Here is a 72,089-nt window from a genome sequence, read left to right on the forward strand (position 1 = left end):
TAACAAGTTCAGTCTTCATTGGTCAGTCGGTCCACCTCCTTAAGGTCTCCGAGCGCTGACCTGGAAAATGACCCAGTATCCCTTTTCAGTGTTAGAAGTTACAAAGTCAACTCTCAAGACTGTAATTTAGATGTCTCACTATTTGCTTTAACTCTGCTGGAGAAACACACTAAATACATTTACTCTTCTCTCTTGGGTCGTATTCTCAGTCAGGCACTTGGAGAATATTACCCAGAGTTACTGTTGCATACATTTGGAAAACAGACGCAAGAACAGGAATGAGATGACTTCTTAAGACGCCTTTGTTTTCGTTTTTTCCTTTGAATTTGGTCATTTGAGGGAAAACACTCCAGTGAATGTGTGATCATATGGAAAAGCTGACCTCTGACGTTACCGATACGAGCACTTGCCCTTCAGACGGAACAATGTTCACTGTAGCATGCATGTAAAAGCAATGTTCCAGTAGCCATGGATACATCTTTATATGCGACATGCATTATTAATTGATTTTCCATACTTTGTTTGTCCAGTTCAGATTCATCAGTTGAACAGGAGGCAGGCGCTGTCATTGTTTATCTGTACAACTTAGAAAAACAATCTTTTTAATAACTTCCCTTCTATATGTTTTTTTTTTAACAGTTTATAACAAAGAATGACACCAAAAGTCTTTGATAAAGTCCGAGTGGTATCAGATACTATTGATTAGTATCTAAATTGGAAACACATCTGCTCCTGTATTCTCAGGCGGCTTATCTTGGCATGCTGACTGTTATCCGGTCATTCTTGTTAAGTGTATTGCCATTGTGCAGTGTGAATGAGTGTGTATGTCTGATACAGTATCAGAGCTTACTCGTTCATATCACTGTTAAGTAGCCAGAGAGGTAACAAGAGTGAGGGATGTATCCACCTCAGTGGGTTCAATCTGTCCTCATTGGCCACATGCAGAACAAACGACAAACGCACACACAGCACACACAAGCGCAAATAGGAGGATCAGGTGACAGCCGCTGAATTATGGAGTAGACCCGAAGAGTGGCAACCAGATTCTTCCACGTCTTTGCGGGGCACCTCAATATTAATGATCCAGAGACGGCGACATGAAGAAAAAGACTGTAGAGACAGAAGGAAGAAGAGGCGACAGGACTGAACGAATGATTGAAGAAAATTTGGTGTTGGTTTCGTTTGCTTAAGCGACTTTTTTTAATAAAAATGAACTTTGCTGATGAATAAATGAAAAACATATCTAGTAGGAATATCATTTACATGCTTCAGTGAAGACTTGTTTGTTGTAAAGCTAATGAGCTATAAACTGGTTTTATGGTCATATTTACCTCCACCAAGGAGGGTGGAGGTTATGTTTTCATTGCAGTTTTTTTGTTTGTTTGTCTGTCTGTGAGCAAGAAAACTCAAGAAGTTATGGATGGATTTTCAGGAAATTTTCAGGAAATGTTGATACTGGAGCAAGGAACAAATGATAAAATTTTGGTGGTGATCGCAGGGGGGGGTGGGGGGGTGGGGTGATCTGCCTTGGCAGAGGTCATCGCTCTCTGAGTGCTTTTCTACTCCTATATTTAATTAATTGATCATGTAAATGTTCATAAAAGTTCAAATTAAAGTTGAGCGTCATTATATCAAAAAGGAAGGGGGGGGGGGGGGTTACCTCCGCCAAGTGTAATGGCAGAGGTTATGTTTTCATGGGGGTTTGTCTGTCTGTCTGTTTGGTTGTTTGTCTGTTAGCAAGATAACTCAAAAAGTTATGGATGGATTTTCAGGAAATTTTCAGGAAATGTTGATACTGGCACAAGGAGCAAATTATTAAATTTTGGTGGTGATCGGGCGATGGGGGATGGGGTGGATTTTTTGGTTTGTTCGTCTGTCTGCTAGCAAGATAACTCAGAAAGTTAGGGACGGATTTGGATGAAATTTTCAGGAAATGTTGATACTGGCACAAGGAACAAATGATAAAATTTTGGTGGTGACTGGGGGGGGGGGACAGACTGATTTGCCTTGGCGGAGGTCTGTGCTCTTAGAGTGCTTTCTAGTTTGTTTGTTTGTCTGTCTGTTAGCAAGATAACTCAAAAAATTATGGACAGATTTTGATGAAATTTTCAGGAAATGTTGATACTGGCACAAGGAACAAATGATTAAATTTTGGTGGCGACTGGGGGGGATGGATTTTGATGAAATTTTCAGAAAACTTTTGTAGTTGAAAGTATGATTGCCAGAGTGAATAAGGTTTCAAATAAAAATAGTAATATGGCAAATGTTTATGGCTCATATTATGGGGCAACATCTTAGAGAAGGTACGGGGGGGGGGCGCTGATGGACAGTATGTGTACATGTTTGTGTTTATGTACATGCTGTTTGTGTATGTATACATGTGTATAAGAATTGTGGGGGTGGATTTTTGCAGCTGCCTTTTTAAGCTGTGGGTTGTTTTGTTTTTGTTTTCCTCTTTGTCTTTTTTTTTCCTTTTTGTAAATGGGTCATCATTACTGACTTCTACAGACATTCTGGACCTGGTTCATTCCACAGGACGACAACCTGTAGCTGGAGAACAGTCACCTCTTCAGTTTACTTAGCAGATAGTTGTCGTGCTCTGTGGTTACCAAACCAGAAAGGAACTAATTGCTAATTAATAAATAGTTAATTAGAACCAAATAACTCAGTCCAAGAATAGTATGATTACACATTCCTTCCACCTGCCATCAGTGGAGAGAATAAAGGATGTGCTGTTCAGGATTTAGAGGAAACAATTACAGATATTGAATATAATTTACAATGTAGAGTCTATAGAATGAGCTGGTTATAAGTGCTTTTCTACAGAGGATGGTACGTTTCTACAGTAGCCCAGAATGGACAAACCAGACACTGACTCTAGCGATGACCTTTTATGCTTTTTCATTTTTATCATCCATTGTAGAAATGAGAGGTTCAGTCGGTTGCTACATCCATGATATCTCAGACTTTTAAAACCAGGTGTATGCTCTTGCATTAGGGTTTTTTTTTTTTTTCAGAAAAAACAATAAGAAAACATGATGACATATTTGGCTAACAAAAAGTTTCATTTCTGAGAGGTTCATTCATATATGAGGATAATCGTCTCATAGTATGCCTGTCCCTTTAACATCAGTAGGAATTCAGTATGAAATCCCCGATAAAATGCCTCACATGCATTTATGTAGCTGATAATTTAAAGCTTTCCCAAGTTGCACTGTTTTCCTTAGTCACAACCAGAGCCCATTCTCTTCCACCTTCTCAACTATGGATTTTTTACACTATTTTTTTTTTTTTTTAACACATATATACTATATGGATCTATCTACTTTCTTCACATCTCACTTAGGAAGAAAGATCTCCCATTAAACTTTCAGGAAATATTGATGTTTATATCTCAAATCATCATGAACAGGACATCTTACAGCTGTAGCCATGATGTGTCCCAGTATTCTTGTCCAAATGCAGTAGTTTATAAACATCAATATTTCCTTAAAGTTTAATGGGAGATTTTTCTTCCTAAGTGATGGTTAGTTGTGACAGAAATTATTATTTCCAAAAAATATTTTAGAAACTTAGAGGTAGAACATTTAAAATCATGGATAAAAAAAAAACAAAACAAAATCATTGTTGAGAAAAATTAGGTAAAAACCATCTCTGAGGCATTTTGGAAGAAAAAAATAACAATTTAAACCAAACTAACAAATGCAGTGTTATGATATTTATCACAATATAAAACTATATTATGATATTTGTCATTATTGTTTTGTATCTCAGACCCCTGTTAGAATGAAACACCTGAATTCAACCTGTCCCAATACTTTTGTCCATATAGTGAATACCACTATTGGAACAGTGCGATCTTTAGCTTCACGTCATTGTTTACTACAGTGCAGATAGATGATGAAACATGCTGATGGTGTTTAATTCTTGTTCTTTGACTTGTTTTGAACACTGCAATGATTTGTTTTTTTACCAAGATAAAAAAAAACAACTTAGATTTAGAAGTGTTCGATAATTTATCTTGTTTTAAGAGTTAATTTCTTATTTTCAATGTTCAGACAACTGTAGACATGCTTATTTCTAAATTTAACTATCTTCATTCAAGAAATCTTGTCAAGTGAAATTATCTTACTGCATGGACATATACTTCATTTGTTTTGAGGACCTTTTTCCTCAGATTTAGTGTTTTTATCTTGTTTTTAGACACCCTTTTTTGCAGTGTAGCCTACAATTCAAGTTATATCCTCCTGAGACCCAGCAATGCATTTTTGTCCTCTGTAGGGGACAAAAGTTTCACAGTTTTACTTAAAAAATGCTGTCCATTGCAAAGGACATTCCATTAAAAATTAATTAAGTAATTAATTAAAATAATTTTAAAAATGTATCTGAAAAACCTAATAATAAATAATAAGTTTTATATAGCGCTTTTCTAAGTACTCAAAGAGGCTTTACAAAAAACAACCAAGGGACAAACATACATCAAACAGGTAAACAGATACGAAGTTAATACTAAATGGTGATCGAAGAACAAATACAGAGACAAATACTGACAAAAAAAAAACAACCTGTTGAATTATACAGTTTCCAATCAAAACAATTGTTTAATGTAAAAAAAAAAAAAGCTAAAAGTTTCTCTTTCCTGGGTCTCAGGAGGATATTATAAATCTATGTTTGTGCTGTAGCTAAAGTTTATTAGATTCATTCTGAACAGTGTAGCTGACACTAAACTTCTAAGATTGCTTAATTTGTTCAGATCTGATCAACCGTAAAATTGAGTCGATTGACTACACGGAAAGTAGTGAAAATCAGTCAAGAGGGTTAAGTCATAATCATACTTCTAATAAGACAAGAAATGGTTTGATTCTTAAGTGAGTTGTTACGTTAAAAAAAAAAAAATGCTGCAAAGACACACATAACAAGAAGTGAAAACTGTGATCTCTTTTACTTTGATTTTCTTTTGGGTACAAAAATGTAAGAGCGACTACAAATAGAACCATGAGTCAATGTGCACCCTGCACTTCACATTGTGATGGACTGTTGAGCGACATTATGTAATAAATTCCCATTATGTAATAAAAGTTCAAAATGTAATAAGAATGTCACGTCATCTTGTAATAAAGCCGCATTATGTAATAAACATTTTGTAATAAACTACGTCAACGCATTACATAGTAAATTTTTTCACATTATGTAGTAAGTTATTACATTTTGAGAAATTTATTACAAAATGCACTTGACACATTTTTATTTAAGAAAAAAATGTAATAACATGGTTCATGATGTAATAACAATCCAAATTAATATAATTTCAGAGCAATTTAGAAGAAATTAGTCACAGGAGCTACAGGTAATGTAATCAGAACTTTAACCACACAGTTTAAAGATTAATTTAACACATTACATTTTCCTGAAAATAAAAATGTGTCAAGTGCATTTTGTAATAAATTTCTCAAATTGTAATAACTTACTACATAATGTGAAAAAATTCACTACATAATGCATTGAGGTAGTTTATTACAAAATGCGTCAGTTTATTACATAATGCGGCTTTATTACAAGATGACGTGACATTCTTATTACATTTTGAACTTTTATTACATAATGGGAATTTATTACATAATGTGGCTCAACATGGACAAACAATAATAGACTGACATTTATGGAACCCCCCACCACTTAGCACCACCCCAGACCAGAGTTCCTCTGTGCATCAGCTCATGTCACAGCTTGATTCTTTTGGCACTACATGTATATTACAAATGTTAGAGTCCTTTGGGAAATTGCTGCATGAGACGACCAGTAAAAACAGAGAACCGTGACACCTGTGTCTTTTTAGCAAATATTTAAAGGTTCAATATCTGTGAAGTTTGTGTTGAAGTCTGTCGTTTGTTGATGTTAGCTGTTTGTAGCCATTTCTGACCATCCATGATAACAGACATATTGACTGCTTGATTGATTGATTGATTGATTGATTGACTGATACGATTCCAGTGTTGTATAGTAACGAAGTAATAATACATCACTACTGTGCTCAAGTATGTTTTAGGAGAATTTGTGCTTTTCTGAGTATTTTTTATTCTGTTTACTTTCACTTTTACGTCACTACATTTCCAAACTCAACTGCATACTTCTGCTCCCATACATTTTTAATGCACGGTATCGTTATTCATTACAAAAAATTAATTTAAGTGCATTTGGTGTTTTCACTGCTGAGATTACTTGTATTAGAACAAAATCAGAAAGATGATTTTTCACTGGGCCAACAAACATTAACGACGGTCCACATTCAACCTGCTGATGTGAGCAGCAGCGTAAGATTCCACATTCTGACTGTATTTGGTTGTTATTAACATTTACTTGTACTTTTGCTTTCATTACTTGAGTACATTCAATTGTAGATTACTTGAGTAATCAGTAAATACTAGATACTTAAAGACTTTAACTTGAGTAGCATTTCCGTTGGTGACTTGAACTTCTACCAGAGTAAGTACTTCTACTCAAGTGTGACTTTCCAGTACTTTATACAACACTGGTTGATTCCTCTGATTGATTTCCCCCCCAATTTTTTTCTCCTGTCCCTCTGCACTAGCAACAATGTACAGGATTAGCTTCTATTATCTTAAAATTGGAGTCAGCTAATAACAGCAAATGATCAGCTCAGACCAAAACACAAACTCCAACACAACCTCCATGTAAACATACACAAATGATGAACCTTTAAGAACTTCACACACTCCAGTACTGGTGCCCTGTCATCATTTTATACCATCTGTTCTAACTATTGACCTCTCTCCTCTACATACCGTATGTCCCAAAAAAAAATTATAATCAGACTTTTTGCATTGATAACTTTCAAAATAATTAAACAATCTAAAAGCTATTTCAGGGTATGAAACTATAACTTATTACCGACATCTTGCAGAAAACCCCATTCGATTTTCTTCAATGGTCACGGAGAAATGGGGATCTTTGTAAAGCACGTCAGAAGTCCCTCTCTACAAATACGAAGTTATTCATTGTGTTCATTGTCATTCAATGTGCAAAGTTGAGCATTTATATTATTTTGTTTTAACCAAGAACCACATTTTTTTAGTTTTTAAGGGAAGAGTTCAGTGTAGATATGAGAATATTATTGTTCATGATCATCTTGATGAAAAAAGAGAGAAAAAAGAAAACTGAAAACTGAAAGCCAAAAAGGCAGAAGAGCTCAATCCAGTCTTCCATGAGTTAATAATTTAATATCTTTCTATAATCATTTATTTTCACTCCTTACCAATGTTTGCAAAACTCAGAAATCTGCTTCCTTTTTTTTATATAATTCATTATCTATTTTGTTAGTTGAAAATGAAAAGAAACAAGCAGTCACTTTTTCAAAAGAGATGTTTTTGTGCGAGAACACAATGAACAACTTCGTATTTGTAAGGTGTGAACACTATGGACAGCGTGTCTCCTTGCAAAACTTGGAGGGAAGGGACTTCTGACATGCTTTACAAAGATCCCCATTTCTCCGTGACCACCGAAGAAAATCGAATGGGGTTTTCTGCAAGATGTAGGAAATAAGTTATAGTTTCATGCCCTGAAATTGCATTTTGATTGATTCGCTATTTTTAAGGTTATCATTGCAGGAAGTCCAATTGTAATTTTTTGGGGACAAACGGTACAGTATCTAACACACTGTATTATACTGCATTTCTACTAACTGGTACCGGCTCGACTCGACTCGGCCTTTTTGCATTTCCATTACAAAAAAGGACCTGGAATCTGGTACCCAGTACTAGTTTTTTGGTATCACCTCCACCGAGGTTCCAAGACTGGGGAACAGATACTAAAGCATGACGTGTAAACACTGCAGACCACTGATTGGTCGGAGAGTTTTCGCTGTGACCCGCCGTTTTACAAAAAACAGATGCGGAAGTTGATAGTAATTATAGTGGTAGGTTAATCCACATGATGACAGCTTGCAAAACTACACAATGATCGGTCAAGGAGATTCAGTCTTTGGTGGCTGATGTAAAATTCAGCATGAGTTTGACAAGACAACATGCAATGAGTGAGTTTATCAGCAACTCTCCGAGCAGACGACACGGAAGTAACACGCCACATTGCTATGACGTCCAGGTGCTCTAAAGTCGGTAGTATCCTGTAATGGAAACAGTCTCCAGGAATAGTACCTGGTACCAGAGTTGAGTTGAGCCGGTTTCATGTAGTGGAAACGCAGCAGTAGTAACCCTTTATATCACAGGTGTCAAACATGCGGCCCGCGGGCCAAAACTGGCCCGCCAAAGGTTCCAATCCGGCCCCTTGGATGAATTTACAAGTAAAATAACAGCAGAATAATCTAAAAATAAGGACTCCAAATATTCTTTTTGGTTTCATGTGAAAAAATAGTATTATATTATGCCTATAAATAATGACATCTTCATTTTTTCCCCTTTGTTTTAGTGCAAAAAATAATAAATTATTAAAGTATTTACATTTACAAACTATCCTTTCACAAAAAAAATGTGAATAACCTGAACAAATATGAGCCATGTCTAAAGAAAATTAAGTGCAATTTTAACTATACAGGGGTTGGACAAAATAATGGAAACACCTTCACCTCAAGATGATAATGCCCCAATCCATACAGCTAGAATTGTTAAAGAATGGCATGAGGAACATTCTAATGAAGTTGAGCATCTCGTATGGCCGGCACAGTCCCCAGACCTCAACATTATTGAGCATTTATGGTCAGTTTTAGAGATTCAAGTAAGACGTCGATTTCCACCACCATCGTCTCTAAAAGAGTTGGAGGGTATTCTAACTGAAGAATGGCTTAAAATTCCTTTGGAAACAATTCACAAGTTGTATGAATCAATACCTCGGAGAATTGAGGTTGTAATTGCCGCAAAAGGCGGACCTACACCATATTAAATTATATTTTGTTGATTTTTTAAGGTATTTCCATTATTTTGTCCAACCCCTGTATTCTGCCTGTTACTAAATGTTTTGTGCCTTTGTAGATCTGATCTGTAACACACATGTATAAATGATAAGTTGAGGCAGGATATTGTTAAAATTGCACTTATTTTTCTTAAGAAATTTCAGTTTTTTCCAGGTTATTCACATCTTTTTTGTTCAGATACTTGTAAATGTAAATATTTTCATAATTCAATGTTATTTTTTTGCACTTAAACAAAAAGAAAAGTCTGGAGTTGTCATTATTTAAGGCTATTATGCTGCTATTTTAGTGGTCCGGCCCACTGGAGATCAAACTGGGCTGAATGTGGCCCCTGAACTAAAATGAGTTTGACATCCCTGCTTTAAATCCACCACCTACAGTAAATACATTGAAACTGCTTTCTTTTTTTTCCATTTGCCCTCTTGCCCTTGTGTGATCATTTCGACACTATCACTATCTGTCTTCTGTGTGTCAGTGGTCAGTAGTCCATGCCATGTAGCCGGTTCTTCCTGTCTGATTTCCCCTGCAGAGCAGAAGGAAGCAGCGGCAGGTTCAGGTCAGTCACCCGGCGCTGCAGAGATGAACGTAACTGAACCGAGTTTCTCTTCATGCCTCCGCCCACTGTCCCTCTTTCTCCTCCTGCTCCTCCTGCTCCTCCTGCTGCCGCTGACAGCTCCCTCCTCTTCCCCCTCTCCTGCCTGAGGCTCTTGATGACCAAAGTATGTTGTCTTTGTGAGGGGAAGGCAGGAGGTTTGGACCCGTTCACCAGCAGCCCTGGGGGTCCCGGTCGAGTCAACCCCACCCATGTCATCTTTCTGCCCCGTCCGTCTTTCAGCCCCACATTTCGCAGGCGGGGCAGGGGAGCAGAGGGTGACGTTTGGGTCGTTTCCATGGCGCCCAAGTGATCTCTGTCCGAGGAGTGTGAGGTGTGTGTGTCGGCCTCGAGGAGCATCCTGGGAGAGATGCCGCTCGGTTCAGTGGAATAAAACGTCTGCAGCTTCTCCAGGCGCTCATTAATGCCCAGGTGATGCGAGTGTTCATCCTGGTGGCGGGTGTCGTGGAAGCAGTCTGTAGTGGGGTCTGCTGCCCCGTCTGACTGGGTCGTCCTGAGTAGGTGGGGGTGTCTGACGGGCCGGGTCATGCTGCTGGCTCTGCTCGGCTCGGCGGGTAGGGGGACTTGGCAGGGGGCGGAGTCACAGAGTTGGGATGCAGAGGTTTTAGGAGGAGAAAGGTGGACAAGCTCCCTGTCTCCGAACACTGACACTGAAATACAAGAGTGTACAAACATCAGAGTTATTACTGTTCAGGGAAACTACGATGAAAACAAGCAGCAAAAGAATGACTGTTTACTGAAACTAGACCTACGCTGAACATTGTCGTGACCCTTTGTCCTCCCACTTGCCCTGCACCTATTCTCCTGTTGCTACCCTGCCAGTATCACTATCCCCTCACCTCATCTGTGCTAGCTCCGCCTATCTGGCCCCATGACCCCGAAAGCCCTGAACAATGTAGGTCAACATTTCCAATTTTGACAAGTCAACCCTAATTTGACCTTGACAGTGAAGGTCAAAGTCAACACCAAAAATTTTGTCCAAGACTGTCCCAGGTCACATTTAAAAACCAAACACATAGGAAATCAAATGGTTTGGTGAAAAGTAACTGCACTGACACTGTTGCCAAAGACCAAATTTAACACACTGACCCCAGTTTGACCTTGAAAATGAGGGTCAAGGTCGATGTCTAAAGAACTCCTAGAGCTTCCGAAGTTGCACCTAAATACCGAACATGAAGTTTTAATGATTCATGGTGTATAAAAATAAAATGTCTTTGCCCATTATGGAGCCTTTTTTAAGCATACTAAAAAATACAGAAGAATTTAACCAAATTTATCAGGCAAGTGACTATTTTTGGTAATTTCCATATACGTTACAAGACAGTGACAGGAACAGTTCCAGTGAGGACAGTGAGTCAGCAATCTCAGGTCCAATGTGGTCTACAGGGTCTGTAAGGTCCACCTCTGCATGAACAGTGAGTGTACCTGCTCTGTTAGGTACCATGAAGTAATGGTACTAATGTAAGGAATGATGTTCAAAGGGATAATGTGGATGCGGGCAGGGGTCTGGATCAGCACTTATGTTGGTCTAATGTTCTAAAAGTGATGGTCTTTTCACCTTACATGTGTTTTACTTGTATTTTTTTTATAAATATTCCTTGTATTTTTTTTTTATTTTTTTTTTGCCATTTATGGGTAAGGAACCAAATATGGTAACTTCAATGACCTTGATTTGTCCTCCAATTACACACTAAGGTTGAAATTTTTAATTTCAGAGTATTTCTATGAATGCCCTATAAAGAAGAAGCAGATGTCAACCTTTGAGAACAACTGGAACACATTCATAACTTTCTTAAAGTAAACATAACCGAAAACTGCATATATCATCAGAACACAACACATACCCCCTTGCCCGTTTAACCCCCCCCCCCCCAACACCCACTTTCTATCTCAGCATTTAACCTCCACACCTCACCCCCACTCATCATTAACATTAATATACACACACACACACCACACTTACAACAATGCAATACATCTGATTGACAGTAACATCAATAAGAGTGACCACTTGCTTTGTCTGTCCATTTATCTTGTCTTATGTCATTCCTGTGTCACTGTCCCGTCTTATGTTTGTCCCATCCTACTGTCTTGTCTGATGTCTACTCGGTCCCACTGTCTTGTCTTATGTTCGTTCTGTCCCACTGTCGTGTGTCAATCTGCCACTTTGTTAAGTCTCGTCCTTGTGCACTTTTGTTTATATGAATCCCTCCCTCTATGTACATACAGGGGTTGGACAAAATAATGGAAACACCTTCACCTCAAGATGATAATGCCCCAATCCATACAGCTAGAATTGTTAAAGAATGGCATGAGGAACATTCTAATGAAGTTGAGCATCTCGTATGGCCGGCACAGTCCCCAGACCTCAACATTATTGAGCATTTATGGTCAGTTTTAGAGATTCAAGTAAGACGTCGATTTCCACCGCCATCGTCTCTAAAAGAGTTGGAGGGTATTCTAACTGAAGAATGGCTTAAAATTCCTTTGGAAACAATTCACAAGTTGTATGAATCAATACCTCGGAGAATTGAGGCTGTAATTGCCGCAAAAGGCGGACCTACACCATATTAAATTATATTTTGTTGATTTTTTTAAGGTGTTTCCATTATTTTGTCCAACCCCTGTATATACTAGCAAGGAATGTTGGTCAATAGGAGCATAATCTTGGAATTGTTACTGGTCACTTGTTAAGTATAAACTGTAATAAATAATAAAGTTGTCCCCCGAAGAGGGGGGTGGTGGCGGGTCAATAAATAAATAAATAAATAAATAAATAAATAAATAAATAAATGCCCTATAAAGGGTTAACCCATAAAGACCCAGTGCTAATTTTGTGACAATTCCCAGATAATTATTACCTCCTCCAAGGACGGCGGAGGTTATGTTTTCATCAGGGTTTGTCTGTTTGTTTGTTTGTCTGTTAGCAAGATAACTCAAAAAGTTACGGAGGGATTTTGATGAAATTTTCAGGAAATGTTCATACTGGCACAAGGAACAAATGATTACATTTTGGTGGTGACTGGGGGGTGGGGTTGGAGTGTGGGGGCGGACTGATCTGCCTTGGTGGAGGTCTCCGCTCTCTGAGGGCTTTTCTAGTTTTTCTCTAGATTTAACCTTTCTTAAGTGATTTATCTCCATTTATCATAATATTACCAATTATTACCGTTTTGCATTTTTTTCAGTGAAAATCAGCTATTTTCTGATATTTAATTTATTGATCATGCACTTTAAACATCATGCTGAGATTACGTTTGAGGGTTATTATACCAAAAACAGGAATAATTTAGGAAAAAGTGACTTTTTCAGCAATGTATATCAACTGAACATAAACCAAGTGTCTCCATCCACTGTCATTGATCCAACTCCATGGGTTTTACTGGTGAATCAATGTTGTAGAAGATGACAGTGTTTCCACGTTCATTACGGAGCCTCTGAACGTCCAAATGGGTCATATCTGATGACCATGAAAAGATGACAAACTGTATTTTACACCAATTATTTACATGTATTGATAGAATTAGTGGATCAACAGTGATTTACCGTTTTAAATCAGTAAATGATTTTGGTCGCTGGTGGATATTTGGGTCTTTATGGGTTAAACTAAACCTTTGTTGAACTCAGATACCAAACTGACAAACTGAATTGAAATATACACTAATAAAAGTAATAACTCTGACCCACACACATATCATGTTATACACAGTGTAGAGCAGGGGTCTCAAACATGCGGCCCGGGGGCCAAATGTGGCCCACCAGAGATTCCAATCCGGCCCCTGGGATGAATTTACAAAGTGTAAAAATTCCACAGTCAAGGCTGTCGAACTCATTTTAGTTTAGGTTCCACATACAGACCAATATGATCTACAGTCAAATAATAACATAATAACCTACAAAAAATAATGACTCCATATTTTCTTCTCAGTTTGATGTGAAGAAAATATTACACTATAACTATAAATAATGACAACTTCAAATTTGTCGTTGTTTTAGCGCAAAAAATAACATTAAATTATGCTAATATTTACATTTACTATCCTGTAACAATAAAATGTGAATAATCTGAACAAATATGACCAACCTGAAATGTCTAAAAGAAACATTTTCTGCCTGTTATTAAGTGTTTAGTGTCTTTGTAGATTCGATCCATAATGCACATGTAGAAATGATAAGTTGAGGCAGAATATTGTTAAAATTGCACTTATTTTTTTTAAGAAATTTCTGTTTTTTCAGGTTATTCCCATCTTTTTTGTTTGGATAGTTTGTAAAAGTAAGTATTTTCATAATTTAATGTTTTGTTTTTTTTTTTTGCACTAAAACAAAGACAAAAATGTGGAGTTGTCATTATTTATAAGTTATTATGCCATTATTTTACTGGTCCGGCCCACTTGAAATCAAATCGGGCTGAATGTGGCCCCTGAAAGAAAATAAGATTGAGACCCCTGGTGTAGAGGATATTCTGTATGGATGTGGTCATCATTGGGTTTTAGATCTCCTCACCCTCAGGAAACAGCGCCTCTTTGGGCTCCAAAGTGATGGTGATCTCCTCATCAATGGCTCCGTTTTCTCCAGACAGAGGAGCGGGTGAGGGCGAGGGAAGACGAGGGGGTATCGAGGGGGAGGCAGAGTGAGGCAGCTGGGGTAGGGTGGGGGACGGAGGGCGGTTCTCGTCGTGCTCTTTGTGGTCCTTCTTGTGTGAGTCGTCAGGTCTTTTCCTGTGGCCCTGACCGTCGCCTGTCTGCTGGGGCCTCAGGGGTCGGCTGGACGGCTTGGAGGAGCTTTTCTCATCACATGGGTCAACCTAAAACGAGCGTTAAAGACACAGTGACTCTTTTCTGTCATGAGGTTCCTATCAGACTACAAAATAAGAGCATGTACAGTAAATTGCACATGCATCTCGCTACCTCACCAACGCCACCAAAATCATCCAGGACTCCTCTCACCCCAGCAACCACCTGTTTGAGCTGTGGCCCTCAGGCCGCCGCTACAGGTCACATAAAACTTGTATGACTGTACTGCAATGATCATAATGTTAAGTATAATTCAGTTACTGCGTTATGTATTTGTTGTGGTTGAATGCTAAAACTAGGAAAAATGCTCACCTCCTCGCCCCACCATTAAAAGCCAAGCACCAAACCTGGGGGGACAGCGCTTCCTCTGTTGCTGCCCTGGCCCTCTGGAACTCTCTCCCACCTATTATCTGACATTGCTCCGACCCCAACATCTTCAAATCCCTTTTAAAAACTCACTTATTTAAGGTTGCTTTTAATGTTTAACTGTTTTATATTTATATACCTGCTTTCTGCACCTGCTTTTATCTGTTTTTAATGTGTTTGATTTCTGTTTTTTTATCTGCTGTATGTAAAGTGTCTTTGAGTTCCATGAAAAGCGCTATACAAATAAAATGTATTATTATTATTATTATTATTATTATTATTATTATTATTATTATTATTATTATTATCATTATTATTATTATTCATTCATTCATTTTCTGAACCCGCTTTATCCTCACTAGGGTCACGGGGGTCGCTTGGAGCCTATCCCAGCTACATAGGGGCGAAGGCGGGGTACACCCTGGACAAGTCGCCAGTTCATCGCAGGGCTGACGATTATTATTATTATTATTATTATTATTATTTGATTGTCGTATTAGATTACTGATAAAGGTGTAAAAGCACTTGAGGGGTAGGACTAAATAAGTTTTTACTTCTTCCTACTCCTTTTCGACCATGCAAAATTCAGATTTGCACATACTTGAAGATAGATTAATAATAATTAATAAAAATCAATCAGTCAATCAATCAATCAATCAATAAACCCATACAAACAGACTGAGGGATAGCTTCTTTCCCAAAGTTATCACTGTAATAAATAACCCAACACAACATCAATAGGACACCTGCAATAACACTGACGTTCACTGCAATTAATGTCATTAAATCCTATAATATGTGCAATATCTGTTAAATGTTTACAGTCTCCCATATTATTTAATCTTTCACACTATTTATCCCACAATATGTATTTTCTCATGTCATTTGCACTATTTCTCATGTTACTTGCACTACGTAATTCTATTTTTTTAAAGAAATATTCCTAGTTGCAACACTTTTCATTTTTTTTATGTGAATAATTGTGCCTTTTTACTCTCATTTGTTGTTGCCTTGTAATTCTTGCACTAAACCAGAGAGCTCTACCTCAATTTTGTTGTGCTTTGTACAATGACAATAAAGAGATTTTAATTCTGATTCTTTGTGCTACAACCCTTACTTGTAATTTCCAGTATTTAGTTTACTTAGTCTGTTCATCACTGTTCACCCGGTGTCCCTTTCCCCAACTCTCTTCTCGGGGAGTGGCTACTGTTTCAGTTGTAGCCGCCTGGGACCCAATGACGCCAGGATCTGAGATGGACCCCCTCATGTGCCCCCACCCTACTGCATCTTTACAGACTGGAACTACATCTGTAAACGGACGTCCATCAGTCCTGGTGCATCTACAGCCTGTCTGTCCATGGGAGTGGATCTCTCCTTCACTGTGGTTCTCCCTGAGGTTTCCCTTTTCCCACTGGGATTTTGGAGTTTTTCCTTTCCGAGAAGGAGGTTCTAAGGATGGGGGATGCCCAGGACATTAATCCATTTCCTTCATCTGCTGTTTATTTGACTGTTCTTTGTTTTCAAATCCAACTAATTCTGTAAAAACCCTGTGAGGCAACGTTGTTGTGATATAGGGCTCTATAAATAAAAATTGTATTGTATTGTAGTGTAATGAATTGTATTGAACCCTTGCAATGTGGAAAATGCATAAGGATTAACACTAATATGTCCATGTGATAAAGGACAGAAGTCTGAGTCTCTTATTTTTCATACACAAACAGACTTTCAAGGACTCACCACATACAAGCATTAAACCCCCCCCCCCCCCCCCCATCTACGTTTGTCTCACAACATTCTTCTTCTCTTCCTGTCCCCCTCCTACAACCAAATCCATTGAAAAAGTTCCATCATGCGACCACGTGTACTGTGTTTATAATGTCTTATGTCTTATGTATGTGATGTATGTGCTTGGATTATCTCCACTGTAATTCTTTCGAGGGATTTGTGTTGGGCGCATGCGCACGCAGCGACCGGCAGTGAGCGAAAGCTTGCTGCAAAACAAATCTAGCCACGGGTACAAATAAAGTCACCTTGAACCTTGATACTGTTGCCTATAAAGTTGTAATAATTCTGTTTTCATACACATTCTTGTTTTTATTCCTATTTATCTACCTTTGACCAAGAGCAGCGATTGCATACTGAGTCCCAGTTACACTTTAGATATAAAAAAAAAGAAAAAATCACATTATCACAATCTTTTCATAACAAGTGGTAACAATATTGTATGAGCTACTATTTTGTGTATGTACTGTAGTTTAAAGATTCACAAGGAAAAATATTAACAAATGTGTGAAAGAATAATACTATGGTGGTTGGTTTGGTTTGTTGGTTTTGGCTTGTTAGAGTAAGAACAAGAAGCCAGCTTCATTCTTCATTCATAAAGAGTTTGACCTTAGTTTCTCTACGTGTGTTACCTGCTGAGTCTTGGATTCAGTACCGTTCCTGTCTCTCCAGGTGTTCTTGCTGGGAAGACACAAGTCACTGTTCTCTTGTTTCTGTCAAAGATATGATGTAAACCATTTCAATCTTCAAGTCAAAATTAGAATAACCGTTTCTTTTTTTTTTTATTGCATTTCATATATTTTTTATGATCTGAATGTGAAAAGTCATGTCCGCATGTACTTTGAGTTGTAATAAATAGTGTGTAGACCTTGCTGGCCTTGGCTCCCTTCTGGCTCCTGCTGAGCCTGTTGAGCAGCAGGTGATAGGAGGCCATGATGGCGGACGGCCGGTTGGTGGTGAGTGTGTGGATGACTTCAGACAGGGAGTAGCCCAGTGTGTCTGTCATGTACGCCAGCACCGAGGAGTTGAGCTCTTCTGGGCACAATCTATGGGAAAGAAAAAAAAAAAAAAAAAAAAATCAAGACGGACTTAAAAAGATAAAGTGTGAGAAACGAGCAGAGACAAATCTAATGGGTTGTTAAGTGTGTGTTGGTAAGAACTGACCAGTTAATCAAAAAAAAACAGACTTTCAATTGTGAGCTGGAACGACTGTGGTTCATTCATGTGGATTTCAGAAAATGCATTATTGCCAGGAGGAGCCATACATGATTGCATTTCCACACTGCGTAAAACGATGAAAGCCTTTTAGTCGTGCACACAAAGCTGTTGCACTACTGACCACAAAATTTTCATTTTGTTCGAAAATTCGCTGTGATTTCCTTCTTGGTTCTTTGGCCAAAAGTGTAATGTTTGTTGCAGAAGTTTCCCTGAGAAAAAATCTTTTACAGCTTTTTATAGTAGGACATGAGTAAAACACATACAGTATGTGGATGTTTTTTTTTTTTTATTTTTTACTTGTCTTGTCCAGCATCATAGCAGCAGAATGGTAGTCTGGCTGCCTTTTTGTGCTGAACAAATTTGTTTTGCCAAAGGGAAACTTCATAAAGTATATGACGCTCCCCTTGATACTCTACTGTCGGGTCAAAACACAGTATTTGAAATCTCTCTGACGGGATATTTTAGAGACAATTAGACAGATTAGTGTGGCTAAATGACCCACATTTTTACTTTTAAATTAATTTTTGCTTTAGTTGGACCATAAGGGATTATCCAAAACAAGGAGCTACTTTATATTGAAATAAATGTTGGAATGGCAATCAATAAAAATTCGCTCTTTGATGGGACATTACTGTGTTTTGACCCTGTCTTTATTTTGAGTTTTGTTGAACCACATTTTGATGCTGGACCTGACATGAAGGAACAGGGGGGAGCAGAAAAGAGGGGGAAGAGAGGAGAGAAGTGAAGTGAAGAGGGGAGAAAAAGGAAGAGGAAGGTGGTGAAGACCCTCACAAGAACAAATCAACAATACTAACCATGGTGATAACTATAATGGTAATAATAACTAGAATCAGAACTGAGTAAACTAGGCAGAAAAAATTACAATAAAGTAAAATAAAATAAATAAGAACTATTAAATGAAAAATATAAGAAAAGAAAACATGAACAGAATATCACAAACGACAGCCTAAATAATACCAGCAACAAATCCACACAACATCAGTTGTTCACAATAATCTCTCGAGACAGAGTGACTGCATCAGAGTAAAGCAAAGAGAATAAGGCAAAGAGACTGAGGTGACCTCAGGGATGAACAGAGGCATGCAACCGCTACCCCTCCAAGGACCAGGGGCCAACAAAGAGGGTCCCAAGGCCCGGCCAACCAGCACACAACACAGTATGTGGATGTAAATGGTATTATAGTATACAAAGTATGAGGATGAATCCACAATGATTTATTTTTTGTGTTTGTTCCTTCTTTAATCAGATTGTCTCATATGTACATGAGATCTGAGTACAGCACATTATGTATTTACATTTAACGTAAATCCACCTTAAATCATCAGATTTCAGAAAATATATTCAACTAACCACTTCTGATTTGCTTCATAGGTTCAGAAAATAACATGATTAGTTCTAGTAACCAATCTGCAGAATTTCAGCCAAAACTTATTGTACTGATTATATATTTTGGGGCTTTGAAAATGGGCCATGAGACTAACTTTACCATAAAATTGATGAAAGAAGATAAGTTCAAGAAGTTATGAACTATTCTTGATAGATGAATGAAATTTTGAGGAGTTGTTTTAAGATAAAATGTGTCTAACTTTTGCAGAAGATCCATAATTGCATATTTCACAAAATATAGCATGCTGAAAAGTGAAAAAAAAAATGTTGGCGCTTCCAAATAACTTTGGTCCAGTATATCTCCACATCGCAGCATCTAAGATCCTTTTTTTTTTAGTTCATCCATTGAGGATAACAATTTCACTTAGACAGAAATAGTTAAAATAGTTACAAGTACTGCTACAAAATAGAGACTGCTAGAGCTCTTAGTTCAATGGTAATTTCTGATGAATATTGCAGTGTCTGTTGTTCAGTATATTAATAATAAGAATAGATTTATATAGCTTTTATACCAAACATTCACTCATATTCATACACCAGTGTGAGTAACGACCTGCTCTACCTCCTGGGTCACAGTCGTCCAATAAATCAGTCGGTCTGTCAGACTGCAGTCGTACTCTACATCTCTACCTGTTTTTATGAGTGAGAGTATGAAGTGGTTTCTTGGCGTATCCCTCATTGATCCACCGCTCCTCCATTGCAGCTCGGATACTCGGTCTTTTCGCCGGGTCTGGCTCCAAGAGAGACAACACGAACGACACTGCACCTGCAGGAATGGAGACAGTCAGTACAGGACACGTGGAAGGGTTTGAATCAAGTCTGTGGACAAAAGAAATGTAGGATTAAACCACTAACATTTTATTTATTTATTTATTGTTTTTTTTTTTGCAGGGACAGCGCACAATGCTGATATTGCACCAGAAATAGGGAGCTCATTTTCATCTGTAGTTCCTTCCTGGATGAAGGCCAGGTGATATGTAGGTTATGGTAACATCCAAATATGTTAACATAAATGCAACAGTAAAATACTATATAAAAGACCATGATATAAAATTACAGTTACTATCCCAGCATCAGCAACATGAATAAATACCAGTCATCAAATAGGAAACACACATTTAACAGTCACTAAAGTGAGAAAAAGTAGAGTCTGGTTTGGACCAGCTCTAAATGTAAACTGTCATGAGATAACTTTTATTATCTATGTGGCACGATATAAATAAAATTTGATTGAGTCATTGATTGATTTACTGATTGATTTACTGATTGAAAAGTCAAACAATACATCAGTAAAACCCATTGACATCAGACGCTCGGTATCACTGCTGACCATGTTCAGAGTCTCTGAGTTCAGTGATTACATGTCTAATCATCATTCAACTACATTTAAAATGTTTAAGAGGACTACATTCAGTGATATACAGAGGTAAACAATTCCCCATTCCTGCTGCCTTAAAGGAGTAATATTTTGCTTTTTAAAAAAAATGGAATTATGCATTTTAAAACATTTCCCTGTGGTCTACATGAACTGTAAATGCTATGCTTGGGTCTGAATTCGTCATTAATTCAAATCCACAGGTCCATCTTCAACCCTATTTCTGAGTAATGACACCAGAAAGGTCATTTTGAGCGCTGGCCCTTTAAATGCAAATGAGCCACTTCATGCCCCACCCCCTCCAGGTTGTTGACTATGCTGCTCTGTCCTGTTCAACCAACAACTGAACATTGGCTCGAAATTTGGACATATTTTCAGTATGGACTAAAACCGCTGCTGCTGACAAACAATTATGTCGTACTCAGAGTAATGTTCGTCAGAAGTCTTGACCTTATATGTGCAAATGTTGTGACATAACTAGTTATAGACGTAACAAATTAAGCTGGAATTAAAACGGGTTGCAGAAATCCACTTGACTTTTTGCCAAAATCATCATAAAGATAGCTTTGCAGCACCTGGAGGGTTCAAATTCAACCTTTTTGAACTATTAGGGTCCAAATACACAAATAAATGAACCAAAGACTAATAAAAGTGGGTTTAGCAAAATATGACCCCTGTAAGTGAGAAGCAGTTTTGCCCGAATGTTGTGAATTGGAATTTAACATAGTAGTCTCCTCTGGACCCTCATGAGGACTAAGCAGTTGGGAAAATGAATGAATGAATGAATGAATGAATGACTGAATGAATGAATGAATCCCATTTGGTGGAGGCTCATTCTGACCTGGACTCTGTCTGTTTTAAAGGTTGTGGTGCTAAATTATGAATAATCTTATACAGTAAAGTAACATTCGCCAAGAACATGACATTTTCAAGTGTCTAAAGCTGCCATTTTTAACTGTACTGCAGTAATGAAGAAAATTAAATGTTTTTGGTCCTTTATCTTCAACGCTGTTTTATACAAATTCAGTTCACTTCAGTACTTTATTGTCATTGTAAAAAACCCCAAGATAAATTCAAGCATCCCCAAAAATGGCAAAGCAATACAAAAACATGATAATACCATATCAATTGAGACAACTCCTAGCTGCTGTGTTTACGTGTGTGTGCCACCATCTTGGTAAACCATGAAGTAGTTGCATGGTCATACTCTGTATGTGAGCCCAGATTATGATACAGTATGAAAAATGAAACAAAAACACTGAATACATATGGTTTTTTTGTACTAAATTGGGCCATGTGTGTTTTCTCCATGTACGCTTGAATTATACTTACCCTATTTAACCCACAAAGACCCAAACATCTACATGATCAGTAAATGAAATGTAGGAAAATGCCTTTCATGGAAAAAACATGAAATACAGAAGATAACATTACAGTAAATGGTTATAAATCACTTAAGGAAGGTTAAATATAGAGAAAAAATTCTTTTGGGAACTGCCACAAAAGTAACACTGGGTCTTTATGGATTAAATTATAAGAGAAAGGGCTAATGTTAGATATGCTTTTTTTTTTTTTTTTTTTTTAGATATGTAAGTTCTTTAACCCTTTCATGCATACTGGTCACTACAGTGGACAGCTATTCCACAGCTTTTCTCTTGTATATTCATAGATTTTGGGTTTTTTTTTTGTTTTTTTTTTCCACATATCTTTATGACAGTTTTAAGACACTACATATCTTTTCTGACATGAATTGGTAACATTATGTAGATCTCTCCTGAGCATAAACCCCCAGAATCACAAAGCCCTCCCCATAGTTTTCAAACAATTTATCAGTAAATACATCTTTCTGTGCGTCAAAAATTAAACATGTGGTGTCCAGTTGAGTGAACATTTTTGCAACTTCATGAAAAATAGGTTCATAAGAATTTTTTTTTTTCATTTTTTTTTTTAATGTTTTTTTTTTTTTTTTTCCAATTTTTAAAGTTATTTTTATTTTATTTTATTATTATTATTATTATTATTTATTATTTTATTTTTTTCAGAAGAAAATTTTCAATTGCATTGCTTTTTTTTCATGCCTAAAGAGGAATAAAAACACTCAGGAAAAATTTTTGATTAAGGTTCTCATAATTCGTGTATGAAAGGGTTAAAATGGGCATCACTTCACACTGTTGATTCACTGAAACTGTGTCAGAGACAGTGGTGTGAAGACAGGACTTTGAATCTACCCACTGTTTAGTGCTCTTTTGTTACAACCAGGGTGAACTTGTGTTAGTGTGACTCCTTTTCTGTAAAATTACAAGTCCATGGATGTAACTGGAATGGAAGTTCTATCCCAGTCACTGCGATGGAATATTTTGCTTTTACTGATGGAGCCAAAGTAGGTTTTAACCCATAAAGACCCAAATATATCCACTGGCAACCAAAACTATCTACTGATGTAAACTGTTTAACCCTAAAATGCCAAACATATCATATTTGATACATTTGAAGCCCTCTTCATGATCAGTGTGATATTTTTTGTCTTGAAAAACCTGATGTACACAATTAGACACATGCAATACACGGATAATCCACCAGGAGGGAGGAATTCATTCACCAGAGGCCTTTCCAGTGATGCTATACAAGATTGTCATTAATGAGGAAGGAGGCAGAACTTTGCCAATTTTGAAAAGGAATTACCAATTTGTCAGACATGTTTGGGTTATATTATGTTTTTGTTTGTTCAAAAATAATAATATTTGAGCAGTGAGACCAGATGTACCAAATATGATACAAAATAGAAAATCATACATAGAAACTGATATTTGAAAAATATGTATTTTTTGTTGTTCAGAAGGACCAATAAAGGCTCCAGTTTCAAAGAACTGGAATTTTCTATTAATGATTTAATGGTTCAGGCTTTACAGGGTTAATACCTGTTGATCCACTAATCCTATCAATACATGTAAATAATTTGTGTAAAATACAGTTTGTCATCTTTTCATGGTCATCAGATATGACCCATTTGGACGTTCAGAGGCTCCGTAGTGAACGTGGAAACACCATCATCTTCAACAACATTGATTCACCAGTAAAACCCATGGAGTTGGATCAGTGACAGTGGATGGAGACACTTGTTTATGTTCAATTAATGATAAATTTGCTGAAAAAGTCCCTTTTTTTTTTTTTTTTTTTTTTTTAGTTTTCTCTGCTTCTAATAAAATAACCCTCAACTTTACTATGAGCTTTTATTAACATCTACATGATTAGTAAATTAAATATAAGAAAATACCTGATTTTCACTGAAAAAACACAAAATACAGAGGATAATATTACCATAAATGGTTATAAATCACTTAAGGAAGGTTAAATATAGAGAAAAATTCATTTGGGAACTGCCACAAAAGTAACACTGAGTTTGATAAATGACAATAGATGGAGAGATTTTTTTTATATTCAGATAATGATAAATTTGCTGAAAAAGTCACTTTTTTGTTTTCTCCATTTCTAATATAATAACCCTCAACTTTACTATGAGCTTTTATGAACGTCTACGTGAATTGTAAATTAAATATAGGAAAATACCTGATTTTCACTGAAAACACACAAAATACAGAAGATAATATTACAATAAATGGTTATAAATCTCTTAAGGAAGGTTAAATATAGAGAAAAATCTATTTGGGAACTGACACAAAAGGAACAGTGGGTCTTTATGGGTTAATGACAAAGATCAGCTTACTTATAGATAGTAGAATCACTTTGTTTCAATCATTACACGTAGAATATTATTTCATTAGTCAATAATCATAAATAAATGACATAACAAACCTGTATATTTTGAACCTGTTTGACAGTGCTCATAAAACTGAGGCAGTAGTTCCATGTGTTAAACTCCTGTGATAGTTTAAAGACTGTTGTACAACTCCTGTGGTGATACAACTCCAATCAAAATCGGAATGAAGTCTGAAAGTTGCTGTCGATGTCTCAGATAGCCGTCTGTGGCAGCGATACAGCCACTAATCTGATCGTGTCACAGTTTCAGAGCATCTGAGCCGTACCTGTTTTCGCCACAGTAACAGGAGCTCTGTTTGTTTGTGGTGAAATGGCGCCATGACAGAGTGTAATGGAGTGACTATGTGTGAGAAACAGACCAGAATAGGACGGAGAAACAGAGACAGTCTGTACAAATGTGGCATCTGTGTACTCGGTGAAGAGCGAGTAGAAGGAGAAAGACCCATGTTACATAGATTTTCCTTCGTTTCACTCGACAGGAGCGCAATCAAACGTCCCAAATAAATCTCCAGGATATGTGTGTAATGAGTCATTTTCATTTTCAGGTTTCAAAACAAATTTAGTTGTTACCTGGGTGTGCATTACTCAAGATATCCATGCACCGAGGAGCCCTTTTACAAATGGAAATCCCCTCATTAGATGTAAAGGAGAGGCAGGGAATTCATCCAGTCTGAATTACATCTATTTTAGGTGTTTTGTTGCTGCCATTTGTTTAGCGCTTGAAGGGATAGCCAAGCATAAACTCATTAGTGCTGTTAAAAGTACATAGAGGAGAAAGAAAACAGAGCTGAGGAGCAGTGAAGTACAAGTATATGGAATACCAAATATTACATAAACGTAAAAGTAGTAAGAAAGAAAGAAAGGTGTAAATTACTCTAGAATTTTAAATATCTGAATATGATGGGATGGAGGAAGTACAGTTGTGCTCATAAGTTTACATACCCTGATAGAATGTGTATGGGACGGTCATGGTGTTCCAACATGACAGTGACCCAAAACACAAGGCCAAGTCCGCCTGTCATTAGTTGCTTTTCCATTGACACACATGTGCAAAACTTTACCGATATTTACTAAATGTCAAAAAACAGAAGTGCGTAATGTCGGTTTTTCCATTAAATCACAAATGCGATGATTTGTTTATTTATTATTGCAAGATGACACGAGAAGTCATTCCATAAACATGGTGACGAACGTAAATATGGTGTTGATTTACAGATTTATTCATTATTATTATATATTACCCCTCTATCCCATACTAAATTAAAAAAATGATTTGGTTTCCCAGTGTGTCTACACATACCGCAACAGGTTTCTTTTAAAACTCTTCTTCTTCATTTGTTGTAACGTTCGTCAACATCCATTTTTTTAATTCACGTGATTCCAGTTGCAGAAAAAGGTCTTTCTATTGCTTTTTTTTTTTTTTTTATAGTAATGGATTGGATTTTATATAGCGTTTTTCATTCGCTCTCACATTCTCCCTCTGGTGGTGGTAAACTACATCTGTAGCCACAGCTGCCCTGGGGCAGACTGACAGAAGCGTGGCTGCCAATTTGCGCCTACGGCCCCTCTGACCACCACCAAACATTCATACGCATTCATACACCAGTGTGAGTGGCACTGGAGGCAAGGAGGGTGAAGTGTCAACAGACTGACCAAGGAACACAACAACTAGGATAGAGCGGGATTTGAACCACCAACCCTTTGGTTATTGGACGACCCGCTCTACCACCTGAGCCATGGCCCCACAGAATACAGAAAAAGGTCTTTCTATTGCAGTTTTGTGTGAAATACCATTTGTGCTACGACTGAAAAACCACCTCTTGCCAACGCAAAAACCTTTAATCAAAAAACGAAAGTTTTGGTGAAATTGTCGTTTTTCCATTAGGTACATTTTTATGTGCAAGTTATATTCACACAATTTGAGGGTCAATGGAAAAGTGACTATAGACTACAGTACAGCAGAAAAAAGTGAGGGTGAAGGAGTGACCATCTCAGTCTCCTGACCTCAATATCACTGAGTCAGTTGGGGGAGGTCTCAAGGTGTTTTGCGAAGAAGAATGGGCAGCTTGACCATCTGAGAAAATAAAGTGCCTCATCCACAACTACCACAAAAGACTTCAAGCTGTCATTAATGTTAAAGGGGTCAATACAGAGGATTAAGAACTAGAGCAGTGGTTTTCAACCTTGGGGTCAGGACCCCACGTGGGGTCACCTGAAATTTCTAGTAATTGAGAAAAATAAAAGTAAAAACTTACTAACAAAATATATGTTGAGCTGAGAGAGACAATAACAATCCATAAAAGACATGACAAACTCTGAAGCTGAAACTGAAGCTCTGTGGTACTGTTTATCTGTCAAATGTTCATTGTGGTCGGTTTCAGATGCTGCAGCTCTTTCATAATTCATGGTTTGAGTTCTTGTTTGTTCAGTATTAATTGTCAGCCTTGTAAATCCAAGCTGGACTGACTGTACATATCCTGACCAAGGAAAATCAAATTCTCACTTTGTGCAGTAATCTACACCTGGCTTTTCTGCCTCCGTCCATAATAAAAATACATTATATAGACTAAATGTCCTATAAAATTAATGTTTGTTTGCAACATTGTATAGCAAACTATTACATGATTAAAAAAAAATTAATTTTAGCAAAAAAAAAAAAAAAATTCAGTTTGGAATTTCGGGGGGGGGGGGGGGTAGATCTGCACTCTCTGAGTGCTTTTCTTGTTTTGATTTGTTTCCCTCTTCAGTCTACATCTTCTAAACACAAACAATCAAAGCCATGGATAACTCCAGCTATTTTAAAATCCTTGAAGACTAAGCCCTTTCAAACAAATATACTAGGTATCTATGAATACATTCTTATCTGTTACTTTTGATTTCAATACTAAACAAACTGAGGGCCATTATATTCTTTCCTAATCTGTGTATTACACCAGTAAACTTAGCTCCGCTCCCCAGTTCATCAACTCTACTGTTTCTAGAACCTGTGGATTTCCACGGGTCAACGCACTATTTTCCATATATTCCTCATCTCTACAGTATAGTGTTAACATCTACGAAAGATAGCAACTTCATACAAGTCACATATGCTTTAATATTATTAATATAAGACAACACTGAAGGAATCCAAGTCATACACAATAAAAATGGTCATTCATTTTGAGTATGGTAAATGCATTAAAGTTAGGGGTGTAAGAAAATTTCGGCTCTGCAATATATCGCGATATTGCTTTACGCAATACTGTATCGATATTAAAAAGTACTGTATCGATATTTTTAGGTTTTTTTTTTTAAATGCAGATATTGTGGAGGTTCATTTTTGTTTTTTGTTTATATTTAGTTTATTATTATTTAACACTTTTATTAAATAATGTTAGTTCCTTTGTTGGGATTGCACAAAAATAATGTCAAGACGTTAGTTATGAACTAATAGAATATGAACATTTGAGCAGGATCTTAATACTGTAATGTCTGTTGAACATAATTTAAGTTTGAACACAGGAACATTTTGTGATATAGCATTAGATCCTGCTGTGATCAAATAAAAATGTGTTTAGTATTTGTGCATATTTCTGGTGTAACTCAATTATTCAAGGAAATAATCATTTTAAAAAAAGAAAAACAAATAAATTGCCTTTTTAACAGTATCATGATAAATCGTGATATATCATATTGTGAACCTAGTATTGTGATTTGTATCGTATCGCCAGATTCTTGCCAATACACAGCCCTAATTAAAGTGTATATGCACCATAACCTGTAGTGAAATACTGTACATTTTACTGCTGCAGAATAGAAGCTGCTCAAACAGGTGAAATATGGACTTACCTTTGCTGACGTCACTGGGGATGCTGCTGATCTCCCCGTTGACCATCTTCTGATGCAGGTGTTTGATGTTGAAAGGCTCAACAGTGAAGGGCAGTGTCCCCGTCAGCATGGCAAACATACTCACACCTCTGCAAAACAAACACAAACATAAACACATTCACATGATTTATAGGCCAAGTAGAATTAGACTTAAATAGCAAAACTCCAAAACTGTCTTCAAGATCTGTCATCAGTGTCGACTATGGAACATTTGACCAGGTCAGACGGCAGGCCGCCTACGCAGACATTATCACTTACACGGACCACACGTCCACTTTGGGCCCATATTTCCTGTGAGCCAGCAGCTCAGGGGCAGCGTAGGCAGGGCTTCCACACTGGGTGTTGAGCAACTCCAGAGACAGAGATTCTGCCTTCAGTGTGTTACTGAGGCCGAAGTCTGTGTGAGACATCATTTTTATATTCAGGTCACTCTGTAGCACATGAGCAGCTGAAACAATATACAGGGATTTCAGTCCTATGCGAACATTTGTAGAAAGAAATTATGCAAACATACCCACAATCTTTATGTTGTTATGTTCATCCAACAGGAAGTTTTCAATCTTTAAATCTCTACAAAAGAAGAAAGAGAGGCGTTACTTCAAAAGGGAACTGTGGTTATCATGAACCTTCTTCCAAATCCTACAAGATTCTTTTTAATTTTAGACATTTCCCTCCAGAATAGTGTTTCGAGACCATTTACTTTGACAAACACCAGTGTGCCAGTTAAATTTAAGATCTCTCACAGTGCGTGTTTGGCCTTACTAAGCCTTTTTCTGTGTATTTATGGATAACCATTATGTGGGACCAGACTGGACCCACAGAAGCAAAGGAAAACCAAACCTAAATTTGGGTTTGGGTCGAATTCAAGCTTTAAAAACAAAAAAAGTTTTATTTGCAATATTTCCAGGTGAATATTTTCTGACAATTTGAGGGATTAGTTTGTTTTGGACTCTTCTCAACACCCATCACATTCAGTTTAGGTTTCAAATGAAATATTTACCGTGAAACCAAACTGAAACGTTCAAGCCCTACTTAAGCATTTTTGCTTCACTCGCTTGTCTAAACCAAAGCAATAACTCTGTGTTCACCTGGAAAAGTTGCCTCACTCCCTGAAAGCACCACCAACCACTTGAATGCTCTAAAACTACCAATCTAAATGAAAATCTGTGGTTAGGAGGGAGAGATCCCCTATAAACTATAGCTTTGGAATCAGCCATGTTGCTTTCATCTGCTTTCATCTAACCAACAGAACGCTGCTCACACGACCTGGGAAAAGTTCTAAGTCAGACGCAGGAAGAGAGGGGGAAAAACGAGCGCGAAAGAGCGAGAGCAGACATTGTCATAAAGGAGAAAATGTATGTGGTAAACCTACTGAATGTGGGTGGCAGGAGGTGCGTTTAAGTGCAAATTTTCCATTTATTTCTAGTTTAATCATCTCTGCGGTGGCGAGTGTGTGACTGAGTGTATGCATGTGCGCCAGAACGTGTGTGTGTGACAGAAAAGGGTGTGATTGAAGGGTTCAGAGCGACATCGTTGAGGGACTTCATTAGAGAGGAAGTCCATGATGTCGTGATGATGTGTGAATCATGGCGCCGGCGCAGGATGATGAGGTCATTGCCTGGTAATCACATTCCCACCTTGAGAGGAGCCAAGGTCTTAAACAAAAGCCCAGTGCTGTGAATATTGTATGTGGTTACGGTGAACGTGTGTGTGTGCGTGTGTGTGTGTGTGTGTGTGTGTGCGTGTGAGTATTGGATCTCTGACACCTACACATACTAAAATGCCACTAAAATAACACTCTCCGCTCCCACACTCCTCAGAGCCAAATATGACCCTTTTTGCAGCATTTCCTCCTCTGTATGCTGTTAATGCCCTGCAAACTACTCTGTGTGTGTGTGTGTGTGAATATACTGGACATGGTCTGACTTTAACATCCACCACACACCAAAACAGCTACTGCTTTCAGGTGGGTTTGGGTCACAGGGATGTGGGAAAAGCCTCTGTTAATGAGCTTTTTAGAACATAGTAATAGCTCATTCAACCTGACAAATAATTATTCCCATCCTTTACTTAAGTAACACAGTAATATAGATACATACAGGGTATTGGCAGGTTGGAGGAAGCCACATTTAAGACTTTGTCAAGTCCATTTTAATTATATTTAAGTCTGGGAATTCATTAAGTAGCAAAAAGTACAATGGGCATCATAAGTCGCTTTTCCATTGACCCTCAAATTGCGCAAATAGAACTTGCGCATAAAAATTTACCTAATGGAAAAACGAAAATTTCGCCAAAAGTCTCATTTTTCGATTAAAAGTTTTTGCGCTGGCAAGAGGTGGTTTTTCAGGTGTAGCGCAAATTGTATATCACGCAAAACTGCAATGGTAAGACCTTTTTTCGCAACTAGAGTCAGGTGAATTAAAAAAAACAGATGTTAAATAATAATAATAATAATAATAATACATCAGTTTTATATAGCGCTTTTCTAAGTACTCAAAGACGCTTTACAATAAACAACCAAGGGACAAACATACATCCAACGGGTAAACAGATACGAAGTTAATACTAAATGGTAATCGAAGAATAAATACAGAGACAAATACTGACAAAAGACAAATACACAAAAGAAGGTAGATGAGGGTGGAGGAGGTTGGACGGACGTTACAACAAGCAAAAGAAGAAGAAGAAACATGTTGCGGTATGTGTGGACACACCAGGAAACCCAATCATTTTTTAACCCTTTCATGTGTGAATTATAAGAGCCTTAATCAAGTTTTTTTTTTCCTGAGTGTTTATAACTCTAGGCATTAAAAAAACAAAGCGACTGAAATTCTTTATTATGAACCTATTTTTCATGGAGTTGCAAAAATGTCTACTCAGCTGGACACCACGCATTTAATTCTGAAGCAAAGATACATATTTACTGATATACTTTCTGAAAACTATAAAATAAAAACATTTTTAACGCAGCTAATCTGATGTTTTCTCACATTTTAACATATTCTAATACTAGTCCTTACTCACTCATGCAAAAAAACCAAAACAAAACAAAACAAAACAAAACTTTGTTTAAAAAACTGTTAATTACAGTCTAAAAACAATAACAAGCACTCAAACATCTTACTGCAGATCAGGTTTATCAAGAACAACAAAGTTACAGTAATGGTATGAATTGCATTGTATGAAATGATGCATGAGTGTCCACTGTGTTGGTTGATATGGAACTAAAACAGCTAAATCCATGAGTGTACAGGGTGGGGAAGCAAAATTTACAATGAACATTTAGTTGTTTTTTCTCAGCAGGCACTACGTCAATTGTTTTGAAACCAAACATATATTGATGTCATAATCATACCTAACACTATTATCCATACCTTTTCAGAAACTTTTGCCCATATGAGTAATCAGGAAAGGAAACGTCAAAGAGTGTGTGATTTGCTGAATGCACTCGTCACACCAAAGGAGATTTCAAAAATAGTTGGAGTGTCCGTAAAGACTGTTTATAATGGAAAGAAGAGAATGACTATGAGCAAAACTATTACCAGAAAGTCTGGAAGATACTATTAAAGAAGAATGGGAGAAGTTGTCACCCGAATATTTGAGGAACACTTGCGCAAGTTTCAGGAAGCGTGTGAAGGCAGTTATTGAGAAAGAAGGAGGACGCATAGAATAAAAACATTTTCTATTAAGTAAATTTTCTTGTGGCAAATAAATTCTCATGACTTTCAATAAACTAATTGGTCATACACTGTCTTTCAATCCCTGCCTCAAAATATTGTAAATTTTGCTTCCCCACCCTGTACAAGAGAACAGCTGTAGAATAGTGGTCCACTGTAGTGACCACTAAGCATGAAAGGGTTAATTTAGTACGAGATAGAGGGGTAATATATAATTATAATGAATATATCTGTAAATCAACACCATATTTATGTTCGTCGCCATGTTTATGGAATGACTTCTTGTATCATCTCGTGATAATAAATAAACAAATCATCGCATTTGTGATTTAATGGAAAAAACGACATTATGTACTTCTGTTTTTTTGACATTTTGTAAATATTGGTAAAGTTTTGCACAGGCGTCCAATGGAAAAGCAACTATAGTTTTTACCTTGAACCACAGGATTATTCATCTATCTAACTCTAAATGTATATTTTTGATGCTTCTGCTACTGAAGTTGAAGCTGTGAAAGTGCTTGCCTAAAACTATCCCCCTCCCCTGTGAAGGATAGTTGGTGGTTCCTATATTTTTCTGTTCCGCTAAAATACAAAATACTAATCATGTACTTTACAAAGATTTCCAAAGAAAAATTTACATCTTGTTTATGGTTTCGGTGGAATTTTTAAGACCTTTGAACAACACATTTAACTATAATTTTTAATTTAATACTGTTAAAAGACTTTTTAGGGATTCACACATTCTCAGTCCACAAGTAAAAGTTTTGCATTCAAAATCTAACCTAAATAAAATAAAGTATGTTTTATCATCAAAATATACTTAAAGTGAGAAAAGTCACTTGCAGTACAATGGTCACTACCAGTGTTTTACTAAGTGACATACAAGAGAAGCACATATGTGTAAAATGTCCTGTTTTCAGCTTTGTGACGATGCATTTTCTAGAAAACTTAAGTGGGTTTTTACAGAGTTTGTTAAGTTTAAGAATACTGAGAATTTTCAACTCAACCATAAACCTCATCCTTTATCACAAACATGCAAAACAAACAGACGGAAACAGGTATGTGGTTTTCACTGGATGAGAAAGTGTAATCTGAAACTGAACTGGTAACTGAAGCTGAATGTAAATCTGCTGTCTGGTGGAATGGAAGGTAAAATATAAGCAAGGTGGTACAAAGCAAGGTTATTATCGTTAATGAAAACTAACGAAATGATGAAAACTAAAATTGTAAAAACATTTTCGTTAACTGAAAGAAATAAAAACCATAATTAAAGGAAAAAAACGATAACTAACTGAAACTGTATTGTGTGTTTACAAAACTAACTAAAACGGATAAAAATTCTGGATAAAATTCCCTTAGTTTTCGTCTTTGTCAATGTCGGATTGATATAAAATCGATTTATTTCCCTCAAGCAATTTTATCTGCTGGCACCAAATGATATTTAACGGTCCGTCACTTGTGGTCACTGGTGGTTTCCAGTCATCTTCTGGTCCCCACTCTACCTGGAAACATGAAGACTAAAGTTGGGAGAAAGCAGCAGAGTCCTGTCTGTGATTTATTTGAATTTGACGGTGAAGAAGATAAAAGATATAAAGAAACTAAAATTAAACTAAAACTAAGCATTTAGAAAATAACGAAAACTAATAAAAAGTAGCAATCCTGCTCTAAAAACGAATTAAAACTAACTGAATTAGAGAAAAAAAAGTCAAAACTAAATTAAACTAAACTATAATGAAAAACCCAAAACTATTATACAGGGGTTGGACAAAATAATGGAAACACCTTCACCTCAAGATGATAATGCCCCAATCCATACAGCTAGAATTGTTAAAGAATGGCATGAGGAACATTCTAATGAAGTTGAGCATCTCGTATGGCCGGCACAGTCCCCAGACCTCAACATTATTGAGCATTTATGGTCAGTTTTAGAGATTCAAGTAAGACGTCGATTTCCACCGCCATCGTCTCTAAAAGAGTTGGAGGGTATTCTAACTGAAGAATGGCTTAAAATTCCTTTGGAAACAATTCACAAGTTGTATGAATCAATACCTCGGAGAATTGAGGCTGTAATTGCCGCAAAAGGCGGACCTACACCATATTAAATTATATTTTGTTGATTTTTTAAGGTGTTTCCATTATTTTGTCCAACCCCTGTAACCTTGGTACAAAGACGCAGAAAATATAGATACTCAAGTAATGTACTAGTAACTAATAAACGTAAACTTCATCGAACCAAATTAATATGGAGACTAGGAGATGAAGCGTATGGAGACAGTCACTGTAGACTGCATCCATCCGTGTGTGTGTGTGTGTGTGTGTGTAGTCTCACCGGTGTACGATGCCGTGTTTGTGGAGGTGGTCCACGGCGGAGAGGATCTGTCTGGTGTAGCGTCGCACCTCCCTCTCCTCCAGCCTCTTCCTGTCACAGATGCGGTCCATCAGGTCTCCTCCTGCACACAGCTCCATGGCCATGTAGTAACTGTTCTCTGTCTCCAGGGTCTGACACACAACATTACATTAGGATGTTTCACTGTAGGATAACTGTTTATTAGAGGTAAATGAATTAAAAAAGACAAAACTAGTGTCTGATGTATTTGGTATATATACAGTTTTTACCCACAAGCGGTTAAATGTACGCCCCACCCCCCACCCCACTGACTGAATAACCACCATCCCCATAACGGACAATGGAATACCCTAGTTAACCCCACCTCAGAGTAATAACCACACCCATGCACGTTGTTTAATTTTTATTTTACCTTGTACATATCCTACACTGCCTGTATATATCCTTATTTGTTGTATACATTTAATTTTTCTGTAGTATAGACTTAGCTTTTTGTATATTTTAGTAGTATACTGTATTTAATTTTGTGTCTGTATATACAGGGTGGGGAAGCAAAATTTACAATATTTTGAGGCAGGGATTGAAAGACAGTGTATGACCAATTAGTTTATTGAAAGTCATGAGAATTTATTTGCCACAAGATAATTGACATAATAGAAAATGTTTTTATTCTATGTGTCCTCCTTCTTTCTCAATAACTGCCTTCACACGCTTCCTGAAACTTGCACAAGTGTTCCTCAAATATTCGGGTGACAACTTCTCCCATTCTTCTTTAATAGTATCTATCTATCAGACTTTCTTGTAATAGTTTTGCTCATAGTCATTCTCTTCTTTACATTCTAAACAGTCTTTATGGACACTCCAACTATTTTTGAAATCTCCTTTGGTGTGACAAGTGCATTCAGCAAATTACACACTCTTTGATGTTTGCTTTCCTGATTACTCATATGGGCAAAAGTTTGTGAAAAGGTATGGATAATAGTGTTAGGTATGATTATGACATCAATATACGTTTGGTTTCAAAACAATTGACGTAGTGCCTGCTGAGAAAAAACAACTAAATGTTCATTGTAAATTTTGCTTCCCCACCCTGTAAATATATACTAGTGCTGTCAAACGATTAAAATTTTTAATGAGATTAATCACAGGGTTGCTGTGGATTAATTTCAATTAATCACAATTAAATATCATTCATTTTTAATCTATATTAATTGAGTTTAATTTTGCATGAAGAAACAGGCTCAAGAAAGAAGGGAATATATATGCACTTAACGTGTTTATTAACCCTTTCATGCATGAATTATGAGAACCTTAGTCAATATTTTTTTCTGGAGTGTTTTTATTCCTCTTTAGGCATTAAAAAAAAATGCATTTTTTTTTTTTTTATGAACCTATTTTTCGTGGCGTCACAAAAATGTCTGCTCAGCTGGACGCCATGTATTTAAGTTCTGAAGCAAAGAAACGCGTATTTAAAACTCATCATCAGAAAGTGATATACTGTGTGAAAACTATGAAATAAAAACATTTTTAATGCCGCTAATTGCTAAATTGCATTTTATCATACTATAATATTAGTTATTACTCATTTTATGGAGATAATATCCTCCTGAGACCCAGGAATTTGACAATTGTAGCTTTTTTTACACTAAAAAATTGTCTTGATTGGAAACTGCATAATGCAACCATTTATTCAGATACATTTTTAAAATAATTTTTATTTATTGATTGATTTTTTAATGGAATGTCCTTTGCAATGGACAGCATTTAAGTTAAACTGTTAAACTTTTGTCCCCTATAGAGGACACAATGCATTGCTGGGTTTCAGGAGGATATGCAAAATAAATAAATAACTAAATAAAATAACTTGTTTGTTAATTACAGTCTAACAATAATTAGCAATTGATTTACACTAAAACATGCTAATGCAGATCAGGTTTACGACGAACAGCAAAGTTACAGCAAGGGTCTGAATGTCAGTGTATTATTATGGGATGGTGCATAAGTGTCCACTGTGTTGGCTGATATGGAACTAAAACAACAAAACCCATGAATATACAAGAGAACAGCTGGAGAATAACTGTCCACTGGAGTGACCACTATGCCTGAAAGGGCTAAACACCTTCAACATTTTCAACAAAACAACTGTAAACAACTGTTCTGTCTTGGGGTTTTTTTTTTGTCCTTGTATTTTCATCCAGAGGGCCAACGTACAGTTCAGGGTCTTCCATCTCTACGGGTTGGTTCTGCTGTCAGTCACTACTGGATCAACTGTTCATTTATTCATGTGTGACGGTTACTCTACTGGGACAAACTGCCCCAAAAGCGTCGGCAGAGATGTTCAGAGTCATTCTGTGTTGCAGATGGGTTAATTGCCTTAAGATTTTTAATAAGATTAATCATGATGATGGATTAATCCACGTTAAAGTGTGACAGCCCTAATACATATTTCTCTCTCTCTCTATACTTGAATGGATTCAAGTATAATCAATGCTGAATATTCTGATTCTGATATATGTATAATTAATCATTTATCTTGTAGTTTTTGTATATTGCCTATATTTTTCAGCATTTTGTGTGATATTTTTATACAGCCTATTTGCACTTTGAGTATTTGCTGCTGCAGATTTTCATTGTTCCTGTAACGGTGGCAGTAAAGAGCTGTTCTATTCTATTCTATTCTATTCTGTTCTATTCTATTCTAGTCTAGTCTAGTCTAGTCTATTCTTTTTTTTTTTAAATTCTTTGTTTGTTTGGAAAAGCACAATTTACAAAACTTCTGTTACATGCACAGTTCAATTTCTACACATCACATAAAAAATGCTTATCCAAGATTTTTTGTCATATAAAGAACTTTTAAAGTAAATAAAGAAAAGTGGGCTGGAAGAGAGGGCTTACTCCATTACTTCAATGAAAAGACAAGACTCTATAAGGTGTGACTGTTTATATCACTCTAAATAGAAATGTTTCACATGTAAAAGTATTCACATCACCGATGTATTCATTTCACATCCATAACAAATTTAATATAGTTTGTCCATTTTGACCACATAGTGAAAAAAGATTCCTTTTGACCCTTAAAACAAAATGTCAACTTCTCCAGAATGTAAATGTCCTGTACGATGTCCACCCATTCTTCTGTTGTGGGTGCTTCAGGCTTTAACCATTTTCTAGTGATAGTCTTTTTACTCGCTATTCTATTCTATTCTATTCTATTCTATTCTATTCTATTCTATTCTATTCTATTCTATTCTATATCCAATCACCTGTACCTGTACGTACTGATGTGGTTATAAAACTGCAGACTTTAACCCTCTCACCTCCAGCAGGACAACGATGTGAGGATGTCGGACCATCTGATGAATCCGAGGCTCTCTCTTCATGTTCTTTAGCACATATGAATCCTGTCGGGCTTTCTTCTTGTCAATCACTTTAATCGCCACCTAAATGTACACAAACACCTTTTAAGCACAATTCAGCCCAAAGCGGTCATCAAATGAACACTTCCACACTCTCACGCTTGGAGGTAGTTGACATAAACACAGACGCTCCATTAGTTGTGGGTTCAGAGGCTCAACAGGCTTTTCAACACCAATTATTAGAAAGATCAGATCATTGTTGTTTTGACTTTTTTTTTCCTTTGGTGCTGGAGATTTAACCTAATGTGCAATGTAAATACTTACTGCAAGTTTTACCGAAGCACAAAGTACAATATAATCAGCTCTACTATTTCAATAATGTGCAAAGAGGTGAGATTTACTGATGAAAACAATGGACAAAAAGTACATCCAGTTAATTAAATATGGACGGTCTGCACTGTATAATATGCACATTTTATCTTATCTTATCTTATCTCATCTCATCTCATCTCATCTCATCTCATCTCATCTCATCTCATCTTATCTTATCTTATCTTATCTTATCTTATCTTATCTTATCTTATCTTATCTTATCTTATCTTATCTTATCTTAAGATGTTATATTTTTGTGATTCATCTTACTTAGTTGCTGTCTTGTATTTACAGCATGGCTATAAATTATGGTTCATTGCTTCTAAAACAAACAGGGTTACTTCAAAAGAAACAACAAAAAAAAACCTGTGCAATTTTAGGTGAAATCAATCTGAGGCTTAAGCACTTTTCTGAAAAGTTGACGTCCTGGATATGAATACAAAAAACCTATTCCTAAAAAACCATAGCCCAAAGTAATGAGTGTTTGCATGTTTGCTCCCTTTAGACCTTGTATCTGCACAGGGTAACAGGGGTTAAGAGGAGCAAACACCCCCACAGATGAGTTTGGCTATCACCATGACAACCATGTCAAGTACATATGAGAAGAGGTCAGGGACTCGGTGACTGATGAAAGTTAAATATACATCTACACACACATGCACACTGTCACATGGGCTGACTGCACTGCACAGCAGAATAGAACAGAATAGAATAGAATAGAATAGAAGAGAATAGAAGAGAAGAGAAGAGAAGAGAATAGAATAGAAGAGAAGAGAAGAGAAGAGAAGAGAAGAGAAGAGAAGAGAAGAGAAGAGAAGAGAAGAGAAGAGAAGAGAAGAGAAGAGAAGAGAAAAGAACAGAATAGAACAGAATAGAATAGAATAGAAAAGAATAGAAGAGAAGAACAGAAGAGAAGAGAAGAGAAGAGAGTAGAATAGAACAGAACAGAAGAATAGAATAGAAGAGAACAGAACAGAACAGATAGAATAGAATAAAATAGAATAGAATAGAATAGAATAGAAGAGAAGAGAATAAAATAGAAGAGAAGAGAAGAGAAAAGAACAGAATAGAAAAGAATAGAAGAGAAGAGAGTAGAATAGAACAGAACAGAATAGAAGAATAGAATAGAATAGAAGAGAAGAGAATAGAAGAGAACAGAATAGAATAGAATAGAATAGAATAGAAGAACAGAAGAGAAGAGAGCAGAATAGAATAGAATAGAACAGACAGAATAGAATAGAATAGAATAGAATAGAATAGAACAGACAGAATAGAATAGAATAGAATAGAATAGAATAGAATAGAACAGACAGAATAGAATAGAATAGAATAGAATAGAATAGAATAGAATAGAATAGAATAGATTTTTATTGTCACTATCACAGGAACAATGAAAATCAGTTCTGTTAAGCAGCAAAAACACTTAAACAACACAAAAAAGACTGTACACAAATATCACCCAAAATACTAAAGAAAAATGTAGGCATGTGTAAAAAGCTACAGAATAAAATATTACATATACATATGCTACTTAAATACTACTAAAACTACTGAAATATAAAAAAGCTACAATGGACGAGCACAACTGCTACAGGAAAAACAATGAAAATCCATTTTTTTCCGCAAAATCATGAAAAAGCCAAACATAAATCCTAGTTGTGACCTCATGATGATGTTTAATGCCATACTTGTCTTTGTGTTTGAATATGATGAGCTGAGGCAGGAGTTGTGTTCTTGTAAAATCCCTCTGACAGTCCTGGTTATGTATACACAACACAGACACATCTGTAATTACTTTATTTCATAACAACAATAATAACAGGCCACAGACTTGGACAGACTCTAAGTGACTGTAATTAGCATTTAAAGTGTCTGTGCCACTAGTTAGAACCATGTCATCATAATCCTATGTGTGTGATCTGCGTCTTCACCCGTGGGCTGCTCCACCCTCAGAATGTGTCACTCCACACACACACACATACGCACACACACACTCTTCCATCTACGTCTATGATCAGATGGGGCAGCACTGACCTTCTCCCCCGTGCTGATGTGCAGCCCCTCCATCACTTTGGCAAATGAGCCCTTGTTGATCATCTTCCCCACTAAGTAGGATCCCACACGTTTGGAGTGGGGGAAGCTCCGCAGCAGCTCCCTGGGGACCTTCAGAGAGGGCAGGGGCAGCCGATCCCGGGCTTCCCATTGGGACACGCCGCGCTCCCCTTCGCCCCCTCCCTCTGCTACCATGTCCTCCGGAGCGGGCTTCACTGAGGCAGCTGGCATCCCGGATGGGGCCCGGGCCCCATGTGGCCGCTTCACACACACACAGTCAAACCCAAAAACAGGATAGTTCACATACTAACTTAAAAAAAACACACAGTGGTTGATTGAGGAAAACAAAACGCAGCAGGTGTGTGTCCTCAGATGCAGATTTTTACAATCCTTCCACTGTCAGGTAGTTTTGTCTACGTCCACAGAGGCTAGGAGAAGATTCCACTCCACTTTTCTCCGGTTGTTCCTTTAGAAAACGCTCCGGTGCCATTAAAATGTCCCTGTTCTAATTCAGTTGTGCAGTGCGTACCGGCTTCCTCCTCCTTGTGTCACTCTGTCTCTCTCTGCCGGTTAGTGGATGATTAACTGTTGTGTTCTCAGGTCAGCTCCAATGATGAGGAGGACATTCTACACCGTAATTACCCCCCCTTACCCACACTAAGGTACACATATACTCACACAGTTACACAGTAACCATTCAAACTCACTGCTTCCAAGACTCTAAGACTAAGACTATTTACCTTTCTCACTGATAGACTCATTCCCTTTACTCTGAAACACTGAACAGGTTTTATGACTCTCTAACATGGGCTTGTTAAAGTGGACAGGTAATATAGTTTTCAATGAACTGTTTTAACCCTTACAAACCTACAAGTATTTTTGATGACTTCTAAATTTATAACCTTTCCCACTGATTTGTACTAATTTATATTAGATAGATAGATAGATAGATAGATAGATAGATAGATAGATAGATAGATAGATAGATAGATAGATAGATAGATAGATAGATAGATAGATAGATAGATAGATAGATAGATAGATAGATAGATAGATAGATAGATAGATAGATAGATAGATAGATAGATAGATAGATAGATAGATAGATAGATAGATAGATAGATAGATAGATAGATAGATAGATACTTTATTGATCCCCGGGGGGAAATTCAATATCCTTTGCATTTTGCTGTTTTCAGTGAAAATCTAGTATTTTTCTATATTTAATTTACTGACCATGTAGACGTTCATAAAAACTCAGTGTAAAGTTTAAGGTCGTTACATAAAAAAGAAAGGAAAATTGTAAGAAAAATGACTTTTTTCAGCAAAATATGTCATTAACTAAACAGAAAAAAACAGTGTCTACAACCAACAACTTTCATTTGTAAAATTACAAGGGTTTTATTGGTGATCAAATGTGACCAATAGCATCGACTGATTTAAGATGTTAAATAATGTTTGACCCACTAGTCCTATCAGTACATTGGAATAATTCAGGTAAAATGCAATTTTCTCAGCTTTTTATTGGCACCAGATAGGTCTTTATTGGATGTTCCGAGGACAAAGTCACATTCTGTAACATGCATTCATCAATAAAACCCATGTAGTTTGACAAATGATTGTGTGGATGCTTGGTTTTATGTTCAGTTAAGGATATATTTTGCTGAAAAAGACACTTTTCCCTCATTTTTTTCCCTGTTTTGATATAATAATATTAGAATTTACTCTGAGGTTTTATGGACATCTACACTGTCAGTAAATTAAACATTGGAAAATACCTGATTTTCACTAAAAAATACAAAGTGCAAAGGACAATATCATAAAATAAGGTGATAAGTCACTGAGGAAACGTTAAATGTAGAGAAAATGCATTGGAAGTCGCCTAAGGAATACTTCCAGGCTTTAAAGTGTAAAGAAATATGACAGTGTTTTCATGTTCACTGCAGAGTCTCTGAACGTCCAAATGGTTCACATCTGCTGACACTGAAAAGCTGAGAAACTGCATTTTATTGAAATTATTTCAATGTATTGATAAAAGTAGAGGTTCAAAAGTTATTAAACATTTTATATAAATAGATGCTTCTGGTTACCGGCAGATTAAGTAACTTTTAAACAAAAAAATATGACACGTTTTTCTGATATCCACCTCTTAAAAGTGAGTAAAGTGTTAAAATATAGTAAAATATAATAAAATATAATCATAATGCCTGAAACTGCAATTATTTAATTTGTGATCAACCAAGGAGTAGGTGAAACACAAATATAATGTTAAAATTTTTAGAAGACGTTTCAATATTTTTTCTGTCTTACTACATACATACCATACACATGAAATATGAGTATCTGTAAAGTTAAAATAAATCTACCTACACTCCCACCCCAAAATAAAAATTAGACGGCTCTTAAAAAAGATATCAACTATGGTTCTATGCTAATTGATTATTTATCCACATCCTCTCTGTTATTAAAAGAAAATACTGACAATTTTGACTCAGAATTGTAATTTTGTTGTGCATGAGAGCAAAGTGTCAGCCTTTTAGTCATTTAGTCGGTAAGTGAATTCTGTTTCTTCTCGGTCATAAATAATAATAATAATAATAATAATAATAATAATAATAATAATAATAATAATAATAATAATAATAATAATAATAATGTTTATTCATATAACACTTATTACAGAGTGCTTTACCATAAAATCAGAAGTAAAATACACAGTAAAAAATGCAGTGTCAAAATTTCAGAGTCAAGCTATTTTAACCTAGATAGAGTATTTATAGCTCTATGGAGAGTAAACCAGCTCTAACAGTAGAGTTAAAAGTCAGTGTAAAGTTGTGCACAGATGCAGTGTAAAATTCAACTCTACAGAGTGATGATTAATGCCAGTCTGCTGCATTGCATTGTGGGTACTGGACATTTTACTCATTGTGTTCTATTTTATGTGCAGGGGTTCAAGGGGGGTTTGTGTTAATGTTTATTTGGGTTAATATATCTGTTTTACAACGTTTATTGGCCTTTTTATGTTTAGTTTTTAGCTCTGCCAAGGAGGTTAGGTTTTTGCCAGCGTTGGTTTGACTGTCTGTCTGTGTGCAAGATAACTCAAAAAGTTATGGACGGATTTGGATGAAAATTTCAGGAAATGTTGATACTGGCACAAGGAACAAATGATTAAATTTTGGTGGTGATCGGGGGGGGGGGGGGGCACTGATCTGCCTTGGTGGAGGTCTGCGCTCTTCGAGTACTTTTCTAGTTTATTGTGACCCCATTAGTCAAACCTGTAGGCAGAACAATGCCGAACCTGACTGTCGTTATGAAGTGTACAGTGTATTGTACATGGGGAGAACAGAACTTTTTCAAAGGCAAAGCATGATCTAAGGTGACTGAAACTCTTAGAGCTAACTTATGCCCTTGATAACCCCACCTTAGGGACCCCTACAATTCTACATTAATTCAATATTTGCGTAGGGTGCAAACTGATGAAGAAAAATACACTGCAGAGAAATAACTATTAAACCATTACAGAGTCATTTTTAAACTATATTTGGAGTAAAATAGCTCTGCAAAGTGTAATCATATAACTCTTAATAGTGAGAAAACACCACAGTGTTAAATATTTTTACACATTTCATTGTTCATTACCTCCGCCAAGGAGGTTATGTTTTTGCCGGCACTGGTCTGTCTGTCTGTTTGTGTGCAACATAACTCAAAAAGTTATGGATGGATTTGGATGAAAATTTCAGGAAATGTTGATACTGACACAAGGAACAAATGTAAAAAATTTGGTGGTCATCGGGGGGACGGTGGCACTGATCTGCCTTGGCGGAGTTCTGCACTCTCCAAGTGCTTTTCTAGTTTTGACACAGAATTGAGTAGAATTAACTCTGAAAATTTGACACTGGCCATAGAGTACATTTTACTCTAATTTTGATGTTATCTGAAACAGAGTTAAATTCAACTGTCTGAGAGTTAAATTGACACTCTGTTTTTGACTGTGTACATAAGCAAAAAACACACAGGCCTTAAAACATAAAAGCAAATTGTCATAAAACCCACACCTCAGTAAAAGTCCGTCTACATAAGAAGGTCTTCAGCTGCTTTTTAAAACACTCAGCAGAGTTTTAAGTGTAAAGTGACAGTGAATTAGAAAAAAAAAAAAAAAAAAAGTAAAGTGACAGTGACCATGCATTCCATAGTCTGGGGGCCACTGCTTGACAGGCTCGACCCCCTCTAAATAAATACCGTACAGTGGGCTTTTCCTGTCATCACAAACTATTTTACATTTATTGCAAAACATGTCCGGACCAGATTTCAACAAAAACCTTAACCTTAACTTAACTTGCATTAATAATACTCCTTTCACAACTGCAGGCTTTGATACTGAGCTCTGTGGGGGTATTATGCTTTGTTTCCCCACAGAGGTCAAAGGTCAGGGTCAACAACAGATCAGCACCCCTACAGCTGAAGGGTGTTGTGTGTCTTTCACAACGACGCATCAGCTCGGAGGATGACTGCTATAGCCATATCTGTTCACGCTAACTCAAAATCAGTTGTTTTCACGTGAACGGCGTCTTCATTCGATGACGCTCTGTTCTTTAAGGCGCTCACGTGGTCCTGATAACATGATACTGACCTGCGCGTCGCTATAGATGGACATGGTAATGAATGGAAAGCAGCGGCGAGGTTTTGTGTTAATGAGCGGTGACCTTTACCGAAGCATGTCTTTTCGACTGCGTTGTGTATTAATGCGTGTGCAGGACAGACGTATGTGTGTGCGTGTGTGTGTCAGGGTCAGATTGCAGTGATGCTGCTCGATTCTTCCTCACTCAGCTGATGAAAGGAGGGATAGAGCCTTATATCCGCCATGTAACCCAATATACTCACACACCCAAACACACACACACACAACCTTACACAACCTTTAATGGAGCGACTGTTGTAACCAAGTGAAGCTCCTCATGTTACCTTATTTTGCTTTAAACTTGTTGATACAGTATAATCCGAGTTGGCGTTCAAAGGCAGCACATTGTTGCAGCAGCCATGACAGTTTTCCTCTCTCTCATGTGTCCTCAGGCGCCATTAAACTTTATGAAATCACAATCAAAACACTTTGTAAAGCATTTTTCTCCTTGCAGGAGGCTCCATGCCAGCATACAAAAACATTTTTTATTAGACGCAATCAGCAACTCTGTGCAATATTGACCAACTCAGATCCAAACTGTCCAACTCCCAATAAAGACGTATAAATATAAAACTCTCCCACACTGAGAACTGGTGTCAACAGTTTTTCCAGAATATTCTGAAATGAGCCACAAAACACAGAAGTAGTATATCATTAGTGGTTTGACATCAGAAGAATCCAAAAATCATGTGAAAACACAAACCAACCAATTTCATGAAAATCATTAATCCATTTTTTTTTTTTTTTTTTTTTTAACTAATCCCGTTTTAAATGTTAATCTTCTTCTTTGCCATCGTATGGGCTCGAACACCAGGAGCCCTACACTTCATAAACAGGTCTTAGGACCCTGGCGTGTGTGTGGGACAAGGTGTTAACACACACTCCCTAATGCCACGGGAGGGTGTCAAGCTGTATTTGGCTCTGCACTTGAGGGACATGAAAGATGGAAGGAAAGAAAGAAAAGAGAAGAGAATAAAGTGTGGCAGAAGGAGGAAGTGTCTATGCATCCATGCCCGAGAAAACGGCGGGTGACGGACAGGAAGTGGGTGAAAAACTCCCACCTATATACAGAGACAGGATGAGTGAGAAGGAGAGAAACCCAGCTTCACAACTGAAAAACAAATGTGAATTAATAAGACCTCAAGAGGCTTATTATATAACCTCAGCACTGCCATGCTTAAATGTTTTGCAGAGGGTTTTTTTTTTTTCTTCTCGATGTGTGTGTGTTTCCGTGGTTCAGAAAAGGTCATTCTCACTGCCAGAGACCACAGTCTATTTGTGTGTGTGTTTCAGTGCATGTACACATAATGAAAGTGTCCTTCTGAAACCTCTGTGATACATATTTTTACACTTGTGTTTACGTTTTTAACATTGTCTATCTTTGCATAAACGTGCATACAGTATAATTATGCTGCATACAAACTGGTGTGTGTGTGTGTGTGTGTGTGTGTGTGTGTGTGTTGCGTTGGTGCAGAGGAATGCTGGCTTGCCTGTAGGACTTGGCGAGCTTCTCGGCGGTCACATTAAATGAGAAGAGAAACCCCCTTCTGCTTCCTGCCTGTAATAAATGGATCCCCAGCAACCATTAAGGCATATTTTAACACCAAATAACTCCCCCAAACCACACTAGAACAGACGACCCCCACCCTCTCACATCTCTTTCACTCTCTCTGTCTTCTACTCTTTTTTTTTTCTCTTTTATTTCTCCTTCTATCCTCTTTTACGCAAAAAAAGGAGAACCGAGTAAATGCATAAAGAAGGCCTTCTCGGTTGATGTACTTTACAGTCAAACTTTGTGGCCTGTAAGAGATTTTAATGAGTTATAACACTTGACGATCTCAGAATAAGGAACATTTACGTTCTCTCTTCTAACAGTTCTGCAAAATCTGTACGTGTTAAGCGCCTAATTGCAATTTACTGTCCGATTATAACATTATGCTGTAGTACGTTATGTACGTGATGCCATATGAGGAGAACAAGGCCTTAAACTCAGGGCTTTAAAGGACAAAATATGTTTTTAATGTGACTTCGGTTACTGACATAGCAACCATCATGAAAACCTTTGCATGTAACTGTATAAAATGTGTTAAATACAAAGTAATGAGATCTTTGCAAAACCTTTATTATCAAGGTTCCATCACATTTTCACAGCCACTTATGCATCTCCACCCCAACATACCTGTGATATAATTCCCATAACCGTTCACATCCTGTAAGTATATTCACAAAAGTGTGCTGTTTCAATCAATAGCGATTTTTTTTTTTCATTTTCTAATTGCTGATTATTTTCATATTCACTTTAACCACAGGCAGTCATTACAACGCTTTATCACAGCATGAGCTTCACAGGCCTTTCAGATGACAAAGAGCGGCCCTGGCTTTGAAGCATCAGGGAAATCTGAAACGACTAATGCAGAGTTAAACTGTATAATCTACTAACTGTTAAACGCTAAAGCAAGTTTCAGTTATTTACAGACATGCACCTACATTCACACATACAACCAAGACTATTCTTCATTTTAAAAGGAAATCTCCTCAGTTTCTTCGTTTAAATAGTCTAACCTTTTGCGGTTTGACAGATGTTTTTTTCTACGATTTTCCACAGTTGTTCATAATGTCATGGCTTTTCATGAAGATTACGCATCAAGATTGTTTAGTCTTTGTTTGAATTAACAACTCAGATCTACATTTATTTACCAAGAGTTAAAGTATGTTGTGAATAGGGATGTAACGATTATCGGTATAACGATAAACCGCGGTAAAATTGCCGACAGTTAGTATTACCGTTTAAATTCTAACTGTCATGACAACCGTGTTTGATTACCGCACTTTTATGGGAAAAAACGCCGATGTAAAGATGTGCTTTTATGTCAAATATTTGACATAAATTTGACATATTTGTATATACCTAATATTTGGAACCAATATTCACTTTAAAAGTCTCTGAAAAGGTTCGTTAAGCATCTTTGTTATTTATGCAATAAAGTATATACATTTTTCAAAATTTTTATATTTTTGTGTTTTCTGGCCTTTTCTGTTTTTATAGTAGGCTAAAGTGAAAAAAATAATAGACAGATCATATAAATGAAGTTGTGCTGACAAAAAAAAAGATACCAAACATGGGTATAGAAAACATTTGTTTATGTAGTATATAAAGGCAAAATCAAAAGTACTGAAAAACGGACAAAAAAGGCTCAGACCACTAAAGGTTAGTATTTTTATGTTTCTGCCAACAGAAGGTACATTGTGCCAATTTTTTTTTTTTTTTTCCAAAATACAACTTGGTTAAATTATTTCAGTGTGTGTGTTAGTACTTTTGAACATTTTGAGCACAATTTCAATAATACCGCAATAATAATGATAATCGTGATAATTTTGGTCACAATAACCGCAATATGAAATTTTCATATCGTTACATCCCTAGTTGTGAAGCTGTTAAACTGATTTTCCGGCTGTGTTATGATGGTTTACACAGCAGCCTTTGTTCAGAGCAGACAGACATCAGTCAGTGGACCTGTCTCTGGTGTCCACTTCCACTGTGCCTGTCTGCCCTCCAGTGGACACAGCAGACTGATGCAAAGCCTCTGCAAATCCAAGAGTTCACTACAGGAAAGAATTAGTCAACACACGCATAAAAGATCAATGTATGGCTTTTTAACATTCCTCTATTTACCTCAAAGATCACAAACTGAGGCAGTCCTGGTGATGTGTTTCATTTTTAGATAACGTAATATTAAACCATTAGAGAACCATTTCTTGACCCCCCACATTAGTACTGATCTCCATGCCTTATTCAGCTGCTTTATAAGATGCAAATCCAACCTTCTACATCCATAACACAAAGCAGAAATACGTATGGAACAAGTTAATATCATTTGTGTAAGAGATGAATGGGAATACAAGTAATTATTAACTGAAGTAAACAATGTAACCCAAGGGAAAGTGAGTCGCTTTGTCACATATTAACTCCTGCAATGCAATAAATAGTTGCTATTAATAGAGTAGCCGAGTGAGAAGACACATAGGTGAACTTAAAGCAGTGTTTTTCAACCTTGGGGTTGGGACCCCATGTGGGGTCGCCTGGAATTCAAATGGGGTCACCTGAAATTTCTAGTAATTAATAAGAATTTTTTAAAAATTACTAATAAAAAATATATGGTGAGTTGAGAAAAACACTCCCAATACATAAAAGACAAACTGTGAAGCTGAAACTGAAGCACTGTGGTTCTGTTTATCTGTCAAATGTTCATTGTGGTCAGTTTCAGATGCTGCAGCTCTTTCATAATTCATAGTTTGAGTTCTTGTTTGTTCAGTATTAATTGTCAGCCTTGTAAATCCAAGCTGGACTGACTGTACATATCCTGACCAAGGAAAATAAAATTGTCACTTTGTGCAGTAATCTACACCTGGCTTTTCTGCCTCGGTCCATAATAATATACATTATATAGACTAAATGTCGTCTAAAAGTCCATTCAGCAACTGTAGGAATATGGTGGCACAACATAGTGTATGCAAAGTTAACCAAAACACAATATTTCTCATTTTCTTGTGACTACACACTAATTAAAACATAAATATATCAGTATTATACAGCATTTAATTTCTGTAATAAGAACCTCCTAAATCAGGGGTAACAAACAAATCATTTTAGTTCAGGGGCCACATACAGCCTAATATGATGTCAATATAAATAATCTGATAAGAACTTATAAAAAATGTCAACTCCAAAGTTTTTTTCTATGTTTTTGAGTGAAAAAAGTCAAATTCTGTGATGAAAATGTTTACATCTATGAACTGTACTTGAACACAACATGAACAAATATGAACAACCTGAAAAATGAGTGCAATTTTAACAATATTACACCATAGTTTATCATTTTTATCACAACTTACAGATCACAGTGGATCTTCAAATACACAAAACATTCAGAAACAGGCAGAATATTAGTACAATTCCACATACTAGTCTGTAAATTTAAACATTTTTGTGTAATTTTACTTTTTTTTTTTTTTTTTTTTTTACACTAAAACAAAGACAAAAATTTGCTTTTTTCATTATTTATACACTAACCTCCTCATTCCCACCACTAGGACAAAGCACCGGACCTTGGGGGACCAAGCCTTTGCTGCAGCCCCCCCCACCCTATGGAACTCACTCCCACAAAACATCAGCAACTCAGACTCAATACAAAACTTCAAATTACTACTCCAAACTCACCTGTTCAAACTTGCATTTTCTTGAGCCTCTTTCATTTCTCTCTGTTCTTTTTGTTTTGATTGTTTGTGAAGTGTCTTAGAGTGTCCAAAAAAGCGCTATATAAATGTGATGTATTATTACAGGGTGGGGAAGCAAAATTTACAATATTTTGAGGCAGGGATCGAAAGACAGTGTATGACCAGTTAGTTTATTGAAAGTCATGAGAATTTATTTGCCACAAGAAAATTGACATAATAGGAAATGTTTTTATTCTATGTGTCCTCCTTCTTTCTCAATAACTGCCTTCACACGCTTCCTGAAACTTCTGCAAGTGTTCCTCAAATATTCGGGTGACAACTTCTCCCATTCTTCTTTAATAGTATCTTCCAGACTTTCTTGTAATAGTTTTGCTCATAGTCATTCTCTTCTTTCCATTATAAACAGTCTTTATGGACACTCCAACTATTTTTGAAATCTCCTTTGGTGTGACGAGTGCATTCAGCAAATCACACACTCTTTGACGTTTGCTTTCCTGATTACTCATATGGGCAAAAGTTTCTGAAAAGGTATGGATAATAGTCTTAGGTATGATTATGACATCAATATATGTTTGGTTTCAAAACAACTGACGTAGTGCCTGCTGAGAAAAAACAACTAAATGTTCATTGTAAATTTTGCTTCCCCACTCTATATATATTTATTATTATAATGATAGTATTCTACAGGTCTGACCCACTTTAGATTGAACTAACCTAAAATAATTTTAACATCCTTGATTGCTAATTTTGTCAGTGTAATTTTTACATTTCCCACATTCATCCCGCAGGCCGGATTGGACCCTTTGGTGGGCCGGATTTGGCCCCCAGGCCGCATGTTTGACACCTGTGTCCAAAATCTTACATACTCGACCTCTAAAGGGAACAACAAAGAAGGAAAATAACTGATAAAAACAAAAAAAAATAGCAGAGTGGAAATCTTGTTAGTGTCCAGTTGAGTTCATATGTTTTCAATTAGTTGATATTATTCTGATTTTTCTCTCCAGGACTGGACTTTGTTGTGATGATGTCATTGTCTGCTCCTGCACCATTACACTACTGATCTGGTTTGTCATTAGGAACAGTGTTTTGGACGGCTGTCAATTGCTGATGACTTCATTCGTGGCTGCGGCCGTGACGACGTGTCCCCATCAGTCAGTGCCACCCGCCGTCACTTCGCCGTGTCATCAGTCAGCGCCTGCATGTTGCCGCGGTCTAAACCTCTGGTGTTTTGTGGTCTGTGTGTACGCGACGCTGATTGGAAATGGATTCTCCATGGTTTCTAAACAGACAAACAGCACAATGAACTCTAGTATTGTTAAGCCCTGTGTCATCCACATTATTCACTGTAAAAGCAGAACCAAACTCCCTTCTTTCAAACCTTCACCGCTTCCCACAGAAACATTTCAATGAGATCAGGTTGCTTTAGCACTGAACTGAACCAGAAATGTGGCTGAATTACTTCTCTGGACAGTTGGGGGAAGTGTGTTTTGTGAAAGATGCACGTGCCAAGAAAAACTGAAATGAAGAAAGGGCAAAAAAATTAAATAACACTAGTAGCATGCTTTGATTTAATGCTTTCTTAGATCCTGTGCTCACATCTACACAAAGAAAGTGTGGGGTGTTGACATATCGGTTCAACTTGCTGCATCAATTTAGAACGTTTTAAATGCAGACGAGCTATGAAATGTGTTGAGAAAGCAGAGATGTAATCTATAAAAGTAAAGGCAAACTACCGAGATAAATCTCATATTTCTGGAAAATCTGAAACTGTAAAATGTCATCTACATCACAGTTTCACGAGTTTCACTGGCTGCGAAGTGAGTCCTGGAGGCTCAAAGACTCACATACACATATAATACACGAACATGAAAAATGTCTTTCCCAGAGCCTCAGTCTATCACACTCTGCTAATCCCACACAATCCTGACCAAACCTAAAAAAGGGAGTTTATGTCACGGGTGGTTTAGAGGTTTTCTACTGTCAACAAAACACTGACAGGAGAGAAAGGGAACGAGAAAAGGGAGCAGGGTAAAAAAAAAAAAAAGAAAGAGAAAGCATGAAAAAGATCCCACCCGTTTGAGTTAAGAGGCTGAAAAACGGAGCATTTAAACAGTAAAAGAAAAAAAAAAAGAAGTGCACTCTGCTGTCGCTAATGTGGACCGTGTGTCTGTGCAGATGTGTGTCCGTATGTTTTTGTGCATGCACGTGCGTGTCTATGTGAGTGTATGCATGTGCAGATGTGCATTAGTGTGTATGTGTGTGTGTGTGTGCTGGAGCTGCCCGCTGTGCCGCTCCCAAATTGAAATGTGAAAGAAACGTGTTGGAAGGTGATGACAAGAGTGAAGTGAACCAGTCGTTTCCTGAAAGGCCAGGCCAGATGTGTCGCACACAGAGCCTCAGAAATCTGCAGCACATTTCTGTTTAATAACCAGGATATTTAACCAGGGGAGGCGGGAAGACGGGGGTAGGAACTGAGGGTGTGTGTGTTTTTTTGTTTTTCTTTTTTTTTTTTGTGAATGTGGGTTTACCTGTTTGCACAAATGTGTGTGTTCTGTGTTTATATTTGCTGTGTGTGTGTGTGTGTGTGAGGTGGTTGTGAAGTGTGGTTTATAACTTTTATTGGAGTTTCTGAGACTTGCAGCCCTCCACAAAGTGAAGGACAGAGAGGAGGAGCGAGACAACAGAAGGAAAGACGCCTTACAGCCTGATGGCCACACCTCCGATCAACACTCAGGACACACACACACACACACACACACACACACACACACACACACAAACGCACACACACAAACGCACACACACTGTACTCAACTACTGACCACAATGCCTGCCACTTCCTTCAGGAGCAAGCCCTGGCGCCTAGAATAACAAAGAAAATATTCAGCTTCATACCGTCTGATGTCTTAATATTTCCAACCCTTCTGTTCTCATATATGCATGATTCATGGATTATTACTTAGAAATACAATCAGATCCTTTTCCATGGATCCTCCAGTCGGTTCACTAAAGCTTTTAGGGAAGTAACTGCAGGAGGAAATAATGCTCGGGTGCCACAGCTGGGCACAGATCATCAGCCCAATCTAAACACAACAGGACAGCGCTGTATTTCAAACCCCAGTTCAAGCTTCTTGGGCGTATAATTCAGCTTTACGCAGTGATTGTTTTGTTTTCATTGCATCTTAGCCACACCGCTGACAGCCAGGGTCAGTGGTGGAAGAATTACACTGTATTCTTATACTACATCCTGAAAGAACCACACTGTACAAAAGCTCGACATTAGAAAAATATTATAGGCAGGGATTTGTTACTGGTATTATTTGTTATAGGTATTATTTGTGCGAACATGGTATACGATATTTTGTTCATGCTTTCTTTTCTTTTATTCATCATTTCATAGGTCTTATGTATTTCATTGTTTTTTTTTTGTAGTTTTGTTTTATTTTTCTCTCTCTCTTCTGCCCAGTTTACTCAGTTCTGGTTGTAGTTATTGTTACCATTATACAGGGTGGGGAAGCAAAATTTACAATATTTTGAGGCAGGGATTGAAAGACAGTGTATGACCAATTAGTTTATTGAAAGTCATGAGAATTTATTTGCCACAAGAAAATTGACATAATAGAAAATGTTTTTATTCTATGTGTCCTCCTTCTTTCTCAATAACTGCCTTCACACGCTTCCTGAAACTTGCGCAAGTGTTCCTCAAATATTCGGGTGACAACTTCTCCCATTCTTCTTTAATAGTATCTTCCAGACTTTCTCCTAATAGTTTTGCTCATAGTCATTCTCTTCTTTCCATTATAAACAGTCTTTATGGACACTCCAACTATTTTTGAAATCTCCTTTGGTGTGATGAGTGCATTCGGCAAATCACACACTCTTTGACGTTTGCTTTCCTGATTACTCATATGGGCAAAAGTTTCTGAAAAGGTATGGATAATAGTGTTAGGTATGATTATGACATCAATATATGTTTGGTTTCAAAACAATTGACGTAGTGCCTGCTGAGAAAAAACTAAATACTCATTGTAAATTTTGCTTCCCCACCCTGTAATTGTCTCCATGGTTGTTATTGTTTGTATTGTTGATACTTTCTTGTGAGGATCTTCGCCACCTTCTTCTCTCTTGTTCTCTCCCCTTCTTCTACCCCGGCCCCATGTCAGGTCCGGCATCGAAATGTCGTTCAACAAAACTCATAATAAACAGTAGAATTTCAAAGGGCGCTTCATATGCTTTATGAAGTTACCCTTGGCAAAGCAAATTTGTTCAGCAACAAAAGGAACCAGACTACCATTCTGCTGTTAGGACGCTGGACAAGACAAGTAGGAAAAAAAAAAAAAAAAAAAGTAGTGTGAGATACTCCCTGATAAAAATGTCCAAATAAAAGAGGATATACAAGCAAAGGTGTCAGAAAAATGGGCAATGATGACTGGGAGTACAGTTGGTGTGGGCTGCTGCCTTATCGGTACAGACAGCTGCCTAAGCCCATAAAAAAAAAAAAAAAAAATTTAAAAAAAATTAAAAAATATTATAGGCAAAATGCATTAATAGCATGAAATGTAAAAGTAGCCACTGTGTCGTGTTTTATACACAACATGGTAAAAAAAAACAAAAAAAAAAAAAACACATAATCTGATATTTAATCTTTAACCCTTTCATGCATACTGGTCACTACAGTAGACAGTTCTTCTCCAGCTGTTCTCTTGTATGTTCATGGGTTTTGTTGTTTTAGTTCCATATCAGCCAACACAGTGGACACTTATGCACCATCCCATAATACACTGACACTCATACAATTACTGTAACTTTATGTTCTTGATAAACCTAATCTGCAGTGACATGTTTGAGTGTAAATCAATTGCTAATTATTATAAGACTGTAATTAACAGTTTTCCGAAACAAAAAGGTCTATTTTTTATATTATCTCCATGAGGTGGGTAAGTACTAGTATTAGACTATGTTAAGAGGTGAGAAAATATCAGATTAGCTGCATGAAAAATGCTTTTGTTTCATAGTTTTCACACAGTTTATTACTTTCTGATATTGTGTTTTAAATACATGTTTCTTCGCTTCAAAAATTAAACAGGTGGTGTCCAAATGAGTGGACATTTTTGTAACTCCATGAAAAATAGGTTCATTAAAAAAAAATCAATGTCATTGTTTTTTTCCACGCCTAAAAGGGAATAAAAACACTCAAGAAAAAAATCTTGACTAAGGTTCTCATAATTCATGCATGAAAGGGTTCATTTGATTGTGACACACTTTGTTTTGAGAAGTTTACGCGAAGTCATAATCTTTATTTCTATCATTTTTTAAACACATTGCTGAACCCCCAGATCCTAACACTGCACCCACAGGCTTGTACTGTAGGCACTAGGCATGATGGGTAATCACTCCATCCACCCCTATGCACCCGTCAATCTGGACTCATCAGACCATATGACCTTTTTCCACTGAAACACAGACTAATCTTTATTCTCTAGTGACGGTTATTTAACCAGCACTTTTGTACAATTTTTCTCTTTTTTAACTCATTTGTACGGTGGCCGACAAGGGCCAAATACACTGCAACGGCCTAATGCATCTGAGTTAGAGAAAGCAGCTGCAAGTACAGAAACGATGCAGATTCATAAACTCAAACACAAGTCTATAAAAGAGGTACAAAAAGAGGAACGTGGAGCAAATGGAAAAATGTGCCGCAAGACACAAAAACACATGTGTAATCATCAAATGATCTGCAAATAAAGAAACGATTCAAACCAAGAAAACATCTGCAAACGAAAAACGCTGCATAACCAACTAGAAAAGCACTCTGAGAGCGCAGACCTCCGCCAAGGCAGATCAGTGCACCCCCCCACCCCCACCCCCCCCAATCACCACCAAAATTTAATCATTTGTTCCTTGTGCCAGTATCAACATTTCCTGAAATTTTCATCCAAATCTGTCCATAACTTTTTGAAAGATCCGGATCAGTCTTTGCCATTTGATAGAACACCCCATTGTAAATCCCTGAGTCAAACTGCATGAGATTTGCACAATTCCCCCATATTGTGATTTCCACCATAAATATTAGTCCCATATTTATTTTACCTATATTTTAAGATTCCTTGACCATGAAAACATACCATTAGCAACTGGATTCATAATTATATCCTTATTAGATCAGTAGTTATTCACGAAAATCACATTTCTCGTAATGGCGGTTTTCTTCTGGATCTAGCTCCTTAAGTATTAAAGCTACATGAAATCCGGTGGCATACTCCTGATGCGGAACTGACTGAGCTACACGATGGGGCTTGTCAGAAATTTCTACCTTTAATATTAAAGGCACTGTAGGCCAAAAAGTAAGGGCACCCCTATTTTTTATATAAATTGAGATAAAATCCGCCTTCTGGATCAGATCCGGATCAGCCTTTGAAATGTGATAGAGGACCCCATTGTCAATTCCTGAGTTAAATTTCATGAGTTTTGGTCAATAATTAAGCGAGATATTGGGAAACAAAAATTTTGGCGCCATTTACCACAATGTTAACGAAAATTTAAAAGTGATCCAGAATCCAGGATTTCTTCCGGATCACCCCCAAATCATTTCTTCCTTATCCCATTTCCAACAAACCCTGAAAATTTCATCAAAATCTGTCCATAACTTTTTGAGTTATGTTGCACACTAACGGACAGACAAACAAACAAACCCTGGCAAAAACATAACCTCCTTGGCGGAGGTAATCAGTACAGCAGAAGTGCTCCAAACCTGTAGGGGGCGCTGTCAGTAGAACAGTTCAATGCAGAGACACACAGGATGAAGAGAGAAACGGAGAACAGCTGACTGACAGTGTTTCAAACTACAGTGGGAACAAATTGAAGTCACGGTGTAGCGCAATAATGTAACTTTTATTTGATTCTATTTGACACTAGTCTGTTGTCTATAAACGCTGCCCTCTACAGGTTTGGAGCACTTCTGTTGTAGTGACTGGTTATGCAGCGTTTTTCGTTTGCAGATGTTTTGTAGGTTTGAATCGTTTCTTTATTTGCAGATAATCTGATGATTATGCATTTGCTTTTGTTTCTTGCAGCACATTTTTTTATTTGCACCACTTTCCTTTTTTTGTACCTCTTTTATAGACTTGTGTTTGAGTTTATGAATTTGCATCGTTTCTGTACTTGCAGCTGTTTTCTCTAATTTGGACGCATTAGGTCATTGCAATGTGTTTGGCCCTTGTCGGCCACCGTACAAATGAGAAAAAAAGAGAAAAATTGTACAAAAGTGCTGGTTAAATAACCGTCCCTAGAGAATAAAGATTAGCCTGTGGAAAAAGGTCATGTGGTCTGATGAGTCCAGACTGACCCTGTTCCAGAATGATGGGTGCATGGGGGTGGATGGAGTGATTACCCATCATGCCTAGTGCCTACAGTACAAGCCTGTGGGTGCAGTGTTAGGATCTGGGGGTTCAGCAATGTGTTTAACCCTTTCATGCATATTGGTCACTACAGTGGACAACTATTCTAGAGATTTTTTTTTTATTTTTTTTATTGTTATTACCTTTTTATTTTTAAATGAATTTTTTAAACATTTTTTTTTTATTATTTATTTTTCATAAGAAATTTTTCAATCGCATTGTTTTTTTCATGATTAAAGAGAAATGAAAACACTCAGGGAAAAAAATCTGCTCATAATTTGTGCATGAAAGGGTTAAAAAATGATAGAAATAAAGGTTGTGACTTCTCGTAAACTTCTCAAAAAAAAAGTGTGTCATAATGAAACTAAAGATTAAATATCAGATTATGTTTTTTTGTTGTTGTTTTTTCCCATGTTGTGTGTGTATATATATATATATATATATATATATATATATATATATATATATATATATATATATATATATATATATATATAACAGTAAAACACAATGACACAGTGGCAACTTTTACATTTCATACTGTTAATACATTTTGCCTGTAATATTTTTCTAATGTCGAGCTTTTGTATAGTGTGGTTCTTTCAGGATGTAGTATAAGAATACCGTGTAATTCTTCCAGCACTGACCCTGGCTGTCAGCGGTGTGTTTGGCCCTTGTTGGCCACCGTACATTTGTGGATAACTTTGACTGTGTTGCAGATGGTGGATTGAATTTGTGACTGTTTGACAGAGGAACGAGAAGCTACTCATTCCATCAGTCAGGGTAAAAGAACATATTGCAGCTGAAAAATATTAATCACATCTGAACTATTGAATCCAGGTGGTTGCTTTTTTTTTTTTTTTTTTGGCCCAGACAGCATATAATATTTAGGCCATTCATACTTGTTTAAGGCTGAGCTCATTTAAAGTACAACCTATATTATTGTGTAGTCTAATTTACAGTAACGCATCATATTTGAGCATTCCATAAGACTATCATCATCATCCTGCGAGAAACTAAATCTGTTTGCATGAGCTCTGAAAAATAGGCCTTTTTTCAGCTTTGAAAATCTGAGAAGGTTCATAAAGAGTTTATTAAGACTACAAGGGAGGACCATTTATTTATTTAAGTTAATACTGTTGAATGAGTTTGTTCTACTTGGATATAGGCCTATTTTGTTCATTATTCTGGCTTGAAGTCTACGGACAGGAGTGAGTATTTAAAATGTTATTATGTTAAATTATTTGATGAGAATGGGGGTGGGATTAAATAAATTTTTCTTCTTCCCACTCCTTTTCGAGGGTAGATGAATGATTTTGGAATTTTGAAATTGCATGTATTCTGTAAATGCTCAAAATAAACAAATTAAAAAAAAAAAAAAAAAAAAAAGAGGACCATTTACTCAACTGAGTGATGAACACTTCATCCTTTCAGATTAACATTTAAAAGCAACACATTTGGACTTTTGCTGGACAAGAAGGAGATAAAACTGTAAATTGAAAAGAACCTAAAGCTGTACATTTTCCTCTGACAGAATAAATGCAGACCTGCATAAATTGGAAATACCACAATAACAAATAATCAGATTTGTACTTACATAAAAGCAAATTCTATAGTTGACATCCGTGTTTATTGTTGGATGCTGAAACCATAACTATGACAACAACTTTTGGTTTTATAAACATGTTCTTAAAATGTGCTCATAATTTTTTTCAGAATAAAGTGTAAAACCACAACTAAACTAATGAGATAAAATCAAATATTATCTGTATATCAGTCAATAATGGCTGGTTTTAATGAATCCTGTGTAAGTTCAACCAAATGTAAGTGAACTTCTCTTTATCAAGTGAATGCATGAGGTCTGTATGTTGGAGAGAAAACATGGCACCTCTGTATACAGAGGCTTAAACAAACACAGACCTGCTGCATATGTTAGTGAAGCTCAGTTCTGAAACGTTGACTTCAACAGTGATCATTTGTTTCTTTTCTTTTATTGGTTTGTTTAAAAGGGACATTGTACATTAATTCACATTGCTGTGAATGCACCAGAGTGACTTTCATCTTTTTCACAAAACTCTAGTCTTTGACTTTAACTGTATATTACTAAAACTAAAACTAAAATATCATGATATAATACTATAATGGAAAACAAACAAGACCATGACATAAAAAAACTCAAATGAAACTAATGACACAGTTAATCACTGAACTGAAGAAAAAAAAAAAATTAAAAATGCATATATTGTAGCACATAATTTAATGAGTTTTTAAGGAGAAGCAAGAATTTACTAAAAAAAAAACAAAAAACACCCCTAACCAAACAGCATCAACAAAATAGACTAATGTCATACACGAAGTCCAGTTCATTACATTTTGTATTTTACCATTTAAAGTGATCATTACCTAAAATACTGTATTGAATAAATAAACAGAACTGAAATCATACTCCAAATAAGACATGATGATTATTATTGTGGACAATGTTGTGATTTAAGTCTATACTTCTTTGGTTATCGAAGAAAAAACACAGATTACATATTTCTGTTGAATTTGGAAACATATATTGATGATGAAATTTCTAAAAAAAAATAAATAAAGTGACCTTTATTTTTTCATTCTTTTACAAGGATCACCTCAATTTCTTTGTCACTGAATCTGAAATATCACATAAAACACAACCTTAAAGTGGACGACTGGATAATATTAGTGTGGTTTATTTTCTTCGCACCTTTGGCAATATATGGCATAATAATACTCTATAATATATGGAGTTAACAGGTTGCTGGATGTCTTGATTTGCTTCTTGGAGAGACGTCATTCGCTAGATTTTTTTCAAGATGGCGGCGCCCTGCAGGTGTCAAAGTGAAAACCAATGAAGTATAATCATGCACTCTAATAAATCCAAGTCAATAACAAGCAGGGTGCGATTTGTTGGGGGGGGTGGGGGATATTAACCCCCCCCCCCTTCTGGTTTTTATATCCCTACTTCTGCTCAATGAATTTCATCCTCGGGGGGGGGGGGGCAACCAACCAATGTAAATAACAGGCAGGTTGTGACTGAGTTTTCTTACACTTATATCCTACATTACTGGCACTAACGCTCACCTGAATCAAACTGTCGGCAGTCTCAGAATTTGCGAACGTCCCCATGCATTGGGGCACTGTAAGGGTGTGGGGGGGTGACAAATTCACGGGGCCCAGCATTTGTGGGGGACCAATAGAGCAGTGGAAATTTCGTGTAAGATCCACTGTATAATAGAGGCATAGAACCAGGAGCTGGACGTTGAAAGTGTGTAAAATTTCACTTTTGTTTCATGCCAGCTTTAGTTAAATTAGTTATGGACCGCACCCCCACATATATGACTGCCGCCCATACCCCGCTCCGACAACAACAACAAAAAAAACATCCCCACTTCGTTTTTTTCTGATAACAAGTTTTATCGCAGTGCCAAATATTATCTCCGGTACAAAGAAAATAAACTACAGTAATATTATTATTTCATGTCTTAATTGCTTCAGTTCAAGGTTATTATCATTAATGAAAACTAACAAAATGACGAAAACTAGAATTGTAAAAACATTTTCGTTAACTGAAATAAATAAAAACTATAATTAAAAGAAAAAACAATAACTGACTGAAAGTGTATTGTGTGCTTACAAAACTAACTAAAACGTATAAAAATTATGGACAAAATTCCCTTTGTTTTGTCTTTGTCGATGTCAGATTGATGTGAAATCGATTTATTTCCCTTAAGCAATTTTAGCTGCTGGCACCATATGATATTTAACGGTCCGTCACTTCTCGTCACTTGTGGTTTAGAGTCGACTTCTGGTCCCAACTCTACCCGGAAACATGGAGACTAAAGTTGGGAGAAAGCAGCAGAGTCCTGTCTGGGATTTATATGAATACAATAGAGAAGAAGAGAAAAGATATGAAAAAACTAGGCCTGTAACGGTACACGTACCGAACCGAACCGTTTTGGTACACACCTCTTCGGTTCGGTACACAGCTGTACCGAAACGGCACAGTATGTTGACAAAAAGAAAAAGGAACGAAAGACATTATTTGATGCGGAACTTTAAATCCGCACAAGTTTCACACGGACATATTGAGGGACGCACACATTGACCCAAAATACGAAATAGCAGCTGATACAAGGTTAAAAAAAACAACAAATATGATGTGAACCTGGGAGGAAGAGACTGGAGACGCTCTGTCATCAGTACAGTCCAGTTTGGATCAGTTCAGGTCACGGTGAAAGACAACAACGAGGAAAGAGACGTTCATAAGACGAATGTTGTTTACCACCTATGAACTACGGTAGTTCTAAAACACACTAGCTCTGTCTGTCTCTTTCTCACGCATGCTGTATAACAGAGGAACAGAACTTGGAATTGGCCGTTGAAAGTATATAAAAATAAAGTTTCGCTTTCGTTTCATGCCAGCATTAGTTATGTTAGTTATGGACCGGACCGCATCCCCCCACCCCCCTGGCTTCGACCCAAAAAACAAAACAAAAAAACAACAAACAAACCATCCCCCAGACAAATCGCACCTTGCACGGCGCACACGCACACACACACACACAAATACACACAGTGTCCTAAACAGTTTGTTACCTGTCCTAAAATAAATAATTTGGTTAAGTTTGTTGTCAATGCTTCTCTTCAATTTGTTTAAACAGAACACCAGTTTATCCTCCTGGTAATGTTGCGCTTCATGCAGAATTTTTTTGTTGATATTTTTATGCAGAATGTGAACTGACAGAACTGTGATTAGATTTTTCTTGTTTGTTCAAAACTACCTGTCAGGGAAAAGTGCAATACTAATGTTTAAAATACATTTAGTAATGTTAATAATTTATTTTATTTTCTATTTGATTTATAGCAGCAGAATTATATTATTCCTGTTTTCCTATATTCTATTGTGTCCAAAAATTGGGGGAAAAATGTTCAAAAATTCATAAATGTATTAAAGACATTTTAAGGGGTTTTCTTTCTTCCCGTACCGAACCGAAAAAAAAAAAAAAACGAACCGTGGCTTTGAAAACCGAAAACATACCGAACCGAAAATTTTGTGTACCGTTACAGGCCTAGAAAAAACTAAAACTAAACTAAAACTAAGCATTTATAAAATAAAAAAAACCTAGCAAACCTGCTCTAAAAACTAATTAAAACGAACTGAATTAGAGAAAAAAAAGTCAAAACTAAATAAAACTAAACTGTAATGAAAAATCCCAAACTACTATAACCTTGCTTCAGTTATGTATAATACCACAGGCCATGGAAAGGAATTGTGATTGAGATTGTGATTATATGTGTAGTTCTATAAAAACCCCAAAAGTCCAAATACACTGGCACCACAACCACCTAAAAGAGCAAAAGCCCTAGCAGCTAATGTTATCCACTGATTCTGGTTTCATTCTGGTCCTAACACTGGTCCAAAGCCAGGTCCAGAACTGCTAACTAGACCTGGTTGTCGGCCCAAACTGGCAGTCCACGGCCTCTAAACTTAGCCAAATCTGGCAACTGTAAACAGGCCACAAATGGCTCCTATTTGCTCTTTCGGTGCCAGAACAAAGCCGCATTCGCCGACGTTCAGCCACAAAAGGCCCGACTGGCCTCTTGGTCGACTTCCACCATCGGCTGCGGCGTGCGACTTTCCAAAAGCAGAAATCGGTTCTGTGATCAGCTGCGGCAGAACAGCGTGAATGGACACACTGTGAGCTGGAGATGCAGTTTGTTTGGCCATAAGGAAGCCGCTATGTACACGAAAAGGTGTCGGAGCAGCACACGTTTAATTACTTAGGCTTGTGTGAGTCTGTGTGTGTGTAATGAGAGTGTTTAGCTGTGTACGCTTGTGTGTGTGAACATAATCGCCCATGATATACAACATTATAGCCTTTTCTTAATAGCGGTGTTTTAAGAACAGCCATTAATGCAGCTTGTAAAATATTCCCAACACCACGCCAAACACTCACTTCAGCTTCACCTCCTCCTCCCTCACCCTGTAGCTCTCTCCACCTCGCTCAGCCCCCTCTCTCTTTCCCTCACCTCATTTGTGGGAGAATTTATTTAACTCGTTAAAAACAATTCTCTGAATATTCCCAGCTGAGTGACCAGGCTTCCGTTTTTGTTTTTTTTTTTTTCTTTCTTTCCTTCCTCCCCTCCCTTCCCTCTTTCTCTCGCTTTGTTTTTTCCTCCTCTCTTCTCTTAAACTAACCTGTATAATGTTGTCAGAACTGCTTGAGAATGAAGTGCTAAGTGTTGCTTTTTATGGGGAGGAAACAGACTGGAACAGCGGGTGTGTGTTTTCTGATGCCTACTAGACACACACACACACACACACACACACACACACACACACACACACACATATAAATACATATACACCCACACACTTAGAAAAAAAAAAAAGCCTCAGAGTGAATATGTTATGAGTTACAACCTGTTCGCTGATGGGACAGCCTTAAAGTTTTAACCAAGTAGATCATTAGTGTTGGTGAGCATGTCTTGAATTGTGTGTGTGTGTGTGTGTGTGTGTTTGTATGTGTTTGTAGGGTAACGGGTTGACAGTGTCATTAAAGCACCTTGGTGAAAATCTGTTCTCAATTGTTGTGGTGATTTCTGCTGTTTTAATTTGGACAGTAAAGGCGCTGGCAGTTCTCTACTCGCCACAATGCCGTGACCACTTAGCAATGTTACTCACTCCATTCCCATCCACACAAAGGCCGTCAACACATCACACGTACACACAGCGTTTTATACAACGTGGCTCATAATTTGTTTTTCCGAAATTGCAATGTGTCATGAGCGAAAAGTCTTTGTTTAAAGGGTGAGAATAATGTGCTGAAAATTACTCAGACCGTCTTTTAAAGCGACACAAAGCAGAACCTGATGCCTTGAAACGTCACTGTTTCTGCATCACAGCTTTTTATAGTAAACTGGCAAATAAACTGGTCAGAGGAGAGGATACAAGGACCAAAGATGAAGACAAATACAGACACAGTCGTCTAAGGAGGAGAAAGTCACAGCATGAGACATGTGACAGTAAAACTGTGTAAAAGGCTTTATAAAACCTGGCCTGAGGTTTTATTAAGGAATTAAAATTAGGTTAATTAAGCTGAAAAGGTTATTAATAAACATTTTTTAAAGATATATCTCTATTGTAATATGTTAACCCTGTAAAGCCTGAACTATTAAATCACTGACAGAAAATTCCAGTTCTTTGAAACTGGAGCCTTTATTGATCCTTCTGAACAACAAAAAAAAAACATTTTTTCAAATATCAATTTCCATGTATGATTTTCAATTTTGTATCATATTTGATACATCGGGTCTAAATGCTCAAATATTATTATTTTTGAACAAACAAAAACATAATATAACACAAACATGTCTAACAAATTGGTAATTCCTTTTCAAAATTGGCAAAGTTCTGCCTCCTTCCGCATTAATGACGATCTTGTCATGTCACTGGTGAACGAATTCCTCCCCCCTGGTGGATTATCTGTGTATTGCATGTATCTAATTGTATACATCAGGTTTTTCAAGAAAAAAATATCATGCTAATCATGTAGAGGGCTTCAAAAGCCATGGATCAAATATGATACATTTGGTGTTATAGAGTTAAATGTATGAATGTTAAACCATTTACTACTATAACATTATAACCTGCAAACAGGAGCCTAATTGTAAAACCCAGCATTAACAACACTTTAGTGTATGGAGCTAGAGAGTAACTAAGAAGAAAGTACAAATATTTTGCTAGTACTTTAGTATTTCTACTTTACTTAAGTGTTATTTATGACCAACATTTTAACAAAAATATATGTACTTTTTCCTTCTTACATTTTCCAAGCAGGTTTGTTACATGAATTTTTTTGTATTTGAGGGAAATTATTTTTATTTTGCACCGTTGTGTGTTGTCCCAACATCAAGACATTTCTCAACCAGTAGCGGATCCAGAAAAACATGGAATATGGTCCGTGTAATGTGATGTCCTTGTCCAAATTGTCATATTCCTGCTCAGTGGGACTGCTTGCTTTGTTTATAGAACATACTGTGCATTATGGTCATATTTCACAACACAATATAAATTTTAATCTTAATTAACCTTGAAGCTTAGATGTAAATATAACAGCCCAAAAAGTACGAAGACAATCAGATAGCAAATAGGTCGACTCTTAGGCCAATGGAGATTTAGCCCAGTAGGTAAAGCTTTGGACTACAACATCGATTCCCGGTTGAAGCAGCACTTTTTCTGCATTTTGAGCAAAGAGGGTGCCAGTAGGTAAATCTGCCATTGCAACTTAAATGGATTAAACAGTAACATGCTGAAAACACAACATATACAATACATCAGACTGGTTTAATCATCTTCACATTCAATTAGAGCTGCAGTGTTTGATATTTTGGGCATAAAATCCATAATAGTCTGTATTCATGTGGTCTGAGAGGACAACAGACTTCTGTATCTACTCTTTGTGTTTCGGTTGCAAAAAAATCTACCACTTTATGGTGACTTTTGTCTAATCACATGTATTTCCAGACAAATAGGGGGTTAAATACATAATTGGCAGCTTGGATTATTGATCACTGATGGGATTAACATCAGATAACCTAGATTATTTCTTCTTCTTCTTGTTATGAGTTGGACTAAGAGGAGACAGCTGCAAAAGGAAGGTGTGATTCTTTAATTTTGCCTTTTTTTTTTTTTTTTTTTGCCGCAATTTCAACTCCTACAGTTTTAATAGGGTGTGAGATTCAATTAGTTTTGCACGGAAACAGCTAGAGGAATGTGATTCTAAGGCCTACTTTGTACTTTTATGCCTTGACTACACCTCCGGGAAAGCTCTTTAATCTGTACTTCTACTGTTACTTCTACTCTTTATACACAAGTATCTTTACTTCTACTTGAGTGAAAAATGTGCAGACTTGTGTAACCTTTACTGACAGTGCTGACGTGTTAAATTTCAGTTATATCATTAATGTTACAACCTAATTAAACATTTTTTTTTTTTTCTTGTAGAATGGTAAACATGACATTCACATTCAGATATATTCACACGTTTTCCTATAATTTCTTCATCATTTTTGGATCATCTAAGTATGTAACGTGTTCAGATTAGATTGGGTCTTTTTGATCTTCACTTTGTGAATGTGTCACCTCCCGTTTCCATCCTTTGGTCCCTCCAGGCCCACTGCTATCCCAGCTGACAGATGGCTTCGAGCACCTCTGACTCTGCCGGAGGATGAGATCAGCGACAGCCCGATTGGACAAACAGTTTCTGGAAAACAAAAGTTGGCGGTTGCATCAGTAAACACCCTAGAAAATGGTTAAGGAAATATCAGTACAAAAATGAAAGGAGTCAAATCCACTTATTATTAAACTCATTAATCTAAACCACACTTATTTCCTCTCAAATCCAGCTGGTTTATAGTCATCAGTAAAGTGCACTCAACACACTCATGTTGGCCTAAGGCTAAAGATACAGGATGTTTCTTTCTTTTTTTTTTTTTTTCCTCTACCATTTTCCTCATCCAAATGTATTTCCACTGTCTGCAAATATTGGAAGACTAGTTAGGTGTTAAGGCAGTAATGGAAGTGCGGTGGTTGTGGGTGGAGCAGTAATCGGTTCTGGGACTGAAACAGAAACCAGACGGATCCTCGGATGGCACTGAGTTCCTTCACCTCAACCAACAGGAAATGGAGTTATGTGCGATTATTCATGCTGCTCCCAGCTTCAAATCTCACCTTACACGTCTATTTAATACCTTTGTTTTGACTTGCTGAGGAAAATGTGTTCCTGTGTGTGTGTCTGTGTGAATGTGATTAGGTATGTGGGGTGTTAGCCATTAAACAAAGCTAATAAAGTCTGTTCTCTTTCATTAGTGTGTGTTAAAGTGGCCAGGCGAAATTAGTGTGTGTGTGTGTGTGTGTGTGTTTAGGTGTAGGTGACTGTGTCTGTGTTAACTAGGTAATATTTTGCATGTTGAGACAACGTGCCTGCATGTGTGTGCATGCGTGTGTATTCATTAAGCATGTGTTATGTTGTTAATAGCACACCTCGTTGGCCAGGCAAAATGAGGCTGTTAAACCGGTGCACAACTGAGCTTGTGTACTCCAGCTTAACAAAGACAGACCTATATTTGTGAGTGGAAGGGTAGTGTGTGTGTGTGTGTGTGTGTGTGTGTGTGTGTGTATTACTTCACCTCTGCACAGCTGTGTTAGCCTGTGAGATGCCAGCGTGGTATGTTGGCAGCTTTGTTGATCCTTTTGTTCTTTGCTTTACTCAAACAACTTGTTCTTAACCCGTGATTATAGTTCAGATATTTCCCAATTTTCATAACAGTGATAAAGTTTTATTTTGTTTTTGTTTTTTTAACCCGTCCCCACCACCCCTCTTCGTAGGACAACTTTATTTTTAATCACAGCTTGTGTTAAAGTATCAATCTCAAACTTTATATTCACATGGAATAATCTGGAGCAAAACTTAAAAATGTCTTCTTCAATTTGTGCATTTAAAACAGGGGTGTCAAACTCATTTTAGTTCAGCTAAATTTGATCTGAAGTGGGCCGAACTAGTAAAATAATAACATAATAATATATAAATAATGTCAACTCCAAAATGTTCTCCATGTTTTAGAGTGAAAAAAGTAAAATTAAACAATGAAAATGTTTACATCTACAAACTATCCTTTCAAACGATGTGAATAACGTGAACAAACTGAAACAATAAGTGTAATTTTAACGATATTATGCTTCAGTTTATCATTTACACATTAAAGATCACAGTGGATCTACAAACACACAAAACATTTAAAATCAGGCAGAATATTGTTATCATTGTACTTACTTCTCTTAAGACGTTTCAGGTTTTTCATATTTGTTCAGGTTATTTACATTTTTTTGTGAAATTATACTTTGTTTTAGTGTAAATACATGAAAATATTTACATTTACTAAGAGAAAAAATTTGGAGTTGTCATTATTTATATGTTATTATGATAGGATTTTACTGGTCCTGCCCACTTGAGATTGAATTGGTCTGAATGTGGAACCTGAACTAAAAGAACTGTTAATATCTTTTAATATATTTTTTTCATTTCACAACTTCATCCCAAGGGCTGGACTGGACCCTTTGGCCCCTGAGCCACAAGTCTGACACCTGTGATTTAAAAGAATGTATAAATCCACTATAATAACAAAATATAGAACATTATCTGAATAAGTGAATATCTAGTTATAACACAGAAGCACACATAAAATAAGATATTATTGTAATTAATTATCATGATAAGAGGATATTATCACATTTATTCATCATTGTATTTGGAGTAAATATTTAAAGTGCATATAAATATTATAGTTTATATTAAAAACGGTTGATTACACAAATCTGATTGTGTGTGAGGTGATTAAAAAAATGCATGTGACTGATCTGTATGGATGTTTTGTGTTATTGTAAAAATAGACAGAGGAAAATGTGTGTTAGCAAAGCAGAGGAAGCGGATCTAGTTTGATTATTAGTTTGTAAAAAGGGGGTGGGAGTTAATACGTTATACTTCTTCCCACTCCTTTTCGAGCGCAGAAAAGTTTTGTGTGGTTCTTTGTTATCTGATGATTCTATGTACTCGAAATAAAACTACTACAACATGTTCATCCATTCCTTGCTTGTATACATATACATAGAGGGAGGGCTCATATAGACAAAAGTGTACAGAGATAAGGCAAGACAAGACAGTGGGACAGAACAGCTAAGTGGTTGCTGTTGAAAACATAACTAAATAAGTGAAAGACATGACAACAAGTAAGATAAGACCCAAACAGATACTGATTGAGTGATAAAGTTTTGATTGATTTAAGATTACAAGTCAGTTTAGTCAATTAACAGCTTAATTTTTTTAAAGAATATGTATCCCACGAAGTAAGATTTGTTATCATGGGGAGGAAAAGAATGATCATATCTGCACAAATTGGTCTGGGCACTTGGGGGCAGCAGAAGAAGCTGTAAACAGTGACACATCACCATCATCATCAACTTTATATAATGAGTATTGACATTTATATACAGCCTGTCCACACACAGCAACATTGTCATTTTCCACCTACATGATAATCCAAATATTCACTCCCCTCTAACTAACATGTTGTGTTTTTCACCAACTCCTCAAAGAAATTTCTGGCTCCAGCTCCTTCGTCTGTCTTGCCATTCGATGCTGGGCAGTTTACAGAGGGATTAGTGGTGTTTTTGTTGAAAACATCTGGCTGTTGAGTCTGACACAGATGAAGTTAACAAGACAGGAGCAAAAGAGTAAACTTTTGAGCCATAACGACAAAACAATTATAGGTGACAGATGACAAAATGATCCACAGCCGGAAAGAGAGGAGTAATGTATTTCAGATTCCCCTTCAGATTCCTTACATTTTTTATTAAGTAACCCACCATTTGCTAAACACTAAGCCTGAATGTTACTGGTAGTCGGTGTGGTATTTGGATTTGGATTTTTCTGTCTTTTTTTTTTTTCTTTCAGTGCTACTTTTGTGTCTGTTCCCAAATGATTTTTTGTCTATATTTAACCTTTCCTGAGTGATTTATCACCATTTAATATAATATTATCCTCTGTATCTTGCATTTTCCCAGTGAAAATCAGGTATTAATTTACTGTTAATATGGATTACATATTATATACAGGGTGGGGAAGCAAAATTTACAATGAACATTTAGTTGTTTTTTCTCAGCAGGCACTACGTCAGTTGTTTTGAAACCAAACATATATTGATGTCATAATCATACCTAACACTATTATCCATACCTTTTCAGAAACTTTTGCCCATATGAGTAATCAGGAAAGCAAACGTCAAAGAGTGTGTGATTTGCTGAATGCACTCGTCACACCAAAGGAGATTTCAAAAATAGTTGGAGTGTCCATAAAGACTGTTTATAATGGAAAGAAGAGAATGACTATGAGCAAAACTATTAGGAGAAAGTCTGGAAGATACTATTAAAGAAGAATGGGAGAAGTTGTCACCTGAATATTTGAGGAACACTTGCGCAAGTTTCAGGAAGTGTGTGAAGGCAGTTATTGAGAAAGAAGGAGGACACATAGAATAAAAACATTTTCTATTATGTCAATTTTCTTGTGGCAAATAAATTCTCATGACTTTCAATAAACTAATTGGTCATACACTGTCTTTCAATCCCTGCCTCAAAATATTGTAAATTTTGCTTCCCCACCCTGTATTCATAAAACCTCAGGTTAAAGTTGAGGGTTATTATATAAAAAACAGAGAAAACTGAGGAAAAAGTGACTTTTTCAGTAAAATCTATCATTAAATGAACATAAACCCAGTGTCTCCATCCACTGTCACTGATTCAACTCCATGGGTTTTACTGGTGAATCAATGCTGTAGAAGATGACGGTGTTTCCACGTCCACTACGGAGGCTCTGAATGTCCAAATGGGTCATATCTGATGACCATGAAAAGATGACAAAAAGCATTTTACACCAATTATTTCCATGTATTGATAGGATTAGTGGATCAACAGGTATTAAACAGTTTAGATCAGTAGATGCTGTTGGTCGGTGGTGGTTGTTTGGGTCTGCATCTACATGAATGTTACTAAAACAGCAGAGTTAACTTGTATTCCTCTCCTAATCCTGCATGGGAATGTTACTTTCACACCGCTCCCATGGTTCATAAAACAAAAAATAAAACCTGAATACCTTCTAAAATGAACATGGAGCCGAGAAAAGCCTTTTGATAACTTGAACCAACTCTAATACTGTCTAATGGATGTGTGCTTTTTATGCAGCTCATTGTGCCAGTCTAGGGGAAAGTTACAATATAAGAAATGGCTCCTTTTGAACTGAAAAAAAGACATTTTTTAAGACCTTGGAAATGAACAGAGTGACCATTTACTTGTTTAAAAGGGTGTTTTTTTGCTTTCTCAAACAAATTAATCTAAGACCAGCTCATGCTTAAGCATCTTTGCCAATAATGTCTTCATAACACACTTAAAATACTTGTCAGATTATGTTACAAGTACCTGAGGTCCTACCCACATTAATACAGATATTTTTCTTGACGGTTATTTTCCACATTTGGTATCAACTCACGACCAGTGTGACCAGTGGACTTGCAGACTTCAGACAATAACATTAAATGACACAAAGACTTAGTCCAGGGGTGTCAAACTCATTTTCTTCCAGGGGCCACATTCAGCCCAATTTAATCAGAAGTGGGCCGGACCAGCAAAATAATAGCATGACAGCCAATAAATAATGACAACTCCAAATTGTTTTAGTCCAAAAAATAACATTAAATTAGCCCAATATTTACATTTACAGACTATCCAAACAAAAAGGATGTTAATAACCTGAAAAAAAAGAAATTTGTTAAGAAAAATAAGTACAATTTTGTTATCAATATTATGCCTCGACTTATCATTTATACATATGCATTACAGGTCAGATCTACAAAGTTACAAAACATATAATAACAGGCAGAATATTGTTAATATTGTGCTTTATTTTCTTTAGACATTTCAGGTTGTTCATATTTGTTCAGGTAATTCACATTTTATTGTTAAAGGATAGTTTGTTAATGTAAACGTTTTCATAATTTAATGTTTTTTGCGCTGAATCAAAGAGAAAAAATTGGTGTTGTCATTATTTATAAGTTATTATGATGTTATTTTTGAGTTCGATGCCCTTACTTGCACTTTGCAAATTCATCTTGCGGGCCGGACTGGAACCTTTGGCAGGCCGGTTTTGGCCTCCGGGCTGCATGTTTGACACCTGTGGCTTAGTTTGTTGAACAGTTGAACAGCAAT

General features: G+C 36.7%; 1 protein-coding gene across 1 annotated transcript; it reads right to left on the reverse strand.

The window, feature by feature from the left end:
• Window positions 1-9,366: 9,366 nt before the first annotated feature.
• On the reverse strand, window positions 9,367-40,171 carry LOC115415615 (hormonally up-regulated neu tumor-associated kinase homolog A). Its single transcript, XM_030129256.1, has 11 exons — window positions 39,923-40,171; window positions 37,478-37,600; window positions 34,143-34,312; window positions 28,651-28,706; window positions 28,395-28,533; window positions 28,098-28,225; window positions 19,748-19,883; window positions 17,361-17,538; window positions 17,125-17,205; window positions 14,055-14,355; window positions 9,367-10,198 (listed from the first exon to the last, which is right to left on the reverse strand). Exons 1-11 carry the CDS (start codon window positions 40,169-40,171, stop codon window positions 9,420-9,422), a joined length of 2,340 nt encoding a protein of 779 aa, XP_029985116.1. The 3' UTR covers window positions 9,367-9,419.
• Window positions 40,172-72,089: the final 31,918 nt, after the last annotated feature.

This window comes from Sphaeramia orbicularis, chromosome 24, assembly GCF_902148855.1.
Source record: "Sphaeramia orbicularis chromosome 24, fSphaOr1.1, whole genome shotgun sequence".
NCBI classification, from domain to species: Eukaryota; Metazoa; Chordata; class Actinopteri; order Kurtiformes; family Apogonidae; genus Sphaeramia; species Sphaeramia orbicularis.

Coding starts and splice junctions, on each gene's coding strand:
- LOC115415615 (XM_030129256.1), bottom strand. CDS start 40,171: ATGCCAGCTGCCTCAGTGAAGCCCGCTCCGGAGGACATGGTAGCAGAG. Junction 37,601..39,922: donor ACATCAGCACGGGGGAGAAG/GTCAGTGCTGCC, acceptor GTGTACATTTAG/GTGGCGATTAAAGTGATTGA. Junction 14,356..17,124: donor CTGAATCCAAGACTCAGCAG/GTAACACACGTA, acceptor CGCTCGTTTTAG/GTTGACCCATGTGATGAGAA.